A 72,089-nucleotide genomic window follows, 5' to 3' on the forward strand; every position below is an offset into this window, starting at 1 on the left:
AACAATTTTCTCTAACTCTTGCATACGCAGTCACCATTCATAAATCACAAGGTCTTACTCTAGACAAAGCAATGATAGACATTGGTAACACAGTCTTTAACACAGTCTTTAAATTCAGTTTGTCAATATTCTCTTTGACAAACTTTCAGAAGTAAAAAGAATAGGACGCTCAACAGCTCGATTCCTTCTCTTCAAAGACATGTATGTACGCAGAGAACAATTTTCTCTAACTCTTGCATACGCAGTCACCATTCATAAATCACAAGGTCTTACTCTAGACAAAGCAATGATAGACATTGGTAACACAGTCTTTAACACAGTCTTTAAAGAAGGCATGAGCTACGTAGCACTGTCACGCCTACGTACAATTGACGGTCTATTTCTAATAAACTTTGATGCAAGTAAAGTAAACGCTGATATTCCTTGCATTTTAGAATACAATAGACTTTGTTCACTATACACCCCCCATCAAACAATCCTGACAACACATATAGTGTTTATGGAATAAGACAACAATTGGACTACTGTGCTGGAATGGTGAAATTCACTATAAACTCACAGGAAGATCCACAATAATTTCTAATGTACTTACTATTAGTACTGGAAAACAAAAACATACCTATAAATGAAATCTTCCAGATTTCATACATGTGGAAACATACATGCACTCTCTGCAACAATGTGACACAAGAACAAATCCCCAATGAGCGCTTTGTCTATATATCAATACCTAATTGTGAATCCGTTCCATTTCAGCAACTTGTACAAAATGCAAACCACGGTAGATTATGTTCTACCTCAATTCGGATAATAGCTCCACATTACTAATACAAACACATAGTAAATACGTAATACTAATGCTTCTACGTTACAATGCAGATGGTACGAAAAACAACTGCAAGCTGACTGGATTCACACATGGTCAAATATCACTTGGTAGGAAAACCTTCACAACAATAGGTATAATCTACCACGCAGGAGCCACAACCAACTCAGGGCACTACACTGCATATATATAAAAAAATGTGGATGGTTTGAATGTAATGATAGTACCGTTACTCTAAAGCAGAAATTACCAGCTAATCTTACAAATGCGTATTTAATGTTCTTAAAACCAAAATTTGATAACTGAACTGTACTTAAACCTTAAGTACACTTGTAGTAAAAAAATATAAACTGTCACAATATTTCAAAACCTATCTAATAGCCCAAAGATTCTACAACAACTAATCAGATAAATTAATACCACTCAAATAGAGCAAAAAATAGACAGTTAGAATACGCCAATTGGTATCTAACTGTCCCAAAATTTAAAAATATGCAAACTGATAAATCAATACCACGAAATTATATCAAAACATAAACAGTTAGAATACGCCTACTGGTATCTAACTGGGCCAAAATTTTACAATATCCAAACAAATACCTAATATCTTACTGCTCACAAAAACTGAAACAATCCAATGCATAAAGCATTAGGCAGAAAGAACAAGCAAACGCGGAAAACAAAGAAATAAATGAACTGTAGCATAACAGAAAAAGGTTTTTTTTTTTAATCCAACATGGATTTTTTTTCTCCCACAGACCCAATGATTTTAGCAACAAACACAGAAACTTTGCAAATTGCACAGTACTCTGGTTTGTAATCTACTAAATATGAGGGTCAATAAAAAGAAGAAAATGTTGATTGTACAATGTAATAAGTCATTATAAAATACTAATACTGACATGCTATTTTCTTTTATTACAGAAATGAACAAGAAAAACATGGACTCCCGTTACTAAACCAAATAGTACGTATAACAAGATAAATACCACCATCGCACCATATCACACCCATACAAGCGTATAACATTGTTCCTTATAAATTAGTTTTTGACCCAAAGTTAAAAGCCACTATGGGTGTGATATGCTGCGGTGGTTGTGGCCAGGGCATACACTCTTGGGTGCATGGCCAAATGGCCATGCACCCAACATTCTATACCCTGGCCACAACCACCGCAGCATATCACACCCATAGATGCAAGCATTGCAACCATTTTTATGTCCGCGGACAGGGGGAAGGTCCTAGGACACATTCAACTTGCCAGAGGACAATACAAACAGCGTCCTCAGGACACCCCCATTTTCTTTATGTACGAACATTTCAGGACACCGCGATTGTTCTTAAAACATTTTCACCTTGCCAACAAACAATACAGACAACGTCTCCAGGACACCCCCTGCAAACATTCCAAGACCCCACGAGTGTTCTTAGAACACTTTCAAGTTGACACCGAAACCATTCTGTTTATTTAAGAACATTCCAGAACAGCCGTGTTGTCCGCAGACAAATCGAACACAACAAAAGCGTCTAGCACATAAATAAAATACAACTTTGAACCTATCTCATATTCCCCCATCCTCCCCAAAGACTTCTACACACCAACACACTCTACTAAATACACATTTTGAACAAACTTTCACTGCACTGTCTGCGGACGTCCGCAAATGCAAGATGGCGGGCGCGACAGAAAATCTGACGCGCATCACGCACCACGCCACCCATTCAGCGAACAAGTCGCATGTCCGCGGACATGACGCAAGCCACTGGGCCAATCGGGGTGCTGTCCGCGGAGCAAACAGGGAAGTCCGTCCGCGAAGCGAACACAGATATCACTAATTTTTTTGCCTTACATTTTGGTCATTTTCAAAAAAGCTACTGTACGGATTTACACCAAGTTTGCAAAAGCACACTTTCAGGACCAGGCCGCCGCTCCTGCCGCAAATTTGGTGTAAATCCGTCCAGCGGTTCGGGCTGTAGCCGTGCGCAAAGTTTTTTCCCATTCAGTCTATAGGAAAAAAAAAAGTTTTGGGACCCCCCCTATACCTTTTCCCCCCCTGGACGAATCCTCACCAAACTTTGCAAAATAATTCAGAGTGGGCCATATACTTTTTTTCAAAGTTTGGTGAGGATTCGTCCAGGGGGAGCGAAGTTATAAGCCACCCAAAAGTGCTCTTCCTATGGAAACACCAACTTAACCATAACTAAATGGCCACTACCGTGGCCATGTAATATATATATATATACATATAAATATATATATATATATATATATATATACATATATATATATGCATATATATGTATATATATATATATATATATATATATATATATATATATATATATATATATATATATATATACATTTTTTTTTTTTTTTGGCGGCACTGCTTGCAGTCTATTCACTAAGTATAGCCAGCCTTCAGGATTACTTAGTCACTTAGTCTACTTGTGTTTCAGCATCTGTACAATCATAAAATGGCTTGCATTTTCTTCAGTGCTCTCTGCACGTGCAATCTTCATTCCGCAAATTAAATGTTGCTCATTCTTCACAATTCTTCACTTCACTTTACCATCAGATTCTATAAGGTCTGTATAATCTCTTCATTGGCATCTCTTCTGGGTGTGTAATTTCTGCTTCTTGTGATGTCACCAGTCTTCTCTTTCATTCATCTTCAGAATTCTTCCGGAACCTCCTTTAAAAGACTTTCAATTCTCCATGGGTACATCATATAGGGCTATATCAATGGATACATTATTTTGAGGATTCATCGCAGTATACTGACATTCTGCATGTCGCAATTTCTGGTTTCCAACATATAGGAAGAATGGGGGAGGGACTTCCGGTAGAGGCACTTGGCTCCACCTCTATACTCCCCCCTCTGATTGATTCATCAACCACTCTCCCATCAGTCTTCACATCAAGACATCCTCATCTGAAAAAGTGCTTCTTCTGAGTCCATATCTTCATTACTCCTTTCAGAGATTCTGCTGATTTTACATGGTCATCAACACTCCAGGTCATGTGACTACATTATCCATTCCGGCTGCAGTAGATCCATCTTCCCACATACTTCTTGTGGTTTCTTTGGAGACAGGAACTTTGTTCCCTCAGGTGCTAGAATACTTACTTATATATACTGTCTGATTTCTTCATCTGTCAGCTCTTTGGGTCCATACCCTGACTCGACATCAATCATGATCTTCATTCCTACTGCTTTCTTTGCTGTCTTCTTGCACTGTGGGGATTATTATTCTAATCACACAGAATCCAAACATTATCATCACCAACAATCCTCCGAGGAACTTGAAGATATTCGCCATCCATTGTGGAACCAATGAGAAGATTGATGCAAACCAGCTGTAAGCTCATATTATCTACTTTGTCTTCCATCTTGATGTGCAAGTTCATCAGCATTGTTATGGCCTCTTTCAAAATCCTATTCTCGTCATCGTGAGAAGGTATGAACGTGCAACATGATTCTCCAAGTTTGGCACAAACACCTCCATCCATATCTGTAAACATGTCCAGGACATATCTATTCTGCAGGGTCATCAGTCTTAAGGCTCTCAATTCTTTTTTGAACACGTTGAATCCCTTTATGCTAGTGTTGATTGTCTGCAGGAGCTACCACCTGGTAATCTGTAACCATTTGCCATTCACCATCGTCTGGATCCCTGGCATGAAGATTGCTGTCAATACTATTGAAGACTGACTGAACAACCTGTGTTCATACAGAATAGAATGAAAGTCTTCTATCGATTTAGCTGATATGTAGTTCTCCATTTTTGTTTGATTGAGAAAATCAAGTGATCTCTTGTTCCTTAGATGAGCATCTGCTATTGGAAACTCTCCAATATTCAAATCACTCTTTGAGATCCCCAATGCTGGAACATGAACGATCACTATGGAACACAACCCTTTCCAGTTGTTGGGCAATTGCATATATGCTCTGATTCGCACGCCCAGTAATGGTCCATTATCACTACTGTTCCATCCTTCATTCCTTGTATATCAAAAATTTGACTGCACTGCTGATTCCTTTCAACCTTTCTTGTGCCAGTGTGTCTGAAACACAAGGATACATTTGCTAAATGTATCATATGATATGGCATTTATAACGCCGCTATGCACAAGTGTTTCAAAGGTACTATCTGCAAAGGTCTTCCTTTATCATCAACCCATGTCAGCAACTTTGCAATGTTCGGCCAGTGATGCTTGCATTCATTTTCTGTATGCCACACAATTGCTTCAGGTCGTCCAAGTGCTGGCGCTTTATACACAATCAGGCCTTCCTCCCACCCATCTGGAAAAACTGCAATGTTCCCTTGATTTTCAGCTGACCTCTCTCCTTGCAGCTTCATATTTCTTCAGGGTCCTTTACTTGACAATGAGCTTTTTGTTTATTTCCCATCTGATTCCTGCTCCCTTCATTCCGGGCCGTTCATATTTTATCAGGTGATCTGTGGTGTGGGATCTCTCTTGTGTCTTCAAATCTTGCACATGATCATCTTCTGAATCTGTCTTCCCGGTCACCCTTTCCAAGGATGCTGTTCAACCCTGGAACTGACCTCTCGTGTGGCAGAGTGCAAGGTGTATCAGGCAATGAGCTTTCTGGGTGGCTACTTCTATAGCTATGAACATCTTAGAATTCCCCATGGCATAAGGTATGAGAGCACAAGCATAGCAACTCTTCTTGGACGCCCTTTCTCCCACCTTTTTCGTGTGCTGATACCACGCGTTATTCCCCAAAAGTGCTGTACTATATAGATTATTATTTAACTCATAATTGTCTTCCCTTGTGCTTCTCCTGTGTCTCCCTCGTGCAAGGAGGGTGTGTGCATAATGCTCATGAAGTACATCAATAAGGGTCTTTCCTACAGGGGGAATCATAGGAATACTTGTCAGAGAAATGGATGACCTTACATGTGTCACTGATGTATGGATAATCACAAATGGCCTTGGTCTTTCTGTAACAGATAATTTAGCATAAGTCACTGGGGTGGGAAGAATCAAAGGGACTTCTACCTTACTTGGACCAATGAAGTAGGCAGTATGGATTTGCAAAATCAGAAAAACAATAATAAATGCTGAGCACGCATATATTATGCACCAATACATGAATCCCCACCATTTACGATTATCCACATGTCGTTGAGTTTGTTCACTTTCCGAAAATGTACCACTCCCAACATTCCTCATTGTGTCTGTGTACTGTTTTAAGGAAGAAAAAAAACGTTTTAATCAGGCAACCTTGATAAACGATCAGGTAACTGTGGGATATGTTCAACTATCACCATAAGCAGTCTCCTAATTGCAGAGCCGTTTTTGGGATCTTGCAGAAAAACACATATATTAGTACTACACCCAACAAGAGCAGGATAAGCTTGAAGTATGTACGCAAAAACAGCGAGAAGTAGTCTATGGGCATCAGCATCTGTTAGAACCATATTAATTGACCAAAGAGAAACTCAGTGAGGAATACATTTGGAAAATGCCCACGTTTCGAGTCGTCAAATTCGAACTCCAGATTTGCCATATTTAGTACATCAACACTTTCTAAGGTCCAATTCAAAGATTCCTGTGACTGAAGAACTTAGTTTTGCACTCCTGCTATAATATCTATAAAGAGTGTCCAGGGTGTGCCACAGTCCAAATGCACATTTGCATTTATTTAATGGTCAACCTTGGCATCCTTCCTTGTCATCGATCGAGTCTGCACATGCTGAACTTCTTCTTCTCTTGCTTCTGAATCAACGGTTGAGGTTGCATCGGTCTCACCTGCGTAAGGCTTTATGTCACTTAAGTGGATCCAGGCGCGTCTCTCTTCGACTTTTACTGCTGTGGGGTTAATGTTCTCAACAATATAGGGACCACTAAAACGGGTCTCGTGCTACTTCCTTGTGAAAACACGCATTAGGACTGAATCTCCGCCAAATAGTTTAGGTACAGGAAGTAGTTCTTGAAGTCTGGTTGCTGAATGGTCTTCATGTGTGTCCTGAGACTGACCCCCCTTATGCTTGATCTGAGTTGATCTGAAATGACAGAGATATTAAAGGTCATACATGTCAAATAAGCACGTAATTCATTTCCTAACATTTCTGCAGTCTTCTGGGCATCACTTCTAATCCTCAATGGAGGAGACAAAGGCGTTCTCATTCAACTCCCTCTCACTAACCCGTGGGGTGTGAGGTGGTGATCCGACTCAGGCTAATTCCTTAATGCATATAATGCAAGGGGCAGGCAATACAGCGACCCCTTCTTCAATGTCAATTTCAATTTTGCAATTCTCTCTTTAAGGAGAACATTGAGGCTGTCACACTCTCAGCACCTCACATACTCCTCATCTCGGAAGGACTTCTCGGACTAAAAACTTTGCTGCGCAAGTGGCATCAGCGTGTGTACAAGGACCTGTTTCGATCCACCTAGAAAAGGGACACCATTAATATCATATACCAGTTTCCACTACATATTTGCATCATATCAACATAGTCAATATGGTTCGCAGTGTATGCTCAACTGTACATTTTTGACATAGGATGCAATTTACTACATAAAATGCAACATTTTCTAATCCTAGTCCTCTGCAATAGCTGCTGCGAGTCTTTCCCTAGTTACTTGTGCAGGGTAGTGCAGCTGTTCAAATGCTACCCTTAACAAGGCTACAGGCATCACTGGCTTTCCATTGCTGTCCTGTCGCCACAATACCTCAGAGTGTGATAAGGAAAACCCCCTGCATTTCCACAATTCTTGATCTTCCTGTGGTGCACCACCTTGAACCTCCATCAACTGTTTTCTTGATAAAGGATTAAACCCTCCATTTACAATCATAATTGTGACTACTTCCTCCTTTATATTTGGAGTATCAAAACTTGAAATATCTGGTGAATATGCAACCATTTTGGCTTCTTCTTCTGTGGCTTTGTTACCGCGAGAGATAAAGTCAGTTTGCTTAGTATATACTGCGCATTTAACTATTGCAATGGCTATTGGGAGTTGTAGTGCCTTGATAATCTGGTCCAATAATGCTACGTGTTGCACTGGAGTACTGTCCGCTCTGAGGTAGCCCTACCTTTTCCAACATGCTAGCCCTGCGGTTGACATCACATAGGCGGAGTCACTGTACACCCTTATTTCTTGTCCTGCATGTTTCTGGTGCATGACAATGAGCGCCACTAATTCTGCTGCTTGCTACAACCTCAAATTCCCTGTTTGCTCTATTCCTCACCACAGCAGCACCAGAACGCATTTCCCCATCAGTTTGATCAATATTGGAAGACCTGTCAATAAAGACCCCAATGTAGTCCTCTGTGTAAGCACTGCTGTAATGGCTGTCCCATTCATATGTGAAAACAAAAAGAGTTCCTCATCATAGTTGGGAATTCGTAAAACTGGAGCTGTACAAATTGCTTTCTTCAATTCTTCAAACCCTTCCTCCATTTCCTCAGTCCATTCAATTATTTTCTTATTCACGTGTTCTTTCTTCAGAGCCTGCAAGAGTTGTCTTGTGTATGAAATATAATCAAATACCCACGCTCTAACATAGTTGCATAATCCCAAAATCTGCTGCATTTATTTTATCGTGTGCGGTTTTGCTGTCTCCATAATCGCCTCAGCTTTTTTCTGGTGTGACTCTCTTCCCCTCATGTGAGATTAACTGACCTATGTACAGCACCTCTTCTTGACAATATTGCAACTTTTCCTTATCCACTCTATATCCCTTGTCTGCTAGAATAGTCATTAACTGTTTGAATCCTATCTGCACTCATCTTCTGTTGTGCTACAAACCAGAATATCATCCACGTACTGCAGCACAACACTTTTCAAATCAATATTGCCTAAGTCCAACTGCAGTACCCTATTAAAGATCGATGGAGACTCACAGTAACCTTGGGGCAAACGAGTGCTCTTCAGTTTAGTTTGGCAAAACATAAATGACGTAAAGTCTTGGGAGTAAAAATGCATTTTTCAAGTCAATCATTGTAAAATACTGTGCTTCTGCTTGGATACTTCATAGTATCATTGCCGGATTTGGAACTAAAGGAAACTCTGTCTCTACAATCTGGTTAATCATTCTCATATCGTGTATGACTCTCCATGGCCGTCCCTTCGATTTGTTGACAGTGTACACTGCGGTATTACATGGTGACTCTGACAACACTAAAATACCTTGTTCCATCAGTCTTAAAATACCCTCATCTCCCTCTCGAGACATTGGGTACTGTATTGCCCAAGGTAAAATTGCTCCTGGCTTCACCTTAATCTTAACCTCCCCTATCACCTTCAATAGGCCTACGTCATAGGGGCCTGTAGTCCACAAAGAGTTTGGTACCTTTTCCAAGTCTTCATCAAAAAATACCGGGCGCTGCCACACTGTCACCATTCGCTGTGGAATCTCTTTTTTCTTTGTTCTGATCCAATATGTAATACTCATCTCGAATATAACTTCATCATCTGATGGACCATCTGTAAACATAGTCTCATCAGTGACGTCAGTCAATCTATACCCTTCCCCAATGGCAATCACTGTCCTCCAAGGCCTGCCCTCATCATCTGTTTGTTCGAGCATGGCCAATTCCCATTGCTCTATGGATGAATTTAACTCTAGTGGAATAGTCTGTCCCCCCTCTTCGTCCATAGGTATCTGTGGCCTGAACAAAAATTCATCAGGGATTCTCATAGTTTTAATCCCACTAAAATGGGTAGCCATGTCATCAAAATGCATACCCCATAAAAAAAAAAAGTCTGGCTCTAATGGCATTCTTCGCAGGGCCATTTCCCCTGTAAATGCCAATTCGAATTCGCCCACATTAATATAATGTATCCCTGGCGTAGAAAACACTATGCATTCATCGTTAAAAGACATTTTCATATTAAGCTTTGTCATTAAATCTCGTCCTAGAATGTTAACCAGCGTCTGCCTTGAATACAATAATGGAAAAGATATATCACACTCTCCTATGGAGACTGGTAATTCATCAGTAAAAGGAACTTGTAGTGAATAGTAGTGTTGTATATGGGCGTGCCGTCACGCGAGGCTCTGCTCCTTTGTTATGATTCTAAGTGGAGGGACTCGAGTGACGGAGCGACGGTTGGGAGGCTACGAGGAGAAGGCTTGTTGTACCGGCGGGCTCACCATATTAAACTTAATCGTACTGATACACTTACTGTCTCCCTTCAATCTTTACATTGGCGACGAGTTGGCGAGCCCACGGCGAAGAGAGGAACCCTACGCCACAGCACAAGCGTCCTGCCGAGTCCCAGGGACCACCGGTGAGCTCTGGCGCCTCTTGCTCTCCCGGAATCGGCGAGAGAGTATAGTTAGAGGTGCCGCCGGGCCCTGCCACCGGTTCCCCCCCTCTCCGACAAAGTCTCCTTAAGCATACTAGGAGAAGGGCAGCGTGACGCGACAGCCCCGGTCCCCATCGAGGTGAGGAGAGGCACGGGGAGAGCAGGGAGGTGCCCAGGCTAATGAGGAAGAGGGCAGACCTACAAGTTCCTGTGACAGTGTTGTGGGCATGTCCAGCCCATACAGGAGGCAGGCAAGTTTTTTTCTTGCTCACAGAGATACGCTGTGTGTTGGAGAGCGTTCGTGTTGTTCACGCCTCCTTCGACATGCCCATAATTGAGAACGAAACGTGGATACAAGCTCTACTGTTTCACGACCTATGAAACAGTAAACAAACATTTTCACTGGACTGATTCTGTCCTAACAAAAAGAAATAATAGGACAGTTGCAAGCGGATATAAAGGAGAGGAAAAGTTATGAAGTGTTCTGCTTCAAGCAATGACCAGGAAGGAAACATGCACATTTTTCTCTAAGTTGAATTAAGTTGAACTTTAACAGCATAATAGTTACTCCAGTTGTATCAAGTCAGCTGACTGTAGTATTCTGATCGATATGTAAGGAGTGCAATAGTCACAAGCAATAAAATACCTTGAACATGGCTGCAGCTAGCATGGCTCCACCCCCACCTTTCTTAATGGAACCGGGGATTCCGCCAATAAGGTGGGATAGGTGGACAAAACTTTTTGATACTAACTTGGTAGCAATTGGAGGGGATACATTTGCTGCTGCAAGAAAATAAGTGATTCTTTTACACAATTTAGGTACAGAGGGTCGAAGTGTATATGATGGTTTACCACAACCTCCACAAGAAGGTCAAGGAGAAGTGGATCAGTATAATCTAGCTGAGAAGAAGCTGGAAAATTATTTTCAGAGGATACAAGACTCCAATGAACCTGTGTAGAATTTTGTAGCAGCATTAAGATCTCTGAGTCACACATTTTAATTTGGTCAATTAACAGATTCATTGATGCAAGACCACTTAGCACGCTGTACTAGCAACATGAAAATTCAAGAAAGGCTATTGACAAAGGATGTGTCTCTAGAAGTAACAGTAGAGACTGCCAGAAGCATGGAGCAGACACACAAGTACATGTCGACCATGAAAGGAGAGAAACAAGAAGGGGAAGTGGCAGCTGTGAGAGGAACCAGGAGAATGAGTTTGAACAAGGAGAACAAGTGCTATAAGTGTGGCAGCAATCGTCGTATTTCCACAAGTGCATTCTGTCCAGCGAGAAAGGTTTCATGTTTAAAATGCAAAAAGAGGGGCCATTTTGCAAGAGTCTGCCGAGATTCGAGTCAAGTACAGTACATTGAACCTGGAGCAAGAATCCCAGAACAAGAGGGGAAAGTGTGGTTGCAGTCCAAAGCATACCAACCAAGCATGTGCTAGAGATAGCAGAAGTCTCCAGTAGAGGGAGTGCACCTACCGATGTGTTTATGGTAAATGAAAGAGTTATTACACTAAAAGTAGACAGTTGCTCACCCTGGTCTCTAGTATCAAAAAGAACATATGAGAACTGTTTACAAGGGTCGATCTCTGATCTTGAACAGCACAGCATAGAACCGTATGCTTATGGAAATGTAAAGATAGAGATATTAGGAAAGTTCCAAGCGACCATCAAGTACAAAGGAGGAAGTTGTGAGTCGGAGATATAGGTGACGCGAGAAGGATCTTCTCTGTTGGGGTGGGGTGAGCAACACAAACTAGGAATTCGAATACAGGCAAATGCGAAGGAGCCAGTTACAGTTTCTGACGTAAAGGACAAGTGGGAAAATGTGTTTCCCAAAGTGTTTCAAGAAGAACTGGGGATGCTCAAAGGGTTTGAGCATGAAATACGATTGAAGGTCGGTGCAATACCAAGAGTGAACAAAGTGAGAACAATACCTCACAAGTTCAGAGAGAAACTGAAGTCAGAAATTGAAATTTTGCTACAGAAAGGAATCATAGAACAAAGTGAAAGTTCTGAATGGTTATCTCCCATAGTGGTGGCAATGCAACCAAATGGACAAATAAGACTCTATGTGGACATGAGAGATATAAACAGAAACATACTTGTGGACAGACATCCGTTGCCAATAATTGGGGATACATTATCAACTCTTAAAGGAGCTAAAGTTTTTTTCGGTGATCGATCTTTCTCCAGCTTACCACCAAATTCCCTTGAAAGAAGACTGCCAGCATCTGACTGCATTTATAACGCCTTTTGGCACTTTCAAATATGCAGGATGCTGTTCGGGCTTGCTTCTGCAGCTTCGGTGTTTCAGAGAGTGATGGACACTATATTGAAAGGGACAAAGAACATTGTAGTGTTTCAAGATGACGTGCTTATATATGCAAACAATGTGGCTGAACATGATGAGATTTTAGCCAATGTGTTGAGCAGGCTGTCTGAAGGTGGATTAACAGTGAAGTGGGATAAGTGCAAGATTGGGGTTTAGATGGTGGAATACCTGGGGCATGAAATTGATGAGTGTGGGGTGAGACCAAAAAGATGTTTGGTGGATGTGGTAAAGAGTGCACCGGTGCAGTCTAACAAAGATCAAGTGAGATCCTTTTTGGGTCTTGCTGAATATTATCATAAATTTGTTAAAAGTTTTGCGATGGTGTCCAACCCAATGAGGATGATACTAAAAAAGGGTGCCGAGTTTGATTGGACTTCAGAGTGTGGTGCAGTATTTGAAAATATTAAGGAAGCGATTAGTGAAGCTCCCTCAATTGGAAATGTGATCCTTCAGATAAAACAGTAGTGGTAGTTGATGCAAGTGTAATAGGACTGGGAGCAACCTTAGTGCAATATGACAATGATAATAGGGAAATAGTAATTGCTTTTGCATCAAGGACATTAAAGGGAGCAGAGTATAAATATTGTGTTATTGAAAGGGAGACATTGGCTATGTTCTGGGCCATCACGCACTTTAAGTATTTTTTGTGGGGCAGGCGTTTTATTGTTAGATCCGACCACAAGCCATTAGTACAACTATTTGAGAGTGGAAGGTGGGCTTTGGGCTCTCCAAGTATAAGCAGGTGGGGTTTGGGCCTGCTTGCTTATAATTTTGAAGTGAGTTTTCTACTGGGAAAAAAAAAATGTAGTGGCAGATTGCCTGTCCAGATTGCCGATTGGAGACACTGAAGTTAAAGCTAGTAAATATGAAATAGAGGAATCGGTAGTAGCTGAGGTTTTGAGTGCGATCAGTCAGGAGATGTGGTCCAAAAGAGAAGATTCTGATCAAGAACCTAAGTTGGTTAAGGAGTGGACGGAAAAGGGTTGGCCCCAAAAGAGAACTTTGGAAAGAAAATTTGATGTGTGGTGGGAACTCAAGGAAGAGTTGAATATTTTTGAGGGTAAACTAAGGAGAGGGAGGTATCTTGGTCCTCCTGAGTCAGTCAGGTCTAGTCTGTTAGAACTTGCTCATGAGGGTCACCCGGGAGAAAGTGCTATGAAAAGGAAACTTCGTCAGCATTATTTGTGGCCACAGATTGACAAGATGGCTGAGAAGTGGGTGAACGACTGCATGATATGTCAGGCAAGTGACAAGACTAAAGTTGTACGTGAGACTCCATTGGTTCTTAATCCTGCTCCAACTCAACCTTGGTCCAAAGTTGCAGTAGATGTCATGGGGCCTATAAGGGGCTTAGGAGAAGCTCTGAGATTTTTGTTTGTGCTAATTGATTTTAATTCAAAGTGGGTTGAGTGGGAAGCGGTCAAAGAAGTCACAGCCAAAGAATTGATAACATTTTTAGAGAAGGTATTTCTTAGAGAAGGTGTACCAGCAGATCTTGTCTCGGACAACGGAGTTCAATTTGTGTCAGAAGCGATGAAGAAGAAGTTTCTTGGTAGTTACAGCATAAAGCACATCAAAATGGCGTTGCATCATCCCAGGGCGAATGGAATTGTGGAGAGAGTTAACCGATGGTTGAAGGAAGGTTTGCAATTGGCAATGAGAGGGGGGCAACCCTGGAGAGAGGTTTTGAACTTATTGACGTGGAGTTATGTCACTACCCCACATTCAGTGACAGGAGTGTCACCTTTTGTGTCCCTGAAAGGGAGGGAACCAGGGACTAAAATGTGTCCGGGTTGGTTAGGAGTAGCCAAGGTAGTTCATGTGGATAGAGCACAAATAATGAGACTAAATGCCAGCCAAAATAAAAAAAATAGTCAATTTCAATGTCCGTGAAAAAGTGAAGGAACGTGAGCGTAATGTAGGGGAGAGATTGTATGTAAAGAATCCTAGATTGGTGAACAAATATTTAGAGAGTAAATACTTGGGGCCAAAGAAAATATCTGCAGTCAAGAAGTCTGTGGTAATTTTGGAAGGTGGTGAAGTGTGGTCAAAAGAAAGTATTGCGAAAGTATACGGAAGGGATGAGAGAATTGAGAGTGCAGAGAAGCAAGTTGGAAAAAGTAGTGATTATGAAGATGTGTCGGCTGGAAGCAAATTGAGGAATCCTGGCAGGAAGAGGTCCAAACCTGTCTGTATGAGAGACTATACGACGTGAAAGTCAAGTTAGTAATGTATGATCTAAAGATTATATTTTATGCACATACTATACAATTTATGTTGTTCTTATTTTCAAATGTTACATGTTGTTGCTGTTTTGCAAGGTATTCCATTTCCTAGGTTATGTAATTCATGCTATGTTGAAGTGTTTTTTTTTCCTTCCTAAGGGGAGAGATATGTAGTGAATAGTAGTGTTGTGTATGGGCGCGCCGTCACGCGAGTCTCTGCTCCTTTGTTATGATTCTAAGTGGAGGGACTCGCGTGACGGCGCGACGGTTGGGAGGCTACGAGGAGAAGGCGTGTTGTACCGGCGGTACTGCTACACTTACCGTCTCCCTTCAATCTTTATAGAACTCCACTCGTAGGTCCAGAGAACCTTGCGCATTCATGGCATTTCCCGACATTGGGTATTTTCCCTCTCGTATACATGAATAAGTAGCCCCAGTGCCTACTAAAAAAGAATAAGATTTGCCTTCTATAGTCACATCAACCCTTGGTTCCTCTTCAGGGTCTGGTGTCACGGATAGTACTGAATACATCAAGTTGCCCTGTGAGCTGTCCTATTGTGGGTACTTACTTATCCCCGTAAATGTAAAAGGAATTCCTCCTACCACAGTGACACACCTGACTCTAGTTGTCAATAACTGTCCTGTGTTTGCATTCTGCTGTAGCTGCATGGCTGCATGCTGTGACTGCACTTGTACAGGATTCAGTGGTGTTTGCTGTTGCTGCACTGCCTGTTGTATTTGCAGCACTTGTGTTTGATACACTGTCTGATCTTGGAAGAACCCATGCCTAAATTATGAGCTTTGTGCTGGAGGATAAGCGGTCCCCACTCTTGAGAATTGCCCATTCTGTACAGACCCTTGACTTCCACAAGTGTGCTCAATGTGCTCTGTCATTCCACGTGTCCAACATAGAGGAGGCGCTCTTTTGATTTGCCCCCCTTGGTTGAATCCTCCTTGTACATTCTAATTATCATTATGCATATTGTGAAAACCACCTTGATTATTCTGAAAACCACCCCTTCCTCTGTAGCACATTCCTCTGCCTCGCGGCATAAACCCATTGCCTCCTTGATCCATTTGGTGTTGATTATTCTCCTGCGATGCACACACTGTTTGTTGCATTCCCAATCCTTCTCCGCTTGTCAACACTGCCCCTTCTATGGCATATTTTGCCAATTTCTTCTGAACTAACTTGGCTTCCTCAAGTACTAGCATCTTCCTTCTTATTTTTCCATGTAACAACCGGCAGTGATGCACTATGGTCAACTGTACTTCTGCCCATGGCTTTGCTTCCATTCCCACTAGTTTCTTGAGCTGTCTCTGTACATATTCTGGCAATCCTTGACATAAAATGTGGTAGAATACTGCCTCTGTCTTCCTCCACGGTTCTCGCGTTTCAAGAGTCCACCGTTCCTGAATACCTTGAATGTACTTTTCGTCATCTTTCATTTTACGTGCCATAATTGAACCCATATCTGACGTATCAGGATACTGTACCCTTAGCGCCGTCAGACATCTGCTCTACAATTGTTAAATGGTGCTCCATCATGCTCTGTGTTCTGTGCTGTGACACTTGAGTAACCTGCTCTCGTCCAAATGTCATCAGCCCTTTCCCCCAGAATGGCTGCTAGGAGACCCCCTTAATGTCCCAAATTGCTAATGTATTTCCCCTTGTCATTTTCTCTAGCTCATAAATCAATTTTCCCATACCCGCAGTTAAACTGGGAAGTTTCATCTTAAATTATCCTTATCCATTTGTGGCCAGGGAAAATACTGCAGTCTGGCCCCTCCTTTCTCCAATAAAGGGAACTTTGTGAACCCAAATCCGCAATCTGCTCCCATTGTTTGCCTATCCATACAGGGGACAATGTTTCCTGATTGCCTTCTGGCTGGCAATGCCCTCAGCCTGCTCACATATGGCGTTGACTTTCCCTTCTCGCTATGCAATCGTCCTTTAAGTTACGCTGGATATGCTATAGGATCTGGCATCCTATCCTTCTGCTGCTCTAGATCAGTCCATCTCACTTCCTTGTCTGTCTTCAGACATCCCACGGGACTGCATGCACTTCCACCCTCTTCCCCACGGAAGGTTTCTCTCTCTTCGTCTGACATATCTAGCCCCCAGCTACTATGACGTTCATCCCCTTCACCCTTATATAATGTCAGTCTGTCTAAGGACAACACTTGTGTATAGGCGCGTTACAAATGCCATATCATATCATATCATATCAAGGCTCTGTGGTCGAGACCAAACAGGTCTCTTTCCTCGCTTTGTGATTGGAGGACCAGGGATTGTTCTCCCTTTCCTTGGCTTCCCAATTTGCTTCTTTCTCTTATGTCTCAATAGGCATTACCGATCGTCTCCCCAATGACCCCTATGTCTAAATTCTCCTCTAGGGTTATCTTAGATGGTCCAGACGTTGCTCCCTGTTGTGGGGGGATCTCCTCTATATTGCCCCATGACATTACTGGGCTTGGTTCCAATAACTCCTCCTGAATGTGATCAATCTTGTGTTCCCTTTGTCTTCTTTTTTCTCAGTTTATTGTCTATTTCTCTTCATTTTCTCACTTCCCATCTAACTCTTTCCTCTTCTTGTCTTTTCTCTTCCCTGCTTTTATTTACTCTATGCTCTTATTGATCCCTTCACCTTTGTATTCTCTTATCCCTTAATTTCTTTGCTTGTTCCTTTTCTCTCTTCTTTTCTTGCCTATCTCGTTCTTCGATTGTTCTCTGCTCATTATCATACTGTCTTTGTTCCTCTGCCCTTTCCTCTTTCTTTTGATTTTCTTCCAGAAACATATGTTCTCATCTTTGCCTATTCTTTCTCTTGTGCTCATCTTCCTTCAATCTTTTTTCTCATTCCCTGTCTTTTCTATCCTGTTCGTCTTGATCTTCTCTTTGCCATCCTTCCTCAATACTTTTCCCATCAAGCTTGAGCAATATCTGTCCACCCATCCATTCATTCTACACAAGCGTTAACTCGTCAGCTTTCTCCTTTCCCCTTTCCATCTCTTAATCTCTTGTTCTATGTCTGTGGTCACATTCAATCATTTGCTTTTCTCCTCCTTGTCCTGTAAGATCTTAAAGGTCTCTTCCTTTCTTTCAGTTTCTTCTGGACTATCGTCAATGCTGTCAGCAGGTGGTTCATACATCGGATTACTATATCCTGTTGCCGCTTTTAGTTCCTTTAATGGATACAATCCTACATATTCTGGACTATCGCTGTTTTCTTCGGGCGAGGTAAGGGGAGCAGAAGGCTCAACACCTTCATCCCTACACTGATTAAGCATCCAATCTTCAGGTGGTGGATCCTGCCGCTCCCCCTGGTTCATCTTCCAGAGTTCTAAAATATATAACCTCTTCTCTAATTTCTTCCCGGTGTGCACAGTGTGTAAGTATGTGGTCCTTTTCTCTTAGCCCCTAAAATACACATATTGGAGTGTGAGTCATTCCCTATCATAATCCTGTTTATGTGCTGCCAGTTACTCCCTTGAGGTTTTGAAATGACTCCTTCTAGACCTACCTTGAGGTAGGAAACCAGGTTCTATAAAACGCTCCTTGATTAAAAGCTCTCCGTTATATACTAGACAAACTCCCTGATACTTTTCTACATTACCACAATCCCATCCCCTTATTTTGCCATTCCCCTCAATCAACTCACCATTCACTCTTCAGCTCAAGGCCTTCGGTATTGTCTCCCTCCTCCAATCGACCACCATTGCCTTCAGTCCGCTCAGCGCCTGTGGAAACCAGGAGGGATTTCATCAAAGAGGGACCCGTCCCATCTGTATAGATCTTTTTGCAAGTTTTCTATATCAGCCGCGCTCCACAGGAAACCTTGCGATCTTCTGGCTAGATGGCAGAGGGTGTCCTATCATCCAAAGCACTGGAAACCCACTGGTCGATGGGTACTTTAACCACCCTCCCTCTGCTACCATGTGCACCTGTAGCCTCTTTAAGCGAAGTACCACTATATGGGATGGATGGGGATGCAGATTTTACTCTTACACCAATAATAAGACTGACTAAAGCAGTTTGCAAAATATAACTGTTTAATTGAAATTGTCTAAAAATGGGAGTACAACGGACATCAACGGACGTTCGCTCAAGTGTCTCGGCGATTTACATGAATAAACACAGTTATATAGTAAAAACTCATCATCATTGAGGTCATACTACATGGCAAAATAAGAAAACCTACTGCAGGTTGTGATAGGCTTAATGGAAATATCTAGTTATACTTTATATGGAGGACAGAATTGTGATTGGGTCTCTAACGTCAGGTGGACAGCTATGCACATCCCTACTGCAAGTCATCTTCAGTGTCATAAAATACACAATGTTTCATTGGGTCTCAAACTATAGGGCTCTTGACTATGTGGCCCTCTATGATTGGTTGTCACACTTGCACCCTTCTGGAATATTCTACTCGCTAGCAGCACACTAGCTGGTATCCCAGGTGCTTCTGTGTTGGACTTGACCATGCCTCCCCACCCAATTAGCCCAACATCCATCATCACTCTTGCTGTCTGCCATTTCAATTGTCTTTGAACTCGCCCTTGCAAAGTATCTGTGCCTGAGAATATAAGGGAGTGTGAGCATGGTCTTATCTTCAAGTCTCGGTGTAGCTTCCCAAAGTCTATTTTCATTTAGACCATCTGACAGGAGACCGTGTTTGTGCTCTTTCTTTTGTATTTAACACTATTACATGAATAAGACCTGGCACTTCCAGTGTTTTTCCATTACACCTCCACAGGAGTTCACCTTGCTTTTCACGTTCATTGTATCTTCTCGAATAGATAACCAGTTGCTTGGCTGCCCCAACCCTTGACACTGGACCAGACAATCTTTCTCAAATCTTCCCTCATCGTCAGCTGTTTTCTTCTACTGCGCCACACTTTCAGCCCTTCTCTTCATGGGGTCCTAGTTTGCGAAAACACCACATGGATCATCCATATTCAATATTCATATATATATTGGCGGCACCACCTGCAGTCTATTCACTACGTATAGCCAGCCTTCAGGATTACTTAGTCTACTTGTGTTTCAGCATCTGTACAATTATAAAACGGCTTGCATTTTCTTCAGTGCACTCTGCATGTCCAATCTTCATTCTGCACATGAAATGTTGCTCAATTCTTCACTTCGCCATCAGATTCTATGAGGTCTATATACGCTCGTCACTGGCATCTCTTCTGGGTGCATCATTTCTGCTTCATGTGACGTCACCAGTCTTCTCTCTCATTCATCTTCACACTTCTTCCAGAACCTCCTTTAAAATACTGTACTTTCTCTGCAGGTACATCATATAAGGCTTTCTCAATGGATACCTTGTTTCGAGTATTCTTTGCGGTGTAGGGACCAATACTGGCATTGTGCATATCGCAATTTCTGGATTCCAACATAAAGGAAAAATGGGGGCGGTAGAGGCACTTGGATCCTCCTCTACAGATGCACCTTTAATTAAGTCCATATCATGAGCTTGGTTCCCCAAATGACACATATATGTTGGACCCATGGTAGAATACTCTGTTAACACATGTTTGGCAGTCTCCACAATCTGTGGGTTCTTACACATACAACAAGTTCTCTAGTTCTCTCAGCAATTGGGATTGCTGTTCTTGGACCCAATACTGAGAGAACTGGCAAACAGTTAATGCGAAGTAGGAATTTAAATCATATAAGGCTCTTAGAGGGACAAATGACTAAATAGGGGTGAGCATTGTAATAAATGTCCCTCCAGACTACATGTAGTTTTAATATATAATAAGGCTTGTTTTTTCAACAACACAGATTTTAGGGAAATCAATCCTAATTCTAGCCTTATAATTTTCATATCATTTTCATAGGGGAACACTTTGGTATCCCCAAGAGTTTCTTAATGGAACACTCTTGGTCCAAGGCCATCAGGCCAACATCCTCCTTTTTGATAGATGCTTCCCACGTCTCATCAATTTCCTTTCTTCTTCTGCTGTGCCTTCTTTCCCTTCACGGGTATCTCTGCCTCCACCCTCTGCCACCTCTTTTGCCTCCTCTACCTCCTCTCTGGCTGCCCTGCTGCCTCCCTCATCTGCCACCTCTATGGCATCTTTGTTCTCCTTGGCTAGCCCCAAGAGTTTCTTAATGGAACACTCTTGGTCCAAGGCCATCAGGCCAACCTCCTCCTTGTTGATAGATGCTTCCCACGTCTCATCAATTTCCTTTCTTCTTCTGCTGTGCCTTCTTTCCCTTCACGGGTATCTCTGCCTCCACCCTCTGCCACCTCTTTTGCCTCCTCTACCTCCTCTCTGGCTGCCCTGCTGCCTCCCTCCTCTGCCACCTCTATGGCATCTTTGTTCTCCTTGGCTAGCCCAGCCTCTCATCCTTCCTCCTCTGCAAACACTCGGGCTCCTTCTAAAATGCAGGACATTCTGTCCACCCTCTCTTTCTCTCCTCTTAATTCTGCTTCGGGCCTTTCTGTGTCTGCCACTCCTCCTCCTTTCTCTTCCTTTCCTTTGTTCACCCCTGGCAATGTTTTTAAACAAGTCCGATCTATGAAAGTATCGTCAAAACAGGTTCTTCCCTGTTCCACCAAAACCATCAAGGACCACATTGACATCCTCTCTCCATCCTTGGATGACTTCTGCAACCACTCTTTCACCACTGGAACTTTCCCTTCCTCCCTGAAGGACTCTTGTGCACCCTCTTCTTAAGAAACCCTCAGTTCAACCCTCCAGTCTGGCTAACTATCGCCTGATCTCCATTGACACTTTCTTGGGCAAACCCTTGGAAAAGCTGGCCTTCTCCCAGCTTTACCTACACACTGAATCTGTTGGTTGTCTCCATGACCATCAGTCTGGTTTCAGAGTGTCCAGAAGCATGGAAACTGCTCTCCTGAACATCTGTGAAGACCTGCTCTCAAACCTTGACACTAACCATCCTTATTTCCTCATGCTCCTTGATCTCTCTTCTGCTTTTGATACTGTCAACCATGCCATCCTGCTGAACCGACTCCATGATAACCTGGGTTTCACTGATCAGACCCTGGCCTGGCTGAATTCCTTTCTCTCTGACAGACGCTCCCAGGTACAACTTGGGTCCTTACTCTCCTCTATCTCTCTACCTGTGGTGTTCCGCAGGGGTCTAATCTTCCTTCTTGGCTGTACAACCAATACCTGTCACCACTCGCCCACCGCATAGCTGCTTTCTGCTCCAACTTTCAGTGCAATGCAATTGACACTCAGCTCTCTTTCAGGCTACCCTCAGCTGCCTCTTCTCCCTCTCTCATCCCGGATTGTGTGTCCGCAATCCAGTAGTGGTGTGCTACCAATGATCCCTGCCTTAATGCTAGTAAGACAGAGATCCTCCTCAGCTCACAGGCACCTTCCTTTCCTCTCACTCTCTTGCTGCCCACTCTGTGCCCTCTTCCTGCTCCTACCTGTGCGGCTAAGAACCTCTGGAGCATCTTCGACTCCATACTCTCCTTCTCTCCTCACATCTCTGACATCTCTAAGAAGTCAAACTACTAGCTGCTCCTCCTCAGAGGTATTCTTCCTTTCCTCACTTTCACCCAGAAGCTCACTGTCTCCAAAGCTCTGGTTCTCTCTAGGCTGGACTACTGCAAAAGCCTCTTTCTAAATCTACCTGTCTCTAATCTCTATCCTCTACAACTCATGCAGAACAGGATTGTGAGACTTGTCCTTGGCCTCAAGCCCAGGGATCATATCTCTCCAGCACTGAAATGCCTTCATTGGCTCCAAGTGGTGGCAAGGATCAAGTTCAAGGCCATCTGCATCGCCCACAAGGCTTTCTTGGGCCTGGAATCGCTATACCTCCAACTCTCCCTACCGAAATATCTTCATACTCTACCTATCTGTTCCTCCACCTCCAACTCCTTGAGTGTCCTTGAGTGTCAATTGCTTATCTGAAACTTGAGCAAAACCATCTCCGGTACCGGCAGCACATCAAGACCTTCCTCTTTGCTTTTGCCTTCTCTCTTCCTCTCCCCAGCTGATCACCTGTCTGATACAAGCCCAGGTTACCTGGCCACCCTCTAAATTCAGGCCCAGGACCCTGCCTGTCCAGCTGCAAACCCATTCTGCTACTTGGCACCACTGCAATTGTCGTCTGTATCTGTAACCCTACAGTCCCCTCTCCTGCACTTATTAGACTCCGGTTTTGTGCAGAACACTGGCACTTGCTACCCATTGGCTCCACTTCTTGTTGTTTCCTGTTCCTGGTCCTGCACTTGTCCATCCTCCCACCCCCCCCGGCACTTCTACCTCCCTGTTCCCGTGCACTTGCGCGATCTGAATGTCACTAGGCCTAGTAAGATCGTTGCATTTGGTCCTCCCTCTGTTTCCCCCCTTGCCTTGTCAAGCCTTGAAACACTTGTCTATAGGTGTGCTATAAATGCCATATCATATCATATTATATCATATCATATCATATTATATCAAGCATAGAGAGTAGCCTGCAATTCTCTGGTGATGTACCATCCCCGGTTTTAAACACTGCAATAATATCAAAGTTTGCCAGGAGCTACGAATTCTACCTGTTCTCATCTTTTTATAAAGTGTCGCGAACAATGTAGCCCATGTCTCTGGGTCCTGTTTAAGAATAACATTAGCATGAAAGTTGGGACCCGGAGCCCTAGAGGATTTAACTGTACCTATACTACACATGATCTCTTCCTTAGTAATTGTTAGCAAAGGATTATACTTGTAAGTACTACACACATCTTTTCTATTTACCACAGGATGTACAATGTTCTTGCCCAAATATTCGAGCTATTGTTTCTCATTGATAGGGTTCAAGATTGTTCTGTTCTTCCAACCTTTTGCCTCACCCGATATATTTCAGATGCTCCTAGTGTTTCTAGTACTTAAGACCCCAACCATTCTCTGCCATTCAACGCTCCTACAAGAGGAGCGCCACCAGCATACCCAACTTCAATAGAAATTTTTATGGCTTTCACCTTAATCAATCACTCTTCAGAGTAAGCGTATTTGGCTTTTATATTATGAAGATCTCTGTGCATACCTAATTTCCTGTCTCTGATGGTTTCAATAAGATAGGTATTATGGAGTGCATACTTTCTAGTGAATTTTGATAGACAATCTTCTATTTCCTCCTCATTCATGTTACGGAAATTAAGGGACAATTGAGGGTCAATGTCCACAATGTGACCTTTTAGGTCTCTTGATATATTGAGTCGTCCACTTAATTCAATTTCCTGAGTGATTAATTTCGACACATACAATTCTGTTTAAGGGCTTTACCGTATCCTCTAGGCCAAATGTCATAGTAATAAGCGCATGATCACTCCAATCATCATTCAGCACTGTCATGTTTACAATACTTGTCAACATAACAGGGTTAACAAAGAAGTAGTCAAGCGTGGATTTCCTGTTGCCAAGCTGCCAGGTATAGTCCTCTGGACAGTCCCCATTCAAGCGATCATTAAGCATTATCAAATCCCAGTTCTCTTCAAATTTCACCCAATGAATCCCCTCAGAATTAGGTTGACCTGTTTCATGGTGCTCCTGCTACAGGACCCCAACCCTGAGGCAATCTTCTTTGTGCTCACGCAATGACTATTGAAATGTCCTCAGAGAATAATAAAATCAACATTATCAACCCATGACCAGTTAAGAAAGAATGCATTAAATGCATCCTGTATACTTTGCCTGTACATAGCGCCAGGAGGGTTATATAGATTGAAAACCAAAATCCGTCCAACAAATTTGGTTATAAGATTATCCACCTCAACTGATATTATATAGTCTTGACAAGGAGGTGTGTTGACCCTTCTTGCATTAAAATCGTGAGGTACTCATATGACTAATCCCCAAAACGGTCTTTCCTTAACGCCATTTCTGGCCTTTATTGATTACAAGGCCCTGGAGGCCATTTTGATTACAATGGTAATTGCTGAATAATGCTTGCTTCTATGTTTGAACTAGCTGAACTTTTCTCCATATATTGCCATATGGGAATGCTTTCAAGCAGATACAAGACATGTCGAGAAAACATTGGAGATTCACAACATTTAGTCACCAATATGTTCCTATGGTGCAGAAAACAGCAGAAACATGCTGTTCTAATGGTTCACAAATGTTTTTTTTCAATTACATAGTGTTTCATCACATTGTGATTTTCATTTTGCAATACAAGTGATTACAGTATCATTCTTGAAAAAACAGTGCATGAGGGACAAAACTCAATTTTAAGTTTAAATAAGGATAGTTTGTACATATGTTGTAAATTTGATAGCGGTCTTTGTTCGATCCTATTGGTACATGCCAGATAATTCTTTGTTCTCTCAATTTCAAGATTTAAGGTTTCCTACCTTATTTGCATATTATAACATACAATGAGTGTAGCTTGCATTACCGGTTAGTGCATTTTATACAATCAAAGCATAATTCAACTGATCATGTTATTAGGCAACTCTGTAGGGTGCATCTTCTGTACCAGCATCATATGCATAATTTAATATCTGAGGTTATGTGTGTAAATACAGTATTCACATACATTTACAAGTTACAAGGAACATATCAGTATTCCAGACATTTATATTGGTGGTTGCATGTAGAATATCCACTTTACAAAACTAAATAGTATTAACACTGGTTTGGGTATACAGGAAGATATAATCACCAGCGTATAAATAGATATGTTGGTGATTATATTGGTACTACAATGGTAGATCTATTACTGACAGCTTCCAGTAGCTGTGAAGCCCTTTGGTGTAGGTGTGTGGGATAGATGTTCTTGTGTGGAGGTGTAGACTTAGTGAGTATAGTACCGCACTTGGTCTTCTCTCCCTAGAGGCAGTGGTGGCTCAGAGCACCATCCAGCTCTACAGAAAAATTCAGAATCCAGAAAGCCTTGAAATATACAGGATGATCACCGTGGAAATATCTAAAGGGAGCAATAAATTCCTCAATGACTGGACCGACAAACAAAGGCATATATTGCAAGAGATAGCTTGTTCAGAAGAAGAACTAATCCAAAATCCTCTGAGAATAAAAACAAAAATGGAATGGCTCGACTGGATAAAAACCAACGACAAAGCAGTCTCGAACAAACTATTAGTTCAACTGCCACCAGTCTTCAATAAACTGAAACAACCGATGGAATACTGCATAAAATACCCCAGCAAACTCCTCATGAAAACACTATTGAAAGCCCGTCTAAATCTCTTACCGACTCAAGAAGTCTTAGCAATCCGCACACCGTCTGAGGAAAAATTCTGTGGACACTGTAAAGATCTTCAAACTACAGAGTCAATCAAGCACCTCTTGATGGCTTGCCCGGCCATTGACCAAGAAAGAAAGGCCTTCCTCGGTCCTGTGTTCAAAACCTCCTACGTTGTTGATGAAAACATTTGGTGGAATGCCTTATAACAGGATCCCAAACCAGATGGTTAATAGCAGCGACCAAACTCATAACCAACGCACTGGAGAAGACCTCGCAAACGACATAAGAAGTAGCCCATGGAAATAACCTTTTTTCCTTTTTGGAACTTCCTTTTTGGAACTCCCTCCACCAAGTGAAAATCTTCTTATTCCTCCTCTTTCCTTCTTTCTTTCCTTCTCTTCTTTCTTCTTGGTCCTCATCGAGAAAGTTACGAATGTACAGAAACATCACAACACATTCTTCTTTTCAAGAATTAAAAGCTCTTTGTAAAAATCTAAATTGATCAAATACAAATACACAAAAGAAAAAAAAAATAGTACCGCACCCTGTAGATATTTCGAAAAAAATTGCCAAAATTGTGTTCTTCGATCAACCCCCCAGGGCATAGGGGATTAAGTTTGTCTATCCAAAAGGTTTCTTTTTAGTACAATAATTTGGCAATATTGTGTCCACCTTTTCTTTTCTCAATTCCTTTGAGTATTTTAAATCTCATTTGAGATATTTGATGTTTCCCTTCTAGGAAGTGCTGTGGTTCTGGTGATTTGCTGTTTGCTGTGCAGATGTTGGTACAGTGTTTAGTTCCACCGGATTTTGGCTTTTCTGGATGATTGTCCTACATTGTATTTGTGATATGGGCATTTTACACTGTACATAGTATTGCTGGTATTGCATATGGCATAACATTTGAGGCATGTCTTCTTCCCTGTGTTGGGATGGAATAAGATATTCCCTTTCTGTACAAGACTGCAATTGGTGCATTTTAAGCATGGGCTGGTCCCACATGTTTTTGGTTTCTCACATGGTCTTTTCATGTCACTTCTAACCATCCTTTCCTGTCCTCAGATAGGAAGTGCCTGTGTTTATTGACAATCTTCCTGATCGTGTTGCTCTGTGTGGAGTATTTGGTGACATAGATAAGCGGAGGTTGTGTTTTCACATTTTCTTTGTTCAGTATAGTTTCTCTACTAATGGTGTAGATTCTGTTCGAAATTGAGAAACCAAAGCATTTACTAGCAATAGCATGTACCAATAGAATTTAAAAAAGCACCACTATAAAATTTACAACATATGTACCAACTATCCTTGTTAATCCTAAAATTGAGTTTTGCCCCCAATGCACTGTTTTTTCAAGAATGATACTTAAATCGCTGGTATTGCAAAATAGAAATCACAATGTGATGAAACATTATATAATTGAAAAACCATTGGAGAGCCACTAAATGTGGCTCTCCAATGTTTTCTCGATACATCATGCATCTGCTTGAAGGCATTCCCATATGGCAATATATGTAGAAATGTTCAGGTATTTAAAAAATAGAAGCAAGCATTACTCAGCAATTACAGTTGTAATCAAAATGGTCACCGGCACGTGAGGACGTCATCATGCCGATGACGTCCTTGTGTACCTGCTGCTAGTTCCATTATGAGTAGAAAAATGCTGTGGCACAGACAGGCAACCACTTTCCAGCGGTCCTGGTGTTCCTCTCAAGCGCCTTACAGGATAACTAAGGTAAGACTCCAAATCAGCTACAGAATTACTAGAGAAACCTCAATATGGGTAGAATAGCTTAGTAAATATATGTTTCGAATACAGGCCACCATGAAGAAAATAATACTGAAAGACAAGGCTTCCAAATAAGAAAAGGTATGACTTTTGGAAACTTAAGACTACAAACTAAGTAAACATTTGCAAAGGAATAGAATAGACAGCATATCCATACTTTACACTGCAGATCCTACAGTAGGATCTCCGGCTATAGGAAAGTACTGCCAAAAAACCTTCCACAAGAAAGGATGACACAAATCTTTTACTCTGATTTGGGCACTGTGCGTTCGGTCTGTAGAATTCAATGATGATTATCGATCCTTTGCTGCTCGCTGACAATATATAAGTCAAAATATAAGATGTAGCAACTATAAACCAGATTTACAGTATCATCCAGCACTGGATGGCTACCCTTAACCCATGCCTTAACAATGAGAAGACAGAGCTCCTCATTGCAGGTTCGCCGCATCACCTAAGCACCCTCAACCGTGCTTATTCTTTCTTCTGTATGAATGGTAACACCATCCAAGTGGCTAAATATGTTCAGACCTTGGGGGTCTACTTAGACACAGAGCTTAACATGGCCCGCCACATCAGTGTCCTTGACTCCACTACCGCCTAAACAGCCAAACACATCTCCCTTAGCAGGAAATTCATCTCACCCCAAAATTGTCTGACAATCACTGAGCTATTATTGGCAGTTAGCTCGATTATTGCAACGTGCTGTTCTGAGGTTCCTCAGCAAAAAAAACTTGCTAAACTGCAACTTATGCAAAATAGGACCTTAAGATAAGCCCTGGTACTACAACTCTCAGCCCATGTTACATCAAGAAGGGATGCCCACTGGCTATCTATAAATGCAAGAATCGAATTCAGAACTCTAACCATCAGACACCATGCCTGCACAACAACGCTCCTCCTTACCACACCCCCCGTATTTCACCTAAGCCTATTAAACGCTCACTTCTCTCCTCCTTCAAACTGATCCTACAGATGCCTCGCTTAAACCTCAAATGATCTGGAGGCTCGAGCATTAGATTCACCATCCCCACTCTGTGGAACTCCCTCCCAGACCACATTCAGAATGAACCCTCCTTCACTGTCTTTAAAAAAACTCCTAAAAACCTGCCTATTTATCAAATATGTATAAACGGTTCTATGCTCATCATCGGTTTTCACTCACTGTAACCATAGACTTTGTACAAGCACTGTGATACCTTCGGGTCTGGGCGCATTATCAAATGAAATAAATAAATAAATACTGTTATTTGAAACAGTTTTACGAGAGTCCTCCACAGCGAGACAACACTCGCTCATGCACTCCGTCAATGAACATTTAATTAATGAACTATGGTGAGACACTTCAAACATGCAACCCTCATGAGTCTTCTAAAAATACAGCTGCAACACAATAATCAACAGCGAAAAAAGACCCACAGCCAAACTCCAGTCACTATAATAATTTCGTGTACACACATTTGTCCAGTTAGACATTCCATATCAATATGTCTCAAGGCACTACACTAAAGCTGTCAGACTCTTCCTTGGAAGAGGAACTGCCTGTGATATGTTCTGGGATTACTCTTAAATTAGCTGATGAAGAAGATTGATCCCCCTGTGCTGTCCCCAATCTGATGGCAGCACTTGGCAATGTTGGCTAAATTGCACTTCCCACATACATTTCTCAAAACGCATAAACATCTTATTCTTCTTAGTCCTGGTCCTCTCCCTTCCAGACCATCTGCTCACTATTATTCAAATTGGGAACTTTTTTTGCCCTTGTCATGGGCTTCTCCAGTTCCTCCAATACAGCCGCCCAAAACAAGACCACTGTTCATGAAAAACCCAGCCCACAAACTGCCTCATGTACTACCCACAGACATACCTTCAAACTAAGCCTTAAAGATACATTCTAGGCTTCATGCTCATCTCAGCCATGATATTAGGCATCCAGATTAGTTCACATTGATCTTGATATTGATATTTTATTTCTATCGCGCTCGTACACAAGTGTTTCAGAGCGCAACACCAGTGGCTTCCAGCACTTCCTTTTCCTCATCCGACACCTGTTGCCTTTAGCTCTCCTAGCAAACCAACGATAATGTTCAGAAGCATCCAAAACTCTACCTGCTCATGCAAATAACCATCTCCTAGACAAGGGGTCTGCAGATGTTTCACACTACAATTCCCATGATATCTGGCTATTCGTCATGCTGGTTTGGGTTTATCAGAGTTGTCTTCCAAAACATCTGGAGAGCCAAAGGTTGCAGCCCCCTGTCCTAAACTTTCCAGTTTATTAATCACGATTTGTCTGCAGCACAGTCAGGCACAGAAACACAGAGAACAATCACTCCTATCCAGAAAGCACATCATCTGCACCGCAGAACACTCCTGGACAATCAAACCCCACTTTAGAACCCCAACGTATCTTAAGTCTGAAAATAGCATATGCTGCTTTGAAGAAGATAGGACAACACTTTCAGAAAGAAAATGAAAAAAGGTGACACTTTAAACTGTCATGAAAGCTTGTCCTCTGCCAGAAGGTGTCCTGAGGCAACTTAGTGCTTAGTGTCAAGCTATACATGTCTCCTCACTTGTCAGCATTCACTCACTCAAACAAGGACCCTGTGGTCAGGTGGCCATCCTCACTTTCACAAATCATGACATTCGGTAAGAACTCGACATGTAAAAAGCACGCGCTAACATTAGCAATGAGCTAAATAAAAAGGCAGTCTATGGAAAAGGGTTATGGAAAAGGGTTATACGTTCTGCTGTTGTGACATGACACAATTTCATCACCTCCCCTTCTACCGAGTTAAAAGAGTCTAGCTGGAACTAATGTTTAAACCTGTTTTTAAAATGTAGGATCCAAAAGATGTACTCCCAGTGCCTTGTTTTCCGAATCATGTTACAAAAAAACTGTTGAAAGCAGCACAATTTATCATTAACATTAGAATAATTTCCATCCCAAATTGTATCGTACATTCAATTTCAGAAGCCCTGTGAACAGACTCTGGGAGCTTTTTTTCAAAGTTATGAATCATGAGCTTAAAGGACAACAAGCTGCTTTGTTTGTAGTCTTTTTTTTCCACGCACAGCAGGTTGCTTTGGGAACCACAAGCCAGCCTAATTAAAAATACGTTTTCGTGCAACAGAAGCAATTCCCCAAATGCTTTACCTTTCCACAGCCATATGTGCCAGCCAGCTTCCGGATTCATTGAGTGGCCAGCACTGTATGCAATATTATTCATGTGAAGATGCGACTCTTGTTTGTAAGCCACGACGTTAAAAACTACTCATGGATTAACTCTAAATGTGCTGCCCTTTGATTTCAAAGTCCGTGTTTTGTCTGCATTGATCTTACGACACTCAGCAATTCAGGAAATACAGGGTGCGCAGTCACCGTGTATGAATGTGATTTTCCAGTTGCATATCCACTCCTCCTTACGCCATATATATTCGTGGGAGCTTGATGGCGTTGCACGGGGCTACACAAATGACTGCAAAGTCACTCTGCAGGTGGCCGCAATTACATCTATACCAATCCCCTTTCTAGTCCTGGAGAAGAGATTATATACAGCAATCTTCTATAAATTAGGCTGCCCGTATTAGATGTTTTACTGTTTTATTTGCCAGACATATTATAATAGAAATTTAAAAGAAAATTTGAATTGTTTATCATTCCAGGGGCCAGATTACAGACTATTTGCACGGGTGCAAGTGCAAAGTTGCATGGTATTAGCAGTTAAAAAGCAATCGTACCAAAATGTCGGCCTGACAATTACGACGGACGAAAAGGACGACTTTTATTTTTGTTGACCCCCCTCCCTTCGACCACATATATATGTGGAGGGGTTATAGAACAGAATATTAATATGGGGGGGCTGTGGGAGATCGCCCCCTGCATATATATGTGGTGTAAAGGGGTTTAAACAAAAGTCGTCATTTTCAGCCATTGTAATAATCACATAGATCTGTTAAAAAATACATTGGGGCCATGTTAGAAAACCTTTGCATCTCGACAAATGCAATTTGTCATGGTATAAATGGACCGGCATTCTGGACCTGTTGGACCTGTCTGCGACCCTCGATTTGGTTAATCATGATATATTGAAACAATCTCTTCACCAATGTTCTGACAATGCTGTTAAATGGTTCCTTTCCTTTGTTTCAGATCATGAATCCTGCATACATTGGAGTCAGGCAAGCTGCGCCACCAAACCGAATGGGTGTGGCATTCCGCAGGGGGCCAGCTTGTTGACAACTTTATTCAATCTATACATCCGGCCTCTCTGTAACCTGCTACACTATCAAGGGTATTTCTTTATCAACCATGCAGGTGATTTCCAACCAGTCATTGAGACAACTTAAGAATATCTGTCAGACTCCACCTCCTTGTCCACTACCTACCATCTGATCGAGGAATGGAGGACCCACAAATGGCTCTGTTTAAACAGCAATAACACAGAATTATTGATTTTTGGTCCCAATACAGCACATGCCAGTCTTAACCCTGAATATACCATCTTCCTAATTGACACAAGCAGCATTTGAGTCCTCAGTCGGGTCAAAACCCTGGGCATCTGTCTCGAGGCGTCTCTTAATTGTGATTCACATGTCGACCTACTAGCACAGAGATGCAAAGACTCCACCTTCTAAAAAACATAAGGGCTTTCATCTCCAAGATTAACACTGCCATGGTTGCCACGAGCTACTGTCCTGGCAAGACTGGACTATTGCAAGAAGGGAAGGATAGGACAACTATGGCACACCCTAGTAAGGAAAAATATTTGTAAATGGTAAGAGTCAACTTGAATACTAGGTGTTTGGAAAATTTGCTCATCAAGTATGAGGTGCAGAGGAGAGAGGGGCAACCATGACACCTTGGTTGCACAATACAATGAAGAGAATTTAAGTTCCCAAGCCGGGAACTTACGTCCCCTGCACACTATCTAATATCTGGAATACCAGACCAACAATTTGATATATCTAACAAGTGACGTTTCTTAATAAATTCAAGAAAGTCTGTAAATGGTAATAATACATAGAAAAAGGTAATTAGTTCAAAAAAATGACTTTGAATCAGATAAGGTTACAAGAACCATTCTTCATTGTTTATTCTTGATGTTGAAGCTGTGGAAGGCCCAACGCGTTTCGAGTGCTACAACACTCTTCATCAGGGGCAATAACAAAGGTTTCTAGGAAAAAATATATATAATATGTACATTAGGAATATATTTACACCAACAACGTTTGTTCAACAACATTTCTAAATAACTCATTTTAGATCAGGATATGTATCACAATAACCCATGGCATACAAGGATTACCTATGTAGCAGAACGTTTGACATTTTAAATATACAGAGTATACACTAACCCACAAGAGGACAACCTGTCCCTCATTAAAATTCACTAGGTTAATAGTATCTTCTCTGCTATGATCGAATGAGGAAATATATAGAAAAAATATATATAGAGAATAACTCCTGATAGTGAATTCATTGAAGTTCTAATATGGTAAGGTAAGCAACTGTGCAACTATTTAGAGAGTCTAACCTTGTGTTTTTTTTATATATGAGAGAGGTACTTCAAGAGAACGGGGGTGGTCTGGGACGGGAAATCCAGGCCTTCGTCTAAACAAGACAGCGGGTCTTAGATGGTAAGTCCTTATCTGTAGAAATAAATATCAAAAACGTCTATTTAGACCGTTGTGAGTGACATAGTTGTGATAGAATAAGTTAAGCCAGTAATGAGTCACTTACAGCGGTATCGCGGTTGACCAATATCAAGGATAGCTGAGGGGAAGTGGTAGTCAATGACCGCAAAAGGTCTGGAGGTTATTCAGGACTGGAGCGCTGAGAAAAAGTAGGTAGAGTCTCAGTAATGGACAAAAGAAGTGAACAGGGTGTTCGAAAGCTTTGTTGTGAATAAAACCTGGGTTGAGCCAGTACTGGAAGCTTAAAATTCTTACCTAGTGTATGTCAGTGTGGCACACATGGAGACCAGCTGCCGAAGGGTTGCTCGACTCCTTGGCAAGTGCCGCCACTGTTTATCAAGAAATTAGTAGTGTGACGTAATCACGTGCTTGCGTGTGATACGTCATACTGTGCGCTGAGCTCCAGGCTCAGATGGATGAATATTAGACAAGATGGAATCTAATTAGCCTCCTCTGGAAAGATGCTCTACAGGGGCAAGTAGGGGTATAAGAGCTTAATCAGTCGAGTGAAAAGAGAAAAAACAGACCGCGGCTTGTTTATAATGTGACGTCATCACGCAATCGCGTGCATGACGCAACATGTAAACAAACCTAGTGTCGGGGTAAAGGAAATGTTACAATGTGACCTCTAGGGGAATGACAATGACCAATATGTGTATAACCCTTAATGGTTGAAACTAATATCATTCGTGCGAGGGTCAGGAATCATGATGGATAAGCTTATAAAAATCATATGGAACAACATCCACGCATTTAGAGTGTCATGAATAGTGTAAAACTAGAAAAGTGACATGTTCTAGGCGCGACCTGGAGTTGTAGTTGTAGTTGTAGTAATAAACATAGTTGATACTAATGGTTAGGTACATTCTTATAATGCAACCAACCAATGCCATTCTGCCCAGACGTCTGGTTCACAGTCTAGTAAAGGGAGTATCAATTGTACAGATTGTATATTACCGAGATGGAGTCAACAGAATGACTGGATTATTGCCACATACTGTTGATAGGAGCCTCTGCTTAGAACCTGAGGGGATGCCAACTAGTACAGAACAGCGCTGTCGGCATTGTCAACTATGTCCCTAGGCATGTGCATGTTGCCCCTTATATATGGGAGTTGCACTGGCTGCCCATTGAAGAGCATATTCATTTTAAGGTTGCCAATATCAACCATAAATCTGTACATGGATATGCTCCAACCTACCTGAAAACGTTGATTCCACAGTATCGCCCAGCTAGAGTACTGTGTTTGTCTAACAAAGGGCTGATTATCTGTCCCAGGTTCAAAAAGGAGAAGGTTCTCGGTAGATCCTTCCAGGTCAGAGCTGCCACGTTTTGGAATACGTTCCCTCTTCCATGATGCAAGACCAGAATTTTCAGACCTTTAAAAAATCCTTAAAAATAGGTTATTTCAGTAAATTCGCCCTTCGGACCAGTCTTCAATGACATTTTCCCATACTATCTGTTCATCTGTTTGTGTCTGTGTCACACAGTGTTGCCTGCGGGCTGTCAGCACGTTATAAATAAAAAAATATATATATATATATAAGCACGAGGGCAATTTTTTATTTTTTTACATTTTCAGTGCATTTTAATGTTTGCCCTAGTGCTAATATGGAATGGCATTACCACAAGGGCAACTTTTGCCCTCTTGCACACATGCATTGAAAGTGTATGTTTTTTGCACTAGTGCAATTTTTTCCTATCGTGCTTATATGATGGAAAATTGCACTTGTCATGGTGCAAAGGTGTGAGGAATTCGACCATCTGCATGGGGGGGCGCATGCTCGCCTGGCCTTTTTGTAAATGTTTTAATAAATGGAATGATGGTTGACCGACCTCAGGAAAATGTGTGGGACAAATACACACACATTTTCCTATGCTCACACCACAACAAAAGCATACACCTGTGTACTCTGGCATGGACACAGTCTACATACACAGTGAGCCCTGTCATATTTAGTTGGAATGTGACAGCAGAGGAGGGAACAATGTCATCGCAAGAAGAAGGAGGACAACACTTCACACTGCCATGAGCAGCCTGATTAACTGACAAAGGCTCCATGGAACTGCCCAGCTCTTTTGTTAGGCACTGCATCTGGAGGCAGTGATTAACATACAAACAGATGGTACTTCAAACAGCCCCCAGGGGGCCTGACTGCAAGGGATAACAAAGGAGACAGGTAACCCAACCATCTTTCATGTCTGTGTCCACCTGAAGCCAGCTCCCGTCTCTCAGTACCTATGATAGTGAACAGACACCTCTGGGTTTATTGTTGCAGTCGCCCACCCCACGAGGAGAACCCCATTCATGAGGTACGAGAATGTGGTTTGCAAAAGCCAAAAAGTCTGGTCTCTCCACAACTTCAAGGGACACCTGCCACTTTAATCAAGAACCAGACGGAGATCCATTAACCAGAGAGACTCTTTGATCACATCAGGCAGGCAGATGTGTGGGACTTAGTAGCACAAGGGAGTGAGCCATGAGCTATATCCGTTGAGAGGAGGTTTCCACCATCTTGGTTCTGGGACACCCCCTGGTTCCTTTTTCACTCCTTTACCTTTTCCTGTTGCAAAGCACTCTGGTTATGACCTCACACACATAGAAAAGTATTGGTAGGGACCCCAGGATTGGTTCATTAAGGTAGGCGTAACCAATACCTTGGGACCTGCTTGGCTTTAAAAGAAGGCTGGAACTCCTCTTTAAGCAGATCATCTGAAGACTTCACAAGAAGTAAGAAAGAATAATTCAGAGACAACTACATGCCCTAAAGAAGTATGCACTGAAAAACAAACTAGAGATAAATACCAAGAAAACAAATATCCTGAACATGCTGTGCAAAAGGGGATTCCATAAAGTCTCTGAATTCAAGTGGTCTATAGACTACGCACAAGTGATGAGCACAGAAAAGTATAAATACATAGGAGTAAACATGAATAGAAATACATCAGATGCTCCATACAAGCTTGAAATAAAGGAAAAAATACAATCCCTACGCTCACAAGATTATCCAAGCCAAATATGGCAAATGTTCATACATCCCTGTGCTGATATATTATAAGCAGAAAGTTATACCAACAATATCCTTGCTACCTGTGCCAAGTAGCTATCCAATCGCCATCATACAATATGAACTGGGATTAACCTCACTCAAGGCCAAAGTGTGTGGAACACATTATCCTTATACAGTAAAAATCTAATGAAAGAATCATTTGGAAACACAGTGATCCCTCTCACCATGATGACTATGAGCAAGAACATCTACAAATATCTTGACTGCTGGAGAGATTACTGTAAACAGATTATGGAAAGATGGATATCGAAGACACCACCTTAAGAACTAACCCCGACTGAGCAAATATGAAAGTCTGGGACTATGATTGGATTGTCAGGCTAACGAAATGTAGAAGTTGCCAAATTTGCGAAAGTACAAATTTCCCTTTAAAACGTGTTTACTAAATACCAAAGTATCTACAAAATTTCCCTGATTGACAATATCAAGCTAACGTATTGAGACTACGAATAAATGTATGGCCTACCAGATCAGTGAACAATGCGAAATGCTGATTCTGCAACTCTGAAGGCGAAAGCGAAACATTAGAAAATGTGCTGGTATATTGTAATAACCGGACAGATCTACACAGAGCATTATCATACATTTTTTAATGAATATCACACTTTAGAACAAAGGCAAATATGGAACTTTATAATAAATGGCAATCACAAATCGCTAAATCTTGCGACAATAACATTTTTGGAAAAATTAAAGCTACAGTAATGAAAGAATCGAAAAATGAAATATCCTGTGTATTATATACTGCTGTATCAGTCTGTTGCACATTGATTTTAAATTAAATGGTATTATTACTGAACACTTATAACAATATTTTAAACGAATTGTGAAAGGTTTAATGTAAAGCCGAACGTCAATAAAAAGGAAAAAAAAAGAAAGAACTCATCCTAGGACCTTGGCTGAAGGTACAGTCTGCCTTACTGTTTCCGCAAGTAAAGGAACTCCAGGGCATCTGAAGAGGGAAGCAATATTCCTCCCCTTAAATTCTCCCAGGGAACACAGGGAGAAAAGAACTAAGAGGACCCTCCTGCCACTTCAGAACCAGTACCCAGTCAGCACACAGCATGCCCTGCTAGGCTTTGCAGCAAGGTTCCAGGGGATTGAGTGCTAGAAGGTCTCTAAACCTGCAACACCCTCCTGAGGTATGGGCTGTGCTCCTTAAAGGACGATGCAAGCCCACTGAAGAGAGAAGTGCAAGGACAAGCAGCTACTGCCATCTGCCTTAAAGGACATTTTTGAGCCAGTCAAGCTCCTTGATCAGCAACTGACTGCAACGCTGACCGCTGTCAAGCTCAAACTACCGCTGTCAAGTAGCAGTCACTCAAAGAAATGCTAGATGCCTCGACCAGTGCTTCAGAACCACCGATCAACACTGAGATAATGATTCCTGAGCAGACTAGCTGTGAAGGACCACCTGCAGCCATTTATCCAGTTTCACTCTCTGCACCATCTTGTGTCCTGATTCCTGCCCCTGACTCCTATCACAAACTCTGTAGCAGAGCCTGAAAATAACCCCAAATTCAATTAACTACAGCAAGAGGTAATTTCTGATTCGTTCCCCCTGGTCCTCCCAGAAGACCCCTAGAGACATCTTAAGACCTTTTCTCCTTTTTTAATGATGAATAAGAAAAACGATTTTGGTTATTAACGGTACCAACTACACTCCAGTATCCAGAGTGCATCCATTTTTAGTCTTAGAAACTGTCTGCTCTCTGCTATCCTTTGAAAGTTGGGTTGATTGATGGTTTAGAAACCGATATTCATCCCTGGACCACTGGTTCCCCGGAATTTGATAAATCACGAAAGGTTTCATTATATGGGTCCAATGTTTTTTGCAATAGGGAAAACTTTTTCCTAGTGCTAATACCGTGCAACCAGACATTTGCACAAGTGCAACGTTTCTGTAATCTGCCAGGTTGTTAATTCTGTTTTACTGGCCGATGTCAGTGAAAAGTAACATAGAGAAGAGAAAAAGGCTATATTTTCCTCTGAAGTTATTAATGATTGCAGAGATGATTCTCGTTTCACAATAACACGAGCAGGCCTGGAGTATTTAATCTGAAGATGTATCTTGGCTGGATGTGCAAGAGCAGAGCTCAGCGAGTGCCATTTGCTGATGTGCAAGCACTACAGTTGTAATTTAAATAAATACAGACACATTTTATATTCCACTTCTTTTACAGACAAAACATATGTGTGAATAAATACACTTAAAATGAACAAATATTAATTAGATAATGTTGGGAAGGAAACTAACCTCTCCCAGCCCACTAGGCACTTCAGAGTATTTGTGAATCCAATAACTACTAGGGGATTTAGGGGCATGCTAAAAACCATGCACAAACAAAATATTAGATGTGTTGACTTAGTGTGCACATATAAGTAAGAGCCATTTTTGTAGTTATGGTAGAAACATTCAGCCTTGCATGGCTGTGCAGTAACACAGACCCAAAGTAGAAACCTGAATTGGCCCAAGGACTGATGATAGCGAGTCCCGCTTTGCTAGCTCCCATAGAAACGTTTCTTTGTTCCTTGTCTGTTGCTGATACGTGTTATCCCAAGAAAGATTGTGCCCTGCAATAACACAAGACAGTACCAGGCACCTCACAGTGCACATTTATTGCAGGCATACCAAAAGCAGACCTCCAACCCCCACCCAGCCCACCATGAGTTATGACACCCACAACTGTCCCAGTCCAAGACCCCTGAATTCCATGATAGTATGTGACCCCAGACCACCAGCCATAAACTCAATGGTCATAAACAATATAAAAGAACACAAGCATTCTACTTTATTTCATAATGACAAACTTTGTAATACAATGTACAGGGTGGAATAAATTATAATCCAAAGTGAGGGTGGAAGGCTTGGCTGCGAAGAGTGCAATAACTGAATGAGTGAGGAATGTGTTGGTCAGGGCAATCTTAAGCCACCCGTGTGGCTGTCCCTGAACCTCCCAGGTGCACTCCATAATTATAGAGTAGCATTGTCTTGCATAGTAACTAATTGCGAACTCGACCATGGGTCCCTGGAGATGATGATCCCAGCAGACCCAATGTGATAGAAGATGGACGGACGGGGCTGGGACCAATAGCAGCCTGGTATCCCCTATTGAGCAGGCCACTCATGTATAGTTGGCCACATGGTTTCATACTGTATTTGTGTGCGTCATACTCTATATGTGCTCTTCCTTATAACATTCTGCTTGTACCATTTTTTGGCAGAAAGTTCTTGAGCAGCAGAGTTCTTTGCTGACATACTTATTTTTTTGGTGTGAATAAAACTTGGTATCCTTGCAAGAACTCATGGCTTTTTTCCCTAGCAGGTTGTATTTTTTCTGGCATAAGCGTTTGTGGGCGTGCCTTCATTTGTTGACCCCGACGTGATCCCAATCACCCCGTACCTGTGGAGGTGTCCAGTCAGCCTCTCCAAAGGGTCTGCGCCCACCTACAGCGACCAGTCCCAAAAACGTATATTTCCCAGTGGCCGTATCAGAGACGTCTTTGCAGAATTCCAGCCTGCTCTTTGGAGCGGGGTGCAGCTCCAAGGAGAAGTACAGGCTGTCATTGTTGGAACACTGTGACGGAGGAGTTTGGGTGAACACACGCATATGAGTATAGCCTTGCAAGGGATAACAAGTAGGGGATAGGTGTATGGGAGAGTGTGAACAGGATGAACACGCAGATATTAAAATTGTAGGTGTGGCATACATGCGGATTGTTTTGTTTTTTGTTAGCTATAATATTTTGAGGAGAATATTAAGGAATATAAAATGGAAGGGAGCCTCCCGAGTGAGGGGAGAAGGCGGCGCCACTCATGCAGCATAAGAGAGAAAAAGGAAATATATAGGAGCCGCATAATTAGAGGGCTCGGGAATAGTAGTTGTTTTATTTAGCTTGTTTTATTGTTGCTTTTATTGTGTAGGGTGAAGGCCCAGGAGGGTTATTGTGTGATTCATGGTATATTTGAGAATGCAGAGTGTGTGAGTGACAGTGTGGAGAGAAAGAATTGGGAGAGGGGGAAAGAAAAGGAGACTTTTTGATTTTTTGACAGGAGGTAGGGGGTGAAAAAAAGTTATTGGGCTTCATTACGAGATTGGAAAAATCATGCCGGTAAGGGAATACCGGCACTGCATACCGATCTGGCCTATTATGAGTTGACAACCCAGTATCATTACCACAGCTGAGACTGTGCACCCCAGTACTGGCATGCGCGCGGGCACGTGGCCCTTTGGGCCGGTGGATGGCGCTAACCGGAGGACATCACAAGTCATGCGGACATGCAGCTAACGACATCACAAAGGCAATAATAAGGGCAACTGGGATGGCGACATCACCAGCATCGCGAATCACCCATAAACAGCAATGTGCAGTGTTCCCAACTGCCACAGGTGCACACAATCAGCACAGGTGGAGGCAATGGAGTCTGGCCCAGCACAAAAAGAGCACATCCAAACACCAAACCCCTTTCCACACCACACCACAATGATCCCACTTGCAGTTGCGCTATTGGGGCTGGGGGGCATGCTTGCACTGCTACACCAGCAACAACAACAACAGGCACCACAGAGGAGACATAGGAAGAGAATGAGGGTGAGACAGGCCCAGCAAGTCCCACTAGTTCAGCCAGTGGTACCACGCAGGCAGCCTCCAATCCCTTGCATCAGCGCTAGTCCATTCAACCTAACCCCTGAGCAGATCCACACCATGTACCGCCTGGACTGGGACACCATCACCACCACTGTGGACCTGATACACGATGACATTGTCAGCCTGATTGAAATACACACCGGCATCCCTGCTCTACTGAAGGTAGTGTCTGTGCTCCACTTCTTGGCCACAGGCACCTACCAGCACACAGTGGGGCGGATGCAGGGCATATCACAACCTTTTTTTTCACGCATGCTGAACCAAGTGCTGGATGCCCTCCTGAAGCACTCCAGCGACTACATATCCCTACCATGGACTGCCCAGGAGATCTTTGACACTAAAATTGGCTTCCATGCACTGGCAGGCATGCCAAACTGTATTGGTGCTCTTAAATGCACCCATGTGGAATTGGTGGTCCCGCATGCCATGGAAGCGGTGTAACGCAATTGTAAGCTATACCACTCCATCAATGTGCAGATGGTATGTGACTCCAGCAAGCTGATCACACATTGTTGTGCCCTATATCCTGGATCAACTCATGACTCGATGGTCCTGCAGAACTCCACGCTACCACGCTACATGGAGCGACATGTAGGACGATTTGCATGGCTGCTTGGTAAGTTGCATGACAGGCACATGGCAGCGTAATGGGGGGAGAGATGCACACACCACCCTGGTGTGATTGGGGTGGTGACTGCACAATGTCCATACTGCAAAACACTGTGCCCCAAAGCATCCCAAACTTAACATGAAGCCCAAATCCCATAGTAATGATGGAAGCTGCACCCCAATGACAATATGCCTTACTTGCAACCAGCCCACATCCCACAACACGTCCACTGCATATCATCAGACCTTACCCTCTGTAACACAGTGCAGCAACATGCTGTGAGTATGCACAATGTAGATGACCGCAGCAAAACACAACACAGGACATGCATCCATGAGTGCGCACAAATCAATCCCACCAAGGGAATACAGTGCTTGTCACTGGGCCACCACCACAGTAGCGCTGCATGTCACCATGGGAATAATAAGCCTGAATGAGAAATCATGAGACTTTGCCAATGCTGCTAGTAAAACAATCATACTAATCACTACACATCACATTAATGATACCAAACACAGCGGTAGGCATCCACAGTGCATGAACACCATTAAGGAATTGGACACCCTGCATCATCTGGATGATGCAACCCACACATGTAGACCATGGGACAGCACACATTAAAATGTGTGCATACATCCAGGGACATGTGCATGTGAACAACAAATATCAGCAGGCATGTGAGTGATAAATACAGGTGTCATTTTAGGAATTGACTTACACATACCTTATTTTGCAACCATGCAGGTGATGGTGGCTATACCTTGAAGCTGTGGCTCCTCACCCCTGTCCAGAACCCGCAGAACAGTGACGAAGAAGAGGACTACAATTGTGCCCATACCCTTACCCATGTGGTGATCGAGCAGACCTTTGACCTGTTGAAGGCACGGTTTCGCTGCCTCAGCAGGTCGGGTGGGGCACTCCTGTACGGGCATGAGAAGGTGGCCAAGATCATCATGGCACGTGCCATGCTGCACAACATGTGCATCCGACGGAACGTGCCTCTGCCCCTGTCACGATCCATGCCCCTGACCCCCTCAGGTATAACAGCCCCCTGGCAGCAGTGGGGCTAAAGCCCTTCACACTGGCCCCAAGGGCCTTAAAACTTCATCAGAAACATACATGGAGTCAGTCCTGGTGCCTTTGGTGCCAGGCTCATTATCAGGAATAAAGCAATACCAGTTTTGGATCTTAAACCAACATGGAGGCCTATTACACAGCTCAGTTCTTTAGAACCAAGCCATGCGGTCTAGTGTTTTGGGTGATGCTGGGCCTGGAACTACTTGGCCTGGAACTACTTTACCTGGGCTATTTAAACCACACCCAAACAGTAGAACACACTTCGCGTTATTCTGCACTCCTGCAGCGTAACGCTCACCGTGTCCAACTCCTGCTCATCTGCTTCTCCGGCGGCCCGATCCTGAAGCCCTAGATCTGGATTCCATTAATAACCTGGAAGAACAAGAAGAGCATTAGCGAGCAAGAACACTAACCTGTGAAATAACCGGTCTTGAATCCATCCTGCGCTTCGCTTACCTCGCCCTTCTCCGGAGTTTGCCGCAACCTGCAAAGGTAAAGAAACAAGGACAGCATTAATAACAATTCTTACCTGGGCAAGCAGTGAGTCCTGGAAGCACCCTGCGCTTCTCTTACTTCGCCCATCTCTGGGTTTCACCGCAACCTTTAAGGGAGAAGGAACAAGGTCAGCATTAAGAAAGCACTTACCTGGGCAAGCAGCGCTTCGATCGCTCATCACTCCGGAACATCACCGCAACCTGTACAAAGAAGGGAAGAGGACACAGGTTAGCAATTAACACCAATAAACAGCGCAGCACTCTGAGCATCAATAACTCACTGTGTTCTTCACCATCGGCGCGGCAACTCCGAGATCGCAACCATCCCAGTTAAATCCAAAAGAGACATTGTTAGGGAACAGCGTAGTGGAGCAAAACGCAGAGAAAACAGAGAACACGGAGGGAAAGAAAGAGACAGAATAAAGACAGAAAAGACATTATAACTCACCTGGAAGACAGCAAGCAGAGTCGGAGTCACAGCCGGTCTGGACCTGACACTCGGACCAGTGAAGCAACCAGGTCCACGGAACACCCGCACCAACCACGCGGCCCTCACAGAGATGCAGGACAGAGAGTTTAATGCACAAAAACCTAAGGCGCTACCCAACGTCTGGCACATGATCAAGCAGAGAGGGGTCCAGGATAGCGCTTAGACCTCCATTCAGTATCGTGTGGCGCCCCTGTGGATACCAGGTGAGCGTAACAGCCCCCTGACATTGAACAGCAACTACCAGGTGAGGATGAAGATGATGAAGAAGATGGGGTTGCACATCATCCAGGTGGCGATGTACAGGAGGGACGTGCTGTGCGCCAGTCTGTGATAGACCAATATTTCTAAGACACATGGATACAGAGGGTGCCATGAATGTGGGACTCAGGGCACTGGGTGTGGGGGTACATGGACACTATGCACTGTAAACAAATAAAGCACACATACACAATAAGCAATGTCCAGTCATGTGATTTTATGCTACACAACGGGTGTATTAAACAGGAAACATGAAAAAAATGCTTTGACCCTCCACCTCACACACACTCCCAGCCCCCACCCACTCCCCCACAACTCTCCCACACACCCCCCTCTTTCCCCTCCCCCCGCAACTCCCCCACACACACCCTCCCCTCTCCCCCTCACCCCACACAACTCCCCCACACACCCCCCCTCTCCACTCCCCCATAATTCCCCCACACACCCCCTCCCCCCACAACTCTCTCACACATGGTGTGCAATGGTATGCTATATGAGTCTGCATAAGTCTGCACATGCAGGCTGACCTTGCTACTTCTGTCCTCTGTCAGACTCCGGGGGCGGCATGTCGGGGTGCCGCATGGTGTGCACAGACCTCCGCAGGGGGCTCGTCTGGGTGGAGCTTGACGATGACCCCGTGGCCGCATGCTCTACTCTCGGGGCAGGATGCTGAGCCTCCAAGGCATCGGCAATCCTGGCAAGGACCTGCCTCACTGCCGCCACCTCCTCACAGATGCGTAAGGTGCTAGACTCAATGGCCCCTTTCATGGCCGCAGTGTTCTCTCGGGCCTCCTTCCTTGTCAGGTCACCATCTGACACGTATTGTTTTACAAGCCTGGTCAACTCCTACTGCCACCCCTCCATTTTTGCCACTCTCAACTCCCCTTCCAGGACCCCTGTGGAGGTGGATGGGGCATTTGACAAGGGGCCCAATTCAGGTTGGTCCTCTGTGGAGCTCCAGGCCTCTGGTTCTGCCTCTCCTCCAGACTGAACTTGCGTAGTGCCATTGGTTGTGCTTATTGGGGTGTACTGGGGTGTCTGGCCAGGGCTGGGTGTGCCACCTTCCGTTGAGCGGTTGTCCTCCTCAGGGACACATACCTCGCCTTGTGATTGGTCCTCATCACCACTCTGGGGCGCTGTGGCAGCTGCCTCCCCTACCGAGCTGTTAGCAGCAGACAGGGTCCCATCTGCCACTGGCTCAACTGCAGTGGATTCCACGGGTGTCAGCACTGTTGGTATAGCGGCTGTCCTTTGACGACCCTGTGCCTTGGCATCCTGTGTTGCCTTTGCCATCGGTGACTGATGTAGCTTGCCTGTGCCCTTGGACGTGGAAGGACTGTTGCTGTCTTCCCTGGCCCTGGCCCTCTTCGATGGAGTGGTGGCCCGTGCAGCAGAGTCCTGTGCATCTCTGTCGGTATCAGAGCCGAAAGAGGGATGGCATCAGTGATATTTGTACATGCATCATGCATACAATGGTATTAGTGCAGTTGTACACATATGATGACTTGCTGTCTTACAGTTGTGGCATACAGGTTGCTTGCTATATGGTGGTGTTATTTTTTGCCTACATCTGGTTCACACATGTGTAAGGCGGTGTATGCTGTATGACATGCCTTTGTGTTGTGACTGCGTGCAGTGTGACACATGCCGTTTCCCTGTTTGTGGGGTGTGTCTCAGGTATGGCATTGGCATGCTGAATGCATGTGAATGTGACAGTGCTGTGGACAGCATCTAGTCAGGGATGTTTCCATGTTTGTGTGATGGCCCATGCATTGGCTCATGTCACAGTCACATTGGTGGCCCATCATCATACTTTGCATTACAGTGGTTTGTTTGGACACTCACCTCCATCTGCCTATGACGGCGCTCCACGTTCCATATCTCCCACTCCCTCTATGGACTCCATTCCAATGGTACTGGCACAGGTTTCTTCCCATCGGGTGAGTATTATGGGTGAGTTGGACCTGCCGCCAGTAGCCAGACCCTGGCTCCGATTAGCTGATAAGATATTGAGCACACTGAGGTGCACGTCATCCCAGTGTTTTTTAACATCCTTTACGGTGTGGGGGGTGGTGCCAACCGCACTGACCTTCTGGGCCAATAGCTCCCATACCTCTTTCTTTTTCAGCTGTGCAGCTCTCTTGAGGTATGAGGCAAAGACCACATCTGCTTTCTCTGCTAGTGTCGGCCAGCATGTTTAATTCATCCTCTGAGAATCTCTCCTTTCTCTGGTGGGATGCCCCTTTTTTATGGCCTTTGGCACTGTGCTGGAGGTGTGGGCGCAGATGTAGCTGGTGGTCTGAGGCTCCAGGTCCTGTATCTTGAGGATTGCAATGGATTGTGTTTTTTGAAAATGACCACCGTGCCATTTCCCGTTCCAGTGCAATGACGTTACTTCTGGACCTGTTATTGCAGGTGCCCGTTATTTAGGGGTGGACGAAGATGGAGGAGGTGTCAGCGCTTTCCATGATGCTGCTAACAGGGGTTTTGGGGTCATTTACGGCATGCCGGTACAGACGATACTGGCATGCCGCTACGCGCGTGCATGCATTCTCATAATTGGCCGCTGTTAGCGGCGTCAATGCTCCAGGGCCGGTAAGGTTTGGTTTTTACTGCGATTCTCGTAATGAGGCCCATTGTTATTTTTGACAAACTATGACATTGTGTGCAGTGCATCAGAACACACATAAGGGCAATAAGGGCACAACCACCATGGGATTAGAAACCTCAATAGAGCATGCCTGTAAGACCCTACCGCTATTTCGAGACACACTTGAGAAGTATCATAAGCAGTGGGTGACAGAGACAAGAGGAGGGGGGATGCACCGCTCGTGGCCAGAGCAGGGCTTCCGCAATAAGGGTGTGTTAGAACATATGTCCAAATTCTTAAGAGTCACATATAAGGGGAAAAGGTTACAAAGGAGGAAGAAGATCTTAGACCTTTGGAGGATTTTCAAAGACATAGAAGAGTGTATGGGGGAGGACAGACGGGATGGTAGCAAGGGCGATTGGCCAGGACAAAAGGGTGGGGCGGCGGCCAAGCATGGAGGGATATGCCCATTGGCGGCCCGCCCAGTGGTAGGCTACACTAACCCTACATATGTGTCCACAGCAGTGACAGCCCACAGCCCCCACATGTGTTCCCTCCGGATGCCCCAGGTGATGCTGATGTCAACAAAAGAGATTTTGAGGTGGCATTTGCCTCGGCAAGCGGAGAATTAATTAGACTGCGAACAGCACAAAATGAAGTAAAAACTGACAGACTAGTAGAGCAGGCACGAGATGGAGGGAAATCAGGATATATTCTATTCAGGGTAGATAAAACACCCTTAAAAAAAATGCATAGGGAAAAGGAGGAAGAAGGAAGTGAACAAGTGGATAGCCTAGGATATGACAATGCTGACAGGTGGAGTGCATTTGATGAGTTTGAGGATGACGAGGACGAGGCGGCAGAACAGGCACACAAACGAACCCCTAGGGTGGAACGTCTATGGGATGGGAGGTTAAGGAGCATATTTGGCTGAATGGTGGTAGCAAGGAAGAAGGGAAATGGGAAGAAGACAGAGGGGAACAAAGCATGACTACAAATGCCTCTCATACAAAAGGGCACCGCAGGCCTCATTATGTGCCATGGGCACTGCTGGACAAAAACAATGCAATAAAAGCACTCCCGGGTCTTAAGGCGGGTGCAGGGAAATGGAACTATGCATTTGAAAAACAGACGACGGGAATGCCCTTGGCAGTAGGAGACATCAGTAGGTTATTGGTACCTACTATCGGAGATCAGGCTGCCGACGGGTGTGGAAAAGCGGGGTACCCAGGAGTAGCTCTGGGAAATGACATGCATGATGGATCCTCCTTAATAAGATTTGAGTGCAAAAATGGGATGCACTGCAACAACCATTTCCTGGCACCCCCTATTTGCAGTCCATAATGCAATGTACTATGGTTGAAGACGAAGACGTTGCTCAATTCATTCTTACAGTTCAGGAGATGTAGAGAGCAGAAAAGGAGAATACATGGGATCAATCAATACCCTTTTTCTACTTTATCGTTAAACATGGCTACCCCAAAGAAGTGCAGAAGGCACTAGACAAAATTGTGGGGGTTGAAAAGGGGTGGCCTGAAATGCAGAGCATAATAGTGCACCATTGCAGAAAAATGAAGGAGCATGACAAGGAAACGATACAGATGGGACAAGCAGAGGAAGCAAAACTAGTGCAAAATAAATTAGAAAAGGTCACTGTAGAGGCATCAGGATACCCTCCTAATTTTGTGAACGCCAGAATAGCAGCAGTGTGGTCCGAATTAAGGCAAAGAACAGTGGGGTGCGAACACACAATACCCTGGCCTGCAGTGGCAAGGAGGACAACAGCGAGGAAGAAATGGGGTCTGTGGATCAAGGGGAAGGGGATTTGGAGGGCGGTTCAGAGGAATGGGGCCAAGAAGGGGAGGAATGTGGCCATTGCAATGTTGGAACTGTGGAAAGTGGGGACCTTTTTCAAGAGAGTGTAGAAGCAGACAGGTATATAGTTACTTTCAACAAAATGATTGTGTACCACCCCAAGGTCCCCCTCAAGGACCAACTCCCAGAGAGAACTCCATACCCACGAAATACACAAGGCATACACGCAGTTGCCCCCCAGATACAAGGCCCACCCACAAAGAGGCCACAACAGCAAAGGGTGCAACAATATATGCCCCACAACAACTAATAGCAGACAGGAAACGTGAACCCCTTTAACAGAACGGCCAGGTGCACAGGCACCCCGTTCCAAGGTGCAACAGTGGTAGGGGGAAGCCCCTGTTTATTTACAGAGACCAATACATACCCTGATTGACCTTCAACCCGGAAGCGGAACCCTTGGTTGGGGCAGAAATAGGAAACAAGCAATTCACATTTATGGTTGTTGTGTGCGCTGAGAAATCTTGCATCAGTGAAGGGGACTTCCCATTATCTAGCAGGACTCTTGACTTACAGGGATTCTCTGGGGCTATTTCTATGGTTCCATATACTAAAGATTTGGATGTGAAAGTGGGGAGAAAGGTGCTGCACACTCCTCTATTGTACTCTGAGAGTTCCCCTGTCAACATGCTCAGCAGGGATCTGCTTAGAAGGTTGAACATGACAATCTCATTGACTGATCAGGGCATTGTCTGCACAAGACCAGGAATGTGAACAATGAGAGTGATGGCTATAGTACATGCCATGGCATGTGAGGTAGTACCGTGAGGCATACCCGTTGACCTAGGCATGTTCATATATGGCATAACAGTACTTGCAGAAGCAGTGCCACAAATTGCCAAAGGTAATGGGTGTTCTTGGTAAACTGGATGGTCAACTGACTTATTTCTGACTCTGACACCGGGGTAGTTTGGTCAAGAGACTGTGTTGGAGTTGAGGAATCTGGCACCAAATTTTGACACACCGCTATTTGGGGAGTTTCGGGCTCTCATTGTTCTGGTTCTGGGTTGCCCCCTACCCCCCTTTTGGAGGCAGTCACCAGAATTGGTTTGGGCAAGGTGATTTTCTGCCTTGTCATTCTCGGTGTCAATGATGGGCGGTTTTACCTCAGTCCCCACATTTACCCAGTCCGGATTAGGATCTCTCGGGACCCATTTTTCTTTGGGAGGAGTTCTCCCATCCCTGAAGCAGAAGATCCTTTTCCGAGAATCCTCTGAGGACCCCTCTCCTTCAAAGTGGAAGACTCTAACCTCCTCCACAAAATGGGTCTTTTTAGGCCCTTTATTTCTCCTACCCCCCCTCTGTTCCTTAGGTTGCAGACAGGAGATTTTGGTTCTGGTTCCTGGGTTTCCAGGAGATTTTCACAAGTGGGGAAGGAAGCTTCCTCTAAGGCTTTACACCTCCCTTCCCCCTGTGCCTCCTCCCTTGGAACCGGTGGATTGTCAGGGTTCTCTCCCTATCACTGCTCTGGAATACCAGACCCTTGATTTGAGGGGTTCTGGGCAGCCATGTTCATCTGAGGGTTCTGCTGAGCCCTCAACATGTGACCCAGGTCCTGTGAAAAGTTCTGGACCTGGCACTCCAGTTGGGACACCCGCTCTGGCTGGTACAGGGGTCTCTGGTCCATCCTAGGTTACTCATGGGAAGGGTAACTGTCCCTTCTCCCATAATACCCTTGGGTGGGATAGTTCTGGTACCCCTCCACCTTTGACCTCCCCTCTCCCGTATTGGGTTGTTGGAGCTCAGGAAAGTGGGGAAAGAAAGAACGGTTGTTTTGGGGGTTGATGTTTGACGGGTACCGGGGTAAACCCGGCATTTGGGAGATTACTGCCCTCCTGGGAAGATTAGGAGGGAAGTTTCCTGGGTTTCCAGCTACCTAGTTGGATCCCCCCCCTTCGACTGTGGGAGTCCACACATAGCCCAGGATGGGTCTGTTCCCCTTGTAACAGGGGTTGATATAGTCAGGGGAGTTAGTGGTCCCATTTCTGGGATTGCCTCCCGTACTACCTGTTTGGGGCTGGCCCAAGGGCCTTCTGGGTCTTTGGTTAGGAGGATTTTGCAGAGGAATATTTTTAGCCCCCCCCATCTCCAGATCTAAAATGGGGGCTACCTTCACCTCCACCACCTTAGCAGCAGCACGTGTGTTGGCTGGTTTGGGGTTTTTATTTTTGTTCTCTACCGGTTTCTGCACTTCAAAAATGTGAGTCGCCTGTTCAATGACCCAGTCTAGTGATCTCTTCTCATGACAGTCCCTCACCAGCTGGGTCATGATGTATTTAGGGAGTGCATGAAAGAAGGTATTAATGAATTCAATATTGTCTGTGCGCACCCTCCTGGTGGTCTGCACAAAGGCACATTTTAACTCTTGTACAAATACTTGTGTGGCCTGGTCTTTCCCAAATTGCAGATTGTAGGCCGCCTTGCGGGCCTCTTGAGGGTTCCTGTGTATGGAGAAATGCTTTAAGATGGCCGCCCTGTAGGTGGACCATCTTGAGTGGTTCTGATCCTCCAGCCCCGCAAAGAAGCTGGAGTATTCAGGGGAAAATGTCCATTTGAAATATTGAATGCAACTCTGGCTATCTTTCAAATGGAAAGTATCCATCATTTGCTCATATAACTCGAGGTGCTCCAAAACTGAATGCTTGGCATTTTTATTATAGGGAGTTATGACACCCCTAATGGCCTTGATTTGTTTCAGGGGACCTTTCAGTAGGTCCCCCTTAATTTTGTTGACCTTTTTAGTCTTGGTCACCCTTGTACACTCATCCTCTGACTCATAGGCAGTGCTACAGGAGGTGGCTATCGGATCCTCTAGGCTCTCCCTACTTCTGCTAGCTTGGGAATTGTTTGCAGAATGTGGGGGCCTAGTCGCTTGAGACCTGTGGCGCTCAGAAGATTTGTCTCACTCTCCTTTGCTTCCAGGATTGGCTGAGTTCCCTCCCCAACTTCCCAGCTGGGAAGAGGTCTTTAAGATGCTCTTTGTGGGTCAAGTTTCATGGAGTTCCCATCCAAATTTGACAGACTGATCCCTTGGTAAGCGGTATTTTTGAGAATCCAATTCTCTGATTCTCCCCTCACTGGAGTCTTCCTGATCAGAGAGGCTAACCCTAACATTTGGGAATTGGTACAGGGACGCCCACCCATCCATTTCTGGGAGGCGCTAATCTTCAGTCCCATATTTCCCATTCTGCGGAAGTCTACCATCCCCGTTGCCCTTGATTCATATGAGCCAGTGGACATGAGGGTGGCAGAGTCCATGGAACTGAAGGGATCAAAGTCCCTGATGACAGGGGTCCTGAGGTTATGCTCAGGGGTTTCTCTGTCCCTTCTTACATCATCTCTTTCAGCCCCTATTCCCTGGTGACATGCTAAAATCTGACCCTTTTGCTCCTCTATTAAGGCCTTACTGGTCTCAATGATTTGCTCCTGCACGGCTAACTGTTTGTGGAGCATGTCATTCTTTTCACAGAGAGCCTCATTGTCTCTCTGTGCTTCCTGCCTGGATTGGGAATACTGGGCCAATTTTTGCTGCAGTAGACTCACCTCCTGAGTTTGGTCCTTATTGGTCTGAGTGTTCTTTGCCAGAGCGTCCTCCACCCGCCTGGTGTGCTCTAGTAGCTTTTCATATTCAGTTTTAATTTCACTAAACTCCTGAAGGGCCAGCTTTCTTTCCTCTAACTTAGTTTTTAATTGGCTGACTTCCTGGCCTAAGGCGTCCCTCTTCTGAGTTAGAGTGCCCCTCTGCTCAGCCAGGTCATCCCTCTGTTTTTTAAGTCCACTAGATTTCTGGCGCTCCTCATCAAATTCCTCTTGAGAGTGGATGTATTTAATAATTAATTTATTATTTTCCTCTTTCAAGGTTTCCAGGCAGTTTTATAAAGGTGACTATCTGTTCTGCACAGAGCCTGTTCTAATTCAATTGATGCTCTAGTTTCTGTTCACTCTGTTGTCAAGAGTCATCTCTTTCCTGATGCTCATCTTGCACTGTCTGTAATTTGAGATCTTGTTCTGCATTCTTTTGCTGTAGGAGAGCCAGATCTTCCCTTAATTTGGTGATATAGTGCCTAGCCTCTGTTTCTATTTCTTGGCTCTTTTGGAGCCTTTGCTCTGCAGATTCCAGATTATTCTGGATTTTCTGCAGTGTTTCCCCTTGCCTTTTTGCCAGACCTATGTTGTCTGCGTGCTTTTCCTGTATTACTCCTATGTGGAGGTACAGGTAGGCCGCTATTTTGGCAATTTTACACTGCTCCTCTTTTATTTTTGGGGCCATGCATAGTTTGCTAAGCGCTTGTTGTAATGGACCCTTGTCCTGCCATGTATTTAGATCTATTGCTGTGACTTGTGCTTTTATTTCCTGCAGCATTACCTGTTCATCCTGTTCTGGCTACTCACCCCTGACAAACAGTTTGTGCAGGAAGTGTTCCCTAGCAATATTAATTTCCACTGCGGTCACCATCTCAGAAATATAAATTTCCTTATGGCTTATTTCAGGGTTAATTTACTTTTGCAAACATGCCCAATTCTTTTGAATATTTCTCTTGAGGGGTGCTCGTACAGTGTAGCACAGTATGCCAACTCAGCAAGATGTCTGTACCCTGCAGGCTAGTATTCTGTGTTAGTCTGTCACGGGTGGTATTCCAATTCAGAATCGTGGCAAGATCCCCCAGGCTGTAAGGGATTTCAATCAGACACAAACCCAAGTCTCCCCTAGCATGTAGTGCGCAAATTAACCCTTATTTATTTTGGTCTATAAGTTCAATATTCTGAATGATATATCACTCATATCAAACCCTTCTCAAAATACCTCCCAGGTCACACTGAACCAGGAATCAGGCTAATGTGTAAAGGTAAAGATTTATTTATTTCTTTAATATTCAATCACACATAGCTTTACTATAGATATAGATATGGGGCAGAAATCACCCAAAGGGTGACAATACAATTCAGAAATAAGCAAAACAATTGAATGTACTTATAAGAAGGCAAAATAGAAAACACAGTGAACATGAACAGTTTGTTTTGCACACAGATAGCATTTAGGTTAATGTTCTCCCTGCAAAGTTTTGTTTAAATACAAATGAGCAATCCTACACCAATGTGAGTAACCAGCAGTTTTTCAGGAATGAAATACAATGTTATAGGCAATCCTCCCTCCCACACAAGAGAGAAATCCTTATTTTGGCAAATGACACTTTGAAATGACAGGTGGAAATGGCTTGGTGAAACACTGCAAAAGGATGCAAAACTGCTTAATTGGAGACAAGTTCTAAAGAAAGCAACACTAATCAGGTCCTAACATACATGAGCCATAATATAAACAATAATACACACTTGAGATTAGGATGGGATGGAAAAAGCACTTTGAAAAGGGCAAAAGCCACGTATACTTTGGCTGTAATTGCAAATTTGCGGCAAACCTTTACTATGCGATATTGAAGAAAAGCAGGTCAAATACACATTGAGGTTTTTAGTTGTGGAGATAACTAAGGATGTTAGGTATCAGTGAGAGTTGAAATTTTGTTTCTATCTTTAAAACTGGCATTTTTTTGCAAAATAGGTGCAAAAATGAAAACAGAAATGCGCTTTTGAAAATGACAGATGGGTTTGATTACACTATATTATGACTATGAAAAAGAGAATGCCCAGATGGATCTTACAGTCACGTGATCAGCATACCCCGTCCTCTTGTGGATACGCTACTTCTTCCTGGAATTTACTTTAGTTATTCAAAATCACTAGGGAGTTATGGTTTTGGAACACAGGTGATACAATCAGTGCAAGAAGGATTGTAACAATACTGGAATTCTGAATTAAAGATGGGATGGGTTGAGATAGGGATGATACAATGCAGATATACTATGGGTCAGTGTTCTTCCTGTTAATACTTACAGAAGAAGTTATTAAATTGTACCATCAGCTCTGCTCAATTAATTGGATCAGGTCTATCGTCAGCAGGGCACCTCTATCGGAATGTGATCAGCAAGGCGGTTCTGGTCAACTGGACTGCACCTCAGCCTGGATTTGGAAGGGCCCCTTCTGATTACTGGACAAGGTAGATAGCCTGGGGGCAAGTTTTCAGCGGGCCAGCCTTAGTGGTAGCAAGCCAAGCTGAATCAGAATGAAATCCCTCCAAGTTTGGGATGTTTTCAACTGTGTCAGGCTAGCAATAATTTTGCAATGCTAGAGTCTGGATTCTGCAAAGAAATCTGGACATTTCAAAGAATTCTGGAGTCAGCTTCAAGTTGAAGAGTTCTGGAATAAGGTACTGCGTGGACATCTGGAAGGGTTCTGGAACCAGTGTGTCCTGGAAGCAGTCTCTCTTTTGTGTAGTGAAACTTCTATATTTATAGATTACAAATGTCATCCCTCAGTTTATGGTGTGGGCAGAACTTCAAGTCACACCCCTATGTCTGTGAGTGGCTACTGGTGTGTGCTTTGTCCTGGTTGGCATCTCAACAGAGCTGTCATCTTATGACAGGATTTAGGAACTCCCACCTGGATTTTTACTCAAAACATACTTTTTCACAAATGTACATTTCTACCATTATGTACCCTCATAAAATTGTACACATATACTTTATACTCGATTATCGACATTTACCTCCCCTTCCCATCTTTGTGAGAGCTGTATTGGGCGTTCTATGGATTTTTATCAATTTTACACATAACACTTTGGATTTATCATTTCTAATTTGATACATCTCTGGCCGCTGATCAGGGGATCACGTACATACAATTTTAAGCTTGCAATATTTATTGTTTTGCCACAATCAGTGTTTTAGTGTATCTTTGGTACCTTATGTAGTAAAAAAAACTCCTACCACATCTTCAACTATTTAGCATGAGTTAACATTTATAAGTTTGTATTTTTCACGTGTCTACTTAATTTGGCTGTCCTGTTAAATGTCATAAAGTTCTGAAGCAAAAACAAGTAATTTCCATTCAAAATCCAGTCCAGGTATTTTTTCTTACTTTCAAAGTAAGCAAATGGCCAGTCCTTTGAAGTTCACTGAGAAACCTCCTCCACATCCGGCCCCTCCTTTAGGAAGGTGGGTGTCCAAGCCTTCCTTTATCCTTGGGTCAGCTAGGAGACAAATGTCTGAGGCTTTCTTTGTTTTCATTATGCGGGAACCATTAACAGCCATTAGATTTCCTGTTCTCAAGGAAGTGTCAAGCAGAGATGTCAGTTTTCCCGGGCCAGGCTATCAGATCAGAATTACATAGTGGATTGGTCCCAGACTGGGCCCTTTGACATTGAAGTTTTTTCATTTCCCATATAAAATATAAGCACCGTTTATAAAGGATATAAACATTTTAAAAGAATTAGCCCTTCACCAACAGAGGCGATTTTTGACATTTTAATATGGAAATAGAAATACTTTTAAACAGGGTTTGACAGTTAATTTTCTTATGTAGCTGTCAGTCAGTGAGGCCTGGATTCCTCTGACTGCCTGGATAATCCATGATTTCAGCACACTAACCTTTCAATAATTCACTGGGGAAAATGACTGATTTTAGCGCCAAAACAGCACTTTGAAAGGTTGCCATTAATTAGGAAACTGTATTTAAGAGCATTTTCGGATTTTAGCCCTTCTGTGGCCTTGTTTCAAGTGACAGATGACAGATGACAGCAGTGATTCCTGTTTTTACACCAACTTTGCCTCTGCGTGTGGCAGGGTGTGCAGTTCTTTGGTGGTTTATGCACCATGCACAATTTTTCAGATTTGGCTCACACAGGGTAATTTCCTCAATTTTTGAGGTTTCTTTCCTCATTGGCAAAGGGGTGCAGTGTGGCACAGTGGTGTGGATAAAAATATGCCACAATACCAAGTAGGGACTTAGCCACAGACTGAGCTTTAACAGTTCTCATAGGTATTGCTTCAGGATACCTAGTAGCATGGTCTACTACAACCAGGATAAACCTGTTACTGAAGTTGTTGGAGGGTCTAAGGGACTAATAATGTTGATTCCCACCCTGTCAAAAGGGACCCCCACCGCTGGGAGAGGAACCAAGGGTGCCACATTCTTGGCTCCACTCTTGCCAGAGGTTTGGCAAGTGTGACAGCTCCTACAGAACTTATCTACATCAGACCCCAACTTAGGCCTGTAGAAATATAGACACAGCCTTTCCTTTGTCTTCTTAAAACTTAAGTGACTACCCAAAGGTCTCTCATGGGCTAACTGTAGGAACTGGAGTCTGCTTTCAAGAAGCACTACAAGTCTTGTAGTCTGGGATAGACTCAGTCGGTTCACTGTAGAAGAGACCATTTTCCCAGTACAACCTATGCTTCCCTGGCTCTTCTCCATCCTGTTGGTGAAGACCTTCGAGAGTAGGACACTCTCTTTGAACTCTGCTGAAGTCTGCCCTATAGGGTCCACCTTCTGCCAGTAAAGACTGCAGCTCAGGATGGTCTGCAGGATCCAGATCTCCAACAGGAGCAAGGTCCTCTTCCAGCTCTGATTCCTTACTAGCTGATTCAACCACACAAAGTTCCACACATTCAGCCTCAGCTGGTGGAGAACCATAGGTGTGACCTTGGACAGTCCTCTCGGGGATGTCCTTGTTGGTAGCACAGGAGTGCTGGCTGGTTTCTTCCTGGAGTTTTTAGGTTGCCCCTTTTCCTCCTTCTTCTTAGAAATTGCAGTCAGTATGGGAGTTATAGTTTCCTCTGTAATCTCCTCTGGAGAGCCCCTTAAAGTCCTATCTCTAGCCTTCCTTGTCTGCTCCTGTTTCCTTTTTCTGGGAGGCCTGGGTGTGCTTGACACAACTCCAAGAGTTTTTAAGTCATTCCACAACAGGACTCTCCCAGGTACTTCACTCTGCCCACTTACAAGTATTTTGACAGTCATATCATTACACTGGATGAGAGCTGGTAACTGTGGAAGCATTTGGACAGGGCCTCCAGCAAGCTTAGTTAGGAATTTGGGTGCCTTAGCAACATCCTCAACCTTGAAAAATTATTAATCAACTAGTTATGCTGGCCCCAGTGTCTCTGATGGCAGGGGTTTCCTGACCATTCACAAGAACACTGTCTTTGTAATACTCTTTAGTATTATCTGGAATAGAGTTATACACATCTAGGTTCTGTTGTTCGCACAGACACAGGGTTACTAAAGAAGCACTGGCTGAGTATTTCATGGGTTCCTCAGCCAGTAAGTGAAAGTTTCCACTTTCCATGGGTACTTCATCCTCTGGGAGAAGGCTAAGGAGACAATGTGGACCCCTGAAGGTTTACCCTTACATCTGGGATCCCCTTTCACATGATCAGTTGACCCACAGGCATAACATTTATAAAATGTCTTTATGAATGGGGGTTTGTTCTGACCTACTTCTGGTTTGTCCCCAGAAGGCATACTAGCCTGATTTGGTTTCCCTTGGGGCTTACCCTCGTTATGTTTGTGACCCTCTTTTGGAGTGGAGGTATTATAATTCACTTTGGTATCTTTCTTGTGCTGCTTCCCCATATCTTTTTTCTGAGTTACCCCAGAATCCTTGTGAGTAGCCATGTTGGCAACCAACAAGTCAGCAGCCCTTGCTAATTTCTTTAGACCAATTTCCTTAGAGTCAGCCAAGTGCTGTCTCAGCTCAGGCGAGCAGGCAACGTGAATAGATTCCAACACAAACAGATTTCACAAACCTTTATAATTGTTGACTCTGTAACCCTTAACCCATCCATCTAGGTCTTTCAAACATTTAGTCACCCAGATACCCCAAGGGGTACCATCATGCTTTTTGAGGGTTCTAAACCTCTTAAGACACTGAGAAGTGGTCTTCCCAAATCTAGCTGTCAAAGCTAGCTTCACAGTTCCATACTCCTTTCTGTCTATATCCCCCAACTCCTTTACCACATCAGTTGCAACAGGGGGTAGCCTAGAAAAAAGCCAAGGAATCATCTGATTCCCTGTAATGTCTTGAATCCCATGGTTATATTCAAAAATCAGCAGATCAATCCAGAATATCAAGTTTAATCTCATACATACTTACTGCATCTTTGGCCATGCAAGGCCTCTTAGGACTGGAAGACCTAGAGGACTCTGGGAGAGAACCAGTTTCAAGAGACAACTTTTTCATTTCAAGTGCATGATTCAGTTCCATTTCTCTTAGTCTAAGCTCTTGATGCTTTGTTTCAGTTTGAGCTTGGATTCTTTTAAATTCTAACTCCAGTCTCATCTTTTCAAGTTATACAAATTCAGGACATAGGTTTGGACCTGATCGGGTCCCTGTGGTCAAAGGTTGAGGCCTTTGAGCAGGTAGAGGTAAGACAGGGCCTACATTCTGGGACTCTTCTGTCTCATCTAACTCATCCACAATATCAGAGCTGGGCTCTGACATATTATCATCCTCATCAACATTTTCCACATTTGCTGCAGGTGTGGGGATTTCAGACCCACTCCTCAGACTTTGGTTTTCTAACAACTTTTCTATCAAATCAACCTTTTTACATTTTACAGTGAGATTCCTAGCTTTAAACATATCTCTCAATTGATCAACAGTTAAAGTCACTAGGGCCTCCTGTCTGTAGCTTTCCATATCAGTCATGATAGTACAAATGCTTTACTAGTGGTGCTTTGCCCTAGGAGGATTATTTTAACAAAAGTAAATGTAGCACTCTAAATGTAACAAGTATACTTTATCTAGCCGCTGCCACCAATGTTAGGCAGAATCACCTGCAGAACCCTTTGGGAACACTACAGGCAATTAGGACTGCAGGTGTAAGCACAATTTCACCTTTGGTACAAGCCTGTACTACACAGTAAAGTGGTAGCGATGGCTGAGCAGCCAGACCTATCTCAAGAGTTTAAGTGAGCAATAGAAAAAGTTACACAAAGGACCAACCAATACAGTGACTCAAGTAAACACTTACTCAAGGTTTCTTGGTAAAATAATATACATTTATTTGCTCATTCAGTTCCAAAACATTACACTAGCACAACCAGCTTAATATCACACACTAATACACCACAAAAATCCAACCAGTAAGTAAATTAACAAGTTTAGCTCAAAAATGAAGTGTGAGCAAAATGGCACTTCAGATACTTAATAAAGGAGGGAAAAGACAAGGATATAAGAATACACAACCCAAACACATTCATAGGCAGGGCAAAGGGTTTCAGTTAAAAACAACCAGCAATTCTTCTCATTAGGACTGGGCCAAAGTCAATGGTTCAGAGTCTTTTGTATAGGATAGCACAGTTCTGGTAAGTAACAGTTAAGTCTTTGCCATAGATTTTTAAAGGATTTGGCTAGGTGAAAAGTTTGACGAATGTTAAAGGAAGTTGAGTTGAGGAAAGTTTCATGCACTTTCTCGATGGCCGAAAAGATTTCCAGACCGTGTTTGCACAGTACCTTGTCAGTGAAGAAAGCTGTAGCTGAGGCAGTTGTTCCTGGCAGTTCAAGCAGATCTCGCTGTTCCTGGGCTTCAGTCATGGGGACAAGAAGGAGGACGTCGAGAGGTTCCTGCACTTCCCAGGGAATAGGCCAAAACCTGTAGCTAGACTTCGGTTTAAGGTGTGAGTGCCTTAACGTCCACAAGCTGGTTTCCTTCCCTCTGGCTATTCGGTTTTCAGAAGCACTCTGATGGAAATTCAACCAGAATAGGACGGTGTCCAGGTGGCTTGCGAGTTGGTTGTTCCCACCAAACCCAAGGAAAGAAGTTCACTTTGAAGGGCTTCTCTTGTCGTCGGAGTTAGGCTTCACCGGTCGTCCAGGAGTTGCAGCAGTCCTCTTCTTCCTCTCCTCTTCGGGTCTTTTGTTCCAGTGGTCAACTCTGCTTGACAAGTCCCAGGGACCTGCTTTTAAACCGTTTTCCCCCATTCATTCCAGCCTGGCTGTCACTCACACAGCAGGGGGCTGTCCTTGCCGGACAGCCAGGCGGCCAATCACGCCAGAGTGCATTCAGGTCTCCTAGGAGACTAAGCACAGGGAGTTTCAGGCACCTCCCTCACATCCTGTCCATCCCAGACTCTCAGGTGCCAGAGGAGGGCTTCAGCGCTGAAGCCTGCCAAAGGCCAACAAACAAAGGGACCGAACCTGGTTTGGCGTGCAGAGACAAACACGAGAAGGACCTTTCCTAAATGAAATTGAAAAAAAAGATGACCGGAGTCTGTTTTTACAGATAGATCTTGGTGCCATATTGAAAAACATGGCTGAACCGATTTTTAGCTACTGTTGTTAGCGGTCAGGAAAAATCATGGTAGTTTGATCTAAACCACTGCCACCAGCCATTTAAAGTAGGAAAGGATAACATTTTACTGTTACATTAGTGTTTTGACGCAGGGGAACCTAGGAAACCCCTCGAGCCCTCTATAGTTAGATAGGGTGTGCTGGGTCAGTACATTTAAAGAGACTAGTAAAGTCAATTTAATTTTACATGCTCTGGGAGACAGTAGTAAGTCCCAGAGAAGGTATTTAAACCTTGGTCAATCTGAAAGCCACTCCTGTGCCACGGCACTGAAGTTGCTGTGTGACACACATAAAAAGATGATGCCACTGGAGTTGTTTTGAAACTTCATAACCAAAGAACACAACCCATAGAGGTGTTGTGCATGTATATCCCTCTCATGTCCACAATATCACAATCTGTGATCTGCACCTGTCAGAGCACTTGCTGTCATCAACTCGCATTGCATGTGCATGAGTTCACCAACTCACCATGAACTGACATTGCACATGCCAATGCTTGTCCACGTCAAAGATGTCTGCCATCACCTACACCCAGCATTGGCATGCGGCTGCATAACAGTGTAGATAAGTGCAACACACATGCTGTGTACATCAGGGAGTACCTGAAATGATGCATACCCATGCAGAAAACACATACACTATAGAGCAGTGCACTCCATGGGTACTCACCAGCATCTTCCAGCTGTGCCTGTCAGTCAAGGATCTGGGTGTTGAGTACTGGTAGAACCTCTCCAGGGCCCAGAGCTGAAGGGGGGGTCATCAGATGGCAGCTTGCACTGTGCACCTCCACAGCGGCACCTGCTTTACGGCCTGCCTTCACTTTGACATGGCTCTGTAGCTTGAGGCTGCCCCAACGCTTCTTGATTTTTCTCACAATATGCACTGCCATCCCCTCTGCAGTGATGGAAGCCTTGATCATTTACCAGATCATCTGATGACTGGCAATTCTGAGCTGTGTCGCTAGCTAGATAAAGGCACCATAATTTGCCAGGATACGATACACCAGGATGCCAATTTTGGTGTTTGTGAAGTTGGCGGCCCTCTTCTTTCACTTAGAGGTGCCGTTTGATGGAAAGGAGAATGGATCAGACATGGCAAACCCTGAGGCATGTGTGGCACTGTTGGGTCCTGATGATGTGCTGTGATGGTCGAAAAGAGAGGTGTAAGTCCCAATACAACCATATGAGGTGGTCACAGGTCCTTACTAGAGAACAGGCAATGGTGAACAAGAGGCACTCCAGGGAAGCAGGCTCTCTCACTCTACCAGTCAGCAGCAGTTGGTGAGGTTTGCAGGCAATACAGGGCAGGAGGAGGCACATAATCTGTCACTATGCAGGGGGAAGTTTTGGAACTCATCTACTCATGGAGGCATCACTTACCTTATTTTTTTGTTGGGTTGCCTTTCAGGGCCTTGCACACATTGCACACCTTATTATTCTTAGGCAGGTGCCTTATGCTGCCTTGTACGCATTGTATACCTTATTCTTTTTTGGGGGTGCCTTGTGGGGCCTTGTATGCATCCCATAGCTCATGATTTCTTTTGGGGTACATCAGTGCCTTGCAGAACAACTTATATATATGTTGCCCATCAAGGAGCCTGTGCTTTTGGGAGAAGAAATCTTCTGTTTTCCTGCCCCATGAGTGGGAAAGCCACAAGAGGGAGAGGACAGTGGTCTCATTCGAAAGACAAAGGAGACACACACTGGAGGGGGGCCACCACAGACGGAGGAGATGACTCCATTTGAAGAAGTTGCAAGTGTACTGATCAGCACTGTGCAGGTTGTTGGCATGGGAGGATGGCTACCTATGTCAACACAATTGGTGAGTGATGTGTGTGCATTACATATGTGGTTAAAATTACACAGGACATGCTCCTGTATGTGTGCAGGGCTGGCCTAGATCTATCTAAATGATTAACTCAGTGCTCCCAGGCTGGAGCAGGGAGTTAATCACTTCAATAGGGTGCTAATGCTAAACCAGCATGGGGCAGCTTTTGAAAGGCTACCCCATGATGCTTTAGCATCAGTGCCCTATCGAAAAGAAATGTGCCCTGCTCTTGTGCTGGTGTTGGTGAGAGCAGGGTGGATTTTCTTTCTATAGGGTGCTTTCACCCACCATGCCAGCTCAGCAGAGCCCTTGAAAGACATCCCAGAGCTGGCGTGGTGGGGGGATAATGTGGTGCTCTAATCAGTCGCCTCAGTCACCTGCGCCTAAAGCTGGCCATGTGGGTGCTGGTGTACAGTTGGTTGGAGTTGGCAGCCATCCATGGGCACTGCATGAATACTATTGTGGACACTTCCATCACATGATCTGCATTCAGGCAGGTGCTTGCATGGTTTCGGTGTGTGCTTCATATTTCTCTCATAGTACACATCACTGTCCACCGGGTTTCAGTGATGTGCCAATACACCTGTGTGTGACAAAGGCATACAGGACACCTCTCATTGGTCGCATTCACATTGTCATCCATTCATATAGTTAATTGTTGTTGTTTGTCTTTGTGCAGGTGATGACGCAGTAAATGGGGAGCAGGAGGAGTAGGAGGAAGAGAATGATGCACAGGAGGATGCACAGCCGAGCACCAGTGCAGCCAGGGGCATGCAGGCCAGTGAGAATCCCCTACTGCTGCAGTCACTCATTAGCAGGACTGCAGACTCCTCAGATGATGTTGCCGAATGGGATGTTGAGGACATGGTGATTGACCTGGATGGTATACCAATGGGTGGTTTGTATGAGGCTGCTGAGTGGGAGGATGAGAGTTAGGGCTCAATGGATGATAGGTCTACAAGATCGCCTTCACCTGTGATGTCAGCAGCAGGGGCTGGTGTCCAATGCAGCTTGCAGAACGTCAGCCAATGAGGTAGCAACTAATGCAATGGCCCTTATAACCTGAGTCCCACCTTCATAACCCTACACATGTGGTGGATGTGTGCATGCTGGACTATCTGAGTGGGAGCAGCAGATGATGTGGGCAAGCACCTAACATGGTGAGGTCTTGTGGGAGAGGGCCAAGGACTTCCATCGCCTGACCGACCACATCATCTCCTTGCCAACTGCACATACTAGAGTGTCTTTTATCATCAGGGACCTTCAGTGGCAGTTGGTGGACACCTTGACAGAAACTCTGCATGCAGAGATGTCTCACTGTTGAGTTGAAGACTTCGTGAGTGAGGTCACATGATGATATGACACTGTTGATGCTCATGAGGAACAACATAAGGAGCTCATTGCCATTGGGACCTTCCTGCATGCATCCCTGTCATGCTTGGCTGATGCCAATGAAGAACAGGCATTGTCACTGCATGGAAAAGATGCAGCGTCCCTATATCCATTACAGGATTGCGGTCCCTGCTGAACCATGACACCTCTCCCGTATGTGCCTGTGGAGGGGTTTGTTTTACAAAATGTGTGTTCACACATGTGGACACCCTCTAGCCCCTCCATGGTGGACATCTCCTAATTATCACGTTCAAGATGAACTTTCATATTTTTCTAGTCTCTTTCCAGATGTGATGGACTCTGTTTCATTTTTATTTTTTCTTGTCCATGGTGGACTTCAGTGTTGTTTTTTGACCCCCGTCCAGGATGGACTTTGTTTCATTTTTTTGTTTATGGGCCATTGCCTTCTTGAGGCTTTTGTGAGTTGTAAGACTGCACATTTCGCCATGTGCAGTGGAATAAACTGACATGGTTTGGTGGACGGCTACAGCCTCCTACACACAAGTGCACATCACATCCTACTATTATCATTATATGTGCAGTCTTTATGACTGACTCCTTCAGCTGTTCCAAAACAATGTTCTATGTTGTTACAGGTATCCTGTGCCCGCCTTCCCAGAGGGGTTCACCCAGCACCCCTTTTCAACCCTATTCCCCATTCCCTCGGCTGGACACTGGCCCTCCATGTCCCAATGCAGAGGCAAAGTGTTAGAGGGATGTGATGAGGGATTCACAGCAAAACTGCTGAACCAGCAGATGAGGTTGTGCACTGTCAATCATGCTGATGGCTGGTGACGTTTGGACCTGAATGGTGTCATGTGGTGGCACACATACCGTTTGCATGGATGTTGTGAGTTGGGGATGTTTTTGTGATGGTAGCTGATATTGTGATTTGGTGTACATGTCTGTGTGTGTGCATGTCTCCTTCATCAGTCATGCATGTCCTTTGGGTTACTGGTTGCACATCCACAAAGTACTGCAGACTCAGAAGGCTGTTCTGCACATATCCTCCTTCACATATTGGAAGCCTTTGATACTATCGAGCATCCTCACGGACAGACTCCACTCTCTAGGCATCAGGGACTCTGCATGAAGATGGTTCACATCTTACCTTGCTAACCATTCACAAATCACCCTCCTACCACACTCCTCCTCTAATCCTGCAGTGTCATCAACAAGGCAATAGAGGGGGTCTCCCTATCCCCCTCAACCTGAGCCCCCTCCCCGCCCTTATCTGTTCAAATGACCTGCCCTGCTACATCAACATAGATGACACCCATATCATATCATTAGCCCCAAGACAATAGCTTCTCCACATCCTGGCCTTGCCCCATGCATCACAGCTATAGGCTGCTGCATGATGGCCGACCAGCTCCACCTCAATCCTGGTAAAGGATACAGCATGGATTATTTTTTGATTTCAACATTTTTATTCAGAAGAATTTCCAAATTCATACAAATATCATCAATCCATAGCCATCAATCCATCAATCCATAGCCATAAAAGTGCTTTCGTATTAATCAAGGATATTGGCAGGGGTGGACTGGGCCATAGGGAACTCTGGAGATTTCCCAGTAGGCACCCTGGCCCTCTTTGGTGTGGTATTTTGAAATGTTCCCATAGGAAAAAGGTTGTGCTTGCTGAAAATGTGTAATACGGGGCCACTTTGAAAATTATTTCCAGAGCCTCTTTTGCTTCCCAGTCCACCCCTGGATATTGGCCTATAATTCTTTACTAGCATAGCATCTCTCCCCGGGTTTGGTATAACATTTATAATTCCCTCGTAAAACATCCCCAGTTGGTGCTCCTTGTTGATATTCCCACAAAAGAGATCCAACAACTTAGGGGAAGCAACCGTACAAAAGTGCGGAAAAAAACAAAAGGAAGACTGCCGGGACCCGGGGTGTTTCTCCCTTTTAATTTGGATATTGCCAGTTCCACCTCCTCCCTACTGATGTCTCACACTGAATCCTCATGAATCCCCTCTGGTGCCTTATCCTTATTTGAGGGAGGAGAACCCCCCCAATAGTGGCCAATCTGACTGATTGTAGGCTCATATTTTGGCATGTACTGCTCCTGATACAAAGACACAAACTCCCAGGAAAACCCCTCATCATCCGTAATGATCCAATTCACCCCTAGCACTGGAACCACACTGATTGTTCTGTTGTCTTGCCTTCAGATAGTTCACAAAGATCTTCTCTGCCTTGTTCTCTCCCCTCCATAAAATGCGGAACTGTATTTGAGCAATATCCCAGCCGCCTTATTCGAGCACTGCTTATTGTACTCAATTTTATCTTGCATCAAGGCTAGTAGCCTGTCCTGGGTCGGGGACCATAGGTATTTCACATCCTTCCACTTTATTACCCGCAGTGCCTTGCAGGCTTCAGCCTTCGCCTCTTTATTCCACCATGCAACCTACTCAATTATGTGCCCACTGAGTGTGGCCTTGTAGGCATCCCAAAATAATCCCACCCGAGTTTGTCAGACACATTGCGACGATAAAAATCTTTGGTAAAGGTCTCGACTGATTGGACAAAATCCGGGCGCGCCAAGAGATCAACAGTTAACCACCATCTATTACCCCTCTTACTTGCTCCCACACACTCATACTCAGCAACTCACTGGGAAAGTGGTCTGAGATAAGGATAGGGGAAATGCCTGCACTCCCTATCCGCTTCATTAGGCCTTTACTCATATAGATATAGTCAATCTTGGAGTGAGAACCATGGGGGCGGGAGAAAAAGGTGAATTATTGTGCCTATAGGTTGCACTCCCTCCACACATCTACTAGATCATTATACGACACTAGCCGATCGCGCATCTTTTGCATCTTGGTCTGTCCCATAAGGGAGTGGGATTCCCTATCAAGTACCAGATCCAGAGGCAGGTTGCATTCCCCCCACACAATGAGTGATTTCCTTTGCACTTGCTGCAGTCTCAGGCTCAAGGGTATCCCAAAAAACCCTATCCTGCTTGTTTGGCCCATTTACATTCACTACGATTAGTGAGGTCCTCTTTAGGTTCAATCAACCATCTCTCCCCTGTATCAACTGCGACCTTTCCACCTGAAATGGACAGTTTTTATGTATCAATATTGAAACCCCCCTTTAATCCCCAAAACCTCTGAAGCCACCACCTGCCCGATCCATTGCTTCTTCACCATATTACACCCTTCCTTCCAGAGGTCTGTTTCTTGTATGACGGCAACTTGAGCTCTTAATCTCTGCATATGTGTCAACACTTTTTGTATTTTAATCAGTGAATGCAGGCCATTCACATTCCATGATAAGAACTTCACCATAATTCCTTATACACCCAGTAGGCTACAGGCCCGTTCCGATGAACCGTGCCCCCCTTAGAGCGGTCAGATAGCCCATGCAATAGGAGTCCACTCTACTCCCCCCCACCTCCTATAGGACCACTTAAAATGTACACCCATTCTCCATCTCACCACCAGTATGTCCACCAGGTATCCGAGCAAAGAAAAAAAGAAAGGGAAGAGATAACATAACCTAACCATAATAAGAACCTGTGTCGGCACAGTCCACACCTTCCAAGTGGGCACAACCCTTCCATTACTCCTGCCCCTGGAGGGCCCCTTTCCCAGGAACCCTGAGGAAACACAGAGCTAACGAAACAGATCCCCCCTGCCCACACCCCATCCACCAGGCCTTGGCAGGGAAAAAATGGGGGGGGGGCATTTTCACCCGCACCATCTATATAGACTCCAGTAACATTGCAGCATAACTGTCACAGCTCAAAACACCCTGACCCCTATTACATCCCAATTTTAATACCTCCCAAACCCCGGAAGAAATAAACGGTTTCATGTAGCCTCTGAGGGCTGCAGCTTTGACTTCAGCAGAGAGCAGGTCTTTTCCCTTTCCTGCCCCCCACACCCACCCTGAGGATTGTGACTTGGGACCCCGACCAGGCCCTGACGGGTGTGTCTTTCTGAAATTTGAAACGAGCGAGAATTGTGAAACTGCTCCCGATGGCTTCCCCAGTTCCAATAACTGACCAGCCCTGTCATGGCTGGACCCGAGATGTTGGACGAGTAACTGATTTCCATGTCAGCGCCAGCCTGATCACTTCAAGGCGCTTTCAGATACAAGGCCAGCGGGACCTCAAATAACTTGGTAAGCCCATCTGCATTTGAGATATGCATCCTCACTCAATCTGAGATTTCTCCTTCGCAACTTCAGTCGAAAGACTAAAAATATCCTTCTTTTTGCCATTGTATGTCTAGAGAAATCCTGCCCTATGGTGATTGGGTAGTTCTGCACAAGCAACTTCCCTCCCACCTGTTTCACTTTGTCCAGGATTTGGAGGACCTGAGGGTGGCGAAGAAGACATGCTATGATTGGTTTCGTGCTGACCCTCACTTGAGTTCCCTGATGGTGCACTCTGTGGGCCTTTTGAATCTCCAGGGGCGGTGAAAAGACAATGTTGAGAAAGGCAGTTAGCCACTGCTCCATCCACTTCACCATGTCTGCCCCCTCCATACTTTCAGAGATGTCAAACACCCTTATGTTGTTTCTATGGTTGCGGTCTTCTAACTCGTTGACACTCGCCTCCAGCTGGCTAACTCTCCCCTTCAGGTGTTTGAGGCCTTCCATCCTATCCTCCAGTGTGGAAATCTGGTCTTCCGTCTCCTGCCGGCGACCTTCAAATTGGCTCAGCTACATCTGTAAAGATTTCATTTCCCCTTGCATTTTGAGTGTTCTCTCGTCCACCGCCTCCATCGTCAGCCAGCTCACCCAGAATCAGTGCTAGATCCACCTGCTGAAAGTCTGTGCTCTGTTTATGCAGCATCTTTTGGAGAGTTGCCTCAGTAGCCAGGGTTTTCCCCACATTCGTATGAGTGGACCTCTTCATACCATAGTTCTGCCGCCAACCCCTGGCAGTGAAAATTGAAGAAAAAGTGGGCTATGGGGGCGGTTTTCACTGCCTATACTCTAGTGAAATGTCTTCCCTTTGGGTTCGGGGCTCAGCAGGGGCTCTGCTGTGTTGGATATATAATCTCACCCACGCCTCCCCAAACGTTCTCCTTGGCAGCTGATGCGCACCCTTGCAGGCCTCCTTTTATGCTTAGGCTCAACTGGTTATCAATGGGCTTGACACCCTTCCAAGATGGCCACTGGGATTGTCCTGGTTGAGAGTTGGTGACACAAACAAAGTCCTCCTCACTGCAATGCTCTGGCCCATTTATCCAAACTGCAGACCACTCACCATCGGGAGTCCTGCTGCCTACGGCTGTATCCTCCTACTGTATCACTCCAGCTGCATGCCAATCTGCTGCCCACTCATCCCTCAGAACCCCTCCAAGGCTGCAGCCTGGATGTGCCTCACTGTGCCTGCTGGACCACGGCTCATCATAGGGTGGACTATCTTGCCTTTCCAGCAGCCGCATCACCCCCTCCTGCTGCCTCACATTGCCTCGTCCCACACTCCCGGCCTCCAGTTACCACACTTTTATTGGCAGTTGCATGGATCTTACTGAACTCCGACCCACATCAGCGTGTCACCAGGGATATCAGTGGACTTTGCCAGGGGGTAATCCTGCGATTACCCAGGTGAGTGCTTCATTGTTAAGAAGGATTGCCATTGCAGGGATCAGTAATTCCGGTGCTACCACACATTTTCTGAGATGCCAAGCCATGCCCCCTACACCATGGATTCTGACAGAACACTCTCCCATCACATCAACGCTGTGTGCACATCCTGTCATCTACAGCTCTGCCTCCTTAGGTGATTCTTCCACTGCCTCTCATACTCTCGCTGAGTCATGGCACTGTTGGCAATCATCCTCTCCTGCGTAGACCATGCAAATTAACTTTATCCGAGTGCGCCTTCCTATCACCTCAGGTCCAACATATCAAAAACTCCTCCTTGCCCTTGCCCACTGTGTACGCAACAGTCCTACTGTGCAGGTGCTCCAGTGCCTACCCATCGTTTGGCATGCCACCTTCAAGGCCATGTGCATCACCCACTGTGCCCTGCACAAGACATGCCCTTACTTCCTGCAACACTGACTCACAGGCTACCCCACCAGCATGGTGACTAGCTAAAAGGAGTACTGCTGCTAACTTGCAGGGTGACCTGCCCATTTGAATCCCTGCATGACCGATGTAGAACACTTGGACCATCTATTTTTGGACTACTTGGCAAATGAGAAACCCCTGACAGCCTTGGCCTGTGTCTCACATACTTGTTACTTGTTGTTTACTGTTCTTTTTCTGTATATGATTTTCATCTTCTTTGTATTGCCTGACTTTTCATTTCCAAAATCTGTTTTTCTCTACTTGCTATTTATGTTACTGCACTGTCGATATTTGTATCTTGTGGGTGCATGCCTGAGAAACGTCCTCCCCTCTCCAGAGCTTCTGTTGTCCCTCCATGTTTTCGCAGTAAACCTTATCATTCATAGGGTCCGCTCACCCTTGGGATGGGCTCTGAATGAGGAGGACATGACAGCTTGGGAGAGAGGACTCGGTCATCGGTCCTTGAATTATTGTAATCATCACAGGGAAGGGGCGGGGTGGGCAGAATCTGGAGTGGTGTTGCCACAGCCTTAAATACGTGAAGAGCGATGACCTGTGTCTCTTCCTGACTTGACTGCCATGTTGTGCTGACTGTGTGGGTTGGGGGCAGAGAGAGACAGAGGAGGGCATTTTACAGGTACCCTTGTTCACCCTTGTCTGTCCTTCACTCTCTTCCCCTTGTGCCCTTCTTCACCCCGAACCTGCTCTATTTTTCCAGCATTGAGCCTCCTGTCCTCTCTGCCCTTGCGTCCTTTTCTATATTTCTCTCCAGAGTCTATTTCTCTATTCCCCCATTCTCTCAGCCCTTGCACTCCCTACCTGCCACCTTCTCCCCCTTCTTCCCACCAGCTATCCTCATCCTCACTCCCCCATGCCCTCTCTGTTTGCTCCCCAGCTGCACATTTGTTTCTTTCTCTCCTCTCTCCCCAGTCACTCTCACCCTCGTTCCTCCTTCCCAGCTGCCTCCCCACTAATGCTTTCCCTTTCCATCCCTTCCCCTACTCCCTTGGTGGCCCTTTCCCTACCCTGCATCTAAGGGTATCCCACAGACCCCTGGGCAACCTGACAGTGGGTGTGCCAAACTTGTATGCCTGCCATAATTGCCCCGACCTTCTGCCCACAGCACAGGACAGCCAAAACCCTCCAGAAAGCCTAACATACTCTGGCGACAATGAGTTCACTTCACTGTCTATGATTCCTCTGTTCTGAATTTGTTGTATTCTTTGTTGCTTGCACTCTTTGATGTAGCCTGCCTGTTGTTGCCAGAGGGGGGACCCAGTTGATCTGCGCATACAGCGCACTGTTAGTAATTCAAATGCAAGCACTAACGTGGTGTACCAGTGCCAGATAGCTGACAAAATAATGGGGGTCATTACGACCCTGGAGGTAGCCATGCCGCTATTTGTGACATGGCTACCCCCATTCCGGGTACCGGGTCCGGATTCCTGGAATGGGGAAATACCGGGCCATTTTGACCTTGGAGGGCCCGGTATTTCCCCATTCCAGGAACACATCCCCGTTCCCACTCGAGCCCCAATAGGGCTCAATGGGAATGGGGAGCATGCTAACAACGGGCTTGTTATTGACAGGCCCGTTGTTAGCATGCTGGTCTGCTCACGGGACTCGTTAAGGACGCCTGGTAAAACAAGGCGTCCTTAGCGGGTCCCGCAAGTAGACCTCGTAATGAGGCGGTAGGGATTTACTGGGGCCGGAAGCTCTACTGGCCCCGTTAACCCTCTACTGCCAGGGTTGTAATGACCCCCAATTCCTCCTAAGGCGTCTACGACCTCCTGTAGGCAACAGTATGGGGGAAACCCCAATGGCAGCCCTCAATGGAAAACCCTCAGGGTTGAAAAACCCTTGGATGATGTAGACATTTTGGCCAATTGCTGGGAGGGTAAGAATGAAGCAGCTGAGGATTCAGAACAGCAGGAATCAGCCTGAATGCAGATGTCACAGAATTAGTGTGAAAAACTAAGATAACTGAAGGGGTACAGATCTTCAAGTAGTATAACAGGAAAGAAAAAGGAAGCAGCAGCAAAGGAAGCAAGGAAACAGGAAGAAACAGCAACAAACAAGACAACGCAGGAAACTGGTAAGGCTTGCAGAGCAAAGCGACACACTGTTGCTTACCAAGTGAGTGATTTTATGTCTTGTGGTGTAGTGCGGCA

This window comes from Ambystoma mexicanum, chromosome 6q (assembly GCF_040938575.1).
Source record: "Ambystoma mexicanum isolate Mex_15411 chromosome 6q, UKY_AmexF1_1, whole genome shotgun sequence".
In the NCBI taxonomy this organism is placed as follows: domain Eukaryota; kingdom Metazoa; phylum Chordata; class Amphibia; order Caudata; family Ambystomatidae; genus Ambystoma; species Ambystoma mexicanum.